The sequence below is a fragment of the Lactuca saligna genome, chromosome 7 (genome assembly GCF_052625555.1).
Source record: "Lactuca saligna cultivar CGN05327 chromosome 7, ASM5262555v1, whole genome shotgun sequence".
In the NCBI taxonomy this organism is placed as follows: Eukaryota; Viridiplantae; Streptophyta; class Magnoliopsida; order Asterales; family Asteraceae; genus Lactuca; species Lactuca saligna.
Window position 1 is genome coordinate 161,348,312 of NC_136423.1, and position 72,089 is coordinate 161,420,400.

At 39.3% G+C, this 72,089-nt stretch overlaps 2 protein-coding genes across 2 annotated transcripts; one reads left to right on the forward strand and one right to left on the reverse strand.

The window, feature by feature from the left end:
• The first annotated feature begins 21,829 nt into the window (after nt 1-21,829).
• On the forward strand, nt 21,830-25,993 carry ADG1 (ADP glucose pyrophosphorylase 1). The gene is made up of 8 exons (XM_078962912.1): nt 21,830-22,179; nt 22,750-23,046; nt 23,140-23,589; nt 23,665-23,768; nt 23,868-23,979; nt 24,098-24,196; nt 24,270-24,389; nt 25,643-25,993. Exons 1-8 carry the CDS (start codon nt 21,916-21,918, stop codon nt 25,757-25,759), a joined length of 1,563 nt encoding a protein of 520 aa, XP_078819038.1. The 5' UTR covers nt 21,830-21,915; the 3' UTR covers nt 25,760-25,993.
• Nucleotides 25,994-28,005: 2,012 nt separating this feature from the next.
• On the reverse strand, nt 28,006-29,135 carry LOC145007408 (uncharacterized). The gene is made up of 3 exons (XM_078966348.1): nt 28,584-29,135; nt 28,260-28,532; nt 28,006-28,176 (listed from the first exon to the last, which is right to left on the reverse strand). Exons 1-3 carry the CDS (start codon nt 29,133-29,135, stop codon nt 28,006-28,008), a joined length of 996 nt encoding a protein of 331 aa, XP_078822474.1.
• Nucleotides 29,136-72,089: the final 42,954 nt, after the last annotated feature.

Here is a 72,089-nt window from a genome sequence, read left to right on the forward strand (position 1 = left end):
CATCAGTCTGACTGGACCGCCTCCCTAGGCCCTCAGTCTATATAGACCGCTCTACGAGCCTTCCGCACATCTGGACCACCCTCTCAGGGCCTTCATCCTATCCGGACCGCTTGTTGGGCCTTCAGCCTGACTAGATTTCCCCGCCCGCGCCTGCAGTTTACCCGATCCGCCCAGGGTGTCTTGGCCTACTTCACACAGCAGGACCTGCCTCAACCCTTTCCCCTAAACCAACAAACATGTGCACATATATATAAACAATTAAGCATGCAGATCTAACAGATCATTAATTATGGCAACCATCCTATACCCAGGATACTGATCTAACCGATCACTAACATAGTAACCATCCTAACTACCAAGATATAAATCAATAAATATATCATGCAATAAACCCGAATGCAAATCCGTTAAGGGTCGGCATTGGTGCCTTAGACCTTGTTGATATAGTGAGGAGAAATTACCTGGCACTGCTGAAGTCCCGCAGATAAAACTCCAGTACATAACTACAAGTCTATGCTTGGGGTAAAAGGCTACTTTAACCCTAACCTAGCTTGTTTCAAGCCTAAGGCTCAATTCATACTCTAAAGGCCCAAAAGTCAAGCAATGGGTCGAAGCCCAACACATGGCCCAACTTTCCAAATTGGGCCCAGACCCCTACATGGTCTTACCTTAAGGCCCATTGATGTGCACATAAGTACCCACTAGTTTTAATATTTATAACCTAACAAACTTAGACTAACTATACACTTATAGGCAGTATACCTAGTTGGATTACAGTATAGCTTAGGTAAGTCGGGTGTCGATCACAGGGAACGATGGTGAATTAATTTAAAATATTTGATTATAGGTTACAGGACACACGAAAGGAATAAAGAAATGGTTATTGAATCTCAAACGAATTACTTAAATAGAAAATCTCGATAAACTAACAGGAAAGCAAATCTCTTCAGGTACTTTGGTTTAGATAAATTACACCTTAAAAACATAGAAAATTGCATACACAAATTCATTTATTCATATTCACCGATTCCTAAAATGATTAGATTCGCGTTCACTATAACTAATCCTTTAGCAAACAAGTCAATTCAAACAATGATCAGTTGATTAAACGAACATGTTTCCTACTGTTCAATTCGTATCAAGCAAGACTTGTAATAATAGTTAATCGAATTGGTCGTTCAATTAACCTCTTGTTGATGGTCATCAAACAAGGCTCACACGTTAACTTATTTATTCCTAAGTTAATCCTAGTTTCGCATTCGTTATTCCTAGACTTATAATCTTGATGGTCATCAAAGTCGTAAGATACAAGCAATCAAGTAGATGTTCATACAACTTAATTTACTTGACAATTAACAACAAATAATTATCATTAACACATAAGGATCTTTTAACAAGCTTGGCAAGATAAATTAAACATAAACAAAAAAATTCAATATAGCAATTAGTCCAATAATCAAGGTTTCATTCAATCATAGACAAAAGTAAAAGGTTTTTACACCTAAATCAGAAACCAAGTACATAATAGTATCACGATGGAATGCTAAACAGGGGCACATTAACAACCCATATGATTACCGACATGTATCCACTCTCCAATCCTTCCGATCTCCGCTCCCGTTAGCTTAACGGCCTTCCGGCCACCTTCTAGACCCTCAAAACGGCTTAACAGAAGTTAATTATCGACTAAATTAGGTTAGAAGTTGAATCCCCCCTCTGGTTAGCTGATAATTGCTTTTTATAGCCCTTGGGACCGACTTACGTACGTTGGGCATAAGTCGGATTATGCTGGGCGTACTCAGAAACTTATCGCAAAGAGGTTATCCGGATGCAACAGTTACGCGGGGTGTAATCATAAAGTACGCGGGGCGTAACCCTTGTTTTGCCATTACGCTAAGCGTTCTAGTCAATTACGCTCGGCGTACTCAGGTCCTACAACATTCTTTCTTTCTTTTAGCTTCTAAGCCCTAATTTCGCTCCAATCTTTTCTTTTATGCTCTATCGACAACTAATAGTTGCAAATCATAATTCAAAGCATTATAAGTACTTTTTAGTTCTAAAAGAGAATAATAAAGGCTAGAATATTAAGATATAATGTATAAAAATATATATAAAAATACACATATCACCCATCCATCTATTCTAGTCCAAACTCTTGGTATTCCAATAATTCCAATATCTCATAATCATCAAGGCCCAATTATGGCCTAATTTTCCAAATTAGTCTCGGACCTTTCTAATTGCCTTTTCCTCAAGACCAATAAATTTCCTTAGTCCAAAACCTTGTTTCCAAATGGTCCACAAAGGCCCACAACAACTTAGTCCAAGAAATGGCCCAATCCCGAAGCCCAAAATACGAAGTCCAACTTGACTGAGTATGCAAGGCGTACTCAGTATTACACTGCGCGTACTCGCTTAATGGCTTGTACGATGTGTGTACTGGCTTGTACACCCAACATACTTCCCTCTTAATCTCATTTTTCCATTAAGCACTTAATGCTTTAAGCCACAAGTCCAAGCCACAGATCTGAGTCCCAAACGACGTCCGAACCCATAAAGTTAATAACTTGGTGACTTTGTATGCCCCAAAAAGACCAAATCTCAAAGTATAACATTCTTCTTCCATAGAAATGACTCAAACTTCAACATGGATGGTATTAAACTCAAAAGGTACCAACTTGATGGACCTTGAACCTCAAAAACACTAAGAGGGGCAACTCAAAGCTCCTAGAATGAAATCAAGACCACTAGATCTCGTCTTTGGGACCAGATGAACTAAAACTCACAAGGAAGAGATCTAAGATATCAATGATCAAGTTCAAATATTTATACCTTCATCAAGATGAAAATGAGTCCCAAAAGCTAGATCCATAAGCTTATCCTTGATCCCCATCTTTGCATCAAAAGCTCTACCTTCTTGAAAATGGACCAAACACTCCAACAATGGACTTCATAATCTCAAATGCCACCATGAGTAATTGAGGACGACTTTTAGGGTTTAGAGGGATGGAGACTGAAGATATTAGGGTTAGGTTATGAGATAAGGAGCTTAAATAGGGTCCAAAACCCTAAAACAAGGTTTTGAACTGACTGCAGTACGCCCAACATACGTATGGTATGCCCAACATGCTCCTGGGAACCTTCGCGACCATCCTGGTTAGTACTCCCAACATACTTCCTTCTTTACTAGTACATCCCACGTACTCTTTGTGTACGCCTCGCGTACTCGCCTAAGCCTGAAAACCACGAAACTTCCGAAGGCCATAACTTCTTCGTTATAAACCCGATTCCGACGATCCGTATATTTACAGAAAGGTAACAAGAAGCCCTACACTTCTATCAACTCATACCTTTCTTAAAAACATCCGAACGAAAAATCTATTTTGCACAAAAGCTTAGCTAACACTTCACCGAAATACCCCTAGGCTCCAAAACACGAATCGAACACCCGAATCACTTCCAATACATCACCCGCACCCAAATGGGCCTAGATCCTACCTTTTCAAAATCCCTAATCCTTATGGTGACCGATATTCGGGCCACAACCCCAGACTAGGAGTCGATTCGGAACAGGATGCTACACAAGACTCCTCTTGCATTTGGTGTTTGTGACACATTAGAGGCATCACACTTGAGGTGCTCAAGCTTTCAAAGGTTAAGAAATACACCCTACATATAAGAGGTAATCATCCAAACTAGTTTTATGTTATATACCCTCTGTTGTATGCTAGTTAGGATGTATGTTTTGGAAAATTGAAAATGCGTGTATAATTAGAGAAAACATAGATCCAAAGCATCTAGGGTTGCATGTGCACCATAGGAGTGTTATAGTGCTCAAAACCCAACAAAATCAACTCAAAATCTAGTCACAAAATCATCCCATGTCATCGAATCAACCGTCGCATCACCCACGGAGCACCCAACCGCTGCCCACTAATCACAAGCTCTGTATTTTAGAATATAGGAAGCAAGTCTGACCTTTTCCCCATCGGGACAACTGCTAGTGCGGAAGGTGTTAGCGATATCCGCTAACCATTGTCTGCTCGCGATTGGGTCCTTCTCCCTGAAATACTCTAGATCCCCACATGCTCGGAACTCACGGAGGGTCAACATGCGAGCTCCCATCAATGTCACCATCTCAGACTAAAAAACACTCAAATTCTTATCCAAAATATCCAGAATACCCTCCTTGACCGTACTGAAGATCACAAGAGTCTTCTCAAGTATGGTATGGGTAATATCTAACAAAATGAACACCTGTGTTTGATCATCTAACTGTCTGGCTCCAGAACCCGAGCCTGAACCCTCACCAGCACCATAACCACTAACCGCACTTCCTCGAAGGGTCACCATACTAAAAATAGACCATTCAAACTATCAAAACACACATAAATATCAAGGAGTCTCATACTCTACAAGCTTCCTGGTTTCATCATAGCTCTCCTTTGCTCGAGTACAGATCCTCTGCTTCCAGTAGTATGGGCCCATACTCCCTTCCACATATATCCGTACTTTCTTCAAGGATTGTTGTGAATCCTCCAAGTCACTCCTTTTCTATACATACAATCCTCAACAAAAACAAGGCTCCCATCACAAAATCTCTTCCTAGGCATCTCCTAGGGTAATCACTACACAACTCTTTGCCATCAGATGCGGAAGGAACTCCCAATAACTCCCTCTAACTAGCTCACGAATACTATTACATATCACCGACACTATATAATTCTTCAAAAGAAAGGTCTCACACTATAACGGTTGGACTCAAAGAAGATTTGTGTAATAGAATATTTACTTACTAGTTAGCTGAAGTTAATGTGAACTCCTAAAAAGCACAAAGCAAGCAACATTCAAGAATTGAGTAATTGGAACAAGCATAAACTAATTAGGTCATACTATCACCAAATGATTAGTACTAGCATGAAAATCTACAAGCTCATACAGTAGGCATATAAAGTGTACGGCTGTAGATCCGGGCTAGTCAAATTAGAGATGATAACCATCAAAAATGACTTTTTTATGGAAGATTATTTAGAATGATTAATCTTAACCAAGTTTTATTATATATCACAAGGTTTCCGTGCATATAAAGAATGCCAAAATCCGAGTTATAACGAAGAAGTTATGACCTGTCGAAGTTTCACGACAAAACCAACATGACCCAGCGCGACGTAAATAGTGAATTTAAGGTAGATAGATATCTATCCTTAGTGATCTAAATGAGAGTTGAATATATCTTTGATAGTAGTCCAACGATAAAAAGACAGACGAAAATGGAGTTCAGATGAAGGAGTTATGAATTTCGAACGGAGTTTTCCTGTCCCGACCTACTAAAGATAATATATAAGTAATATGCTTATAATATATTAAAAATAAATTCAAAATTAGCCAATGGAGTCTAAACTATAGTTGTATAGCATAATCTCACATTCGCGTCTATATAAAGAACGTCAAAAACGAAGTTCGTATGCGAAAGTTATGAATTTCTGAAGTTCGGGGCGCGAACCCCAAAGATGTGTCAGAGACCACGACGTGGCAAGCAGTGCCACGACGTGGCAGGTCTTCTGACACCTCTGGGAGTCCCCCAGATGCAACTTGAGATGACGCATGCAGTGACGACCAAGCCCAAGACGTGGCAAAAGGTGCCACGACGTGGCAAGGGCTAGTTTTGCCCTATAAATAGATTTGAAGGGCCAACCGAGTTTGGTTGCTCATTCTCTCATCTCTCACCCATATTACCTCGATTTATGTGTAAAGAAGTACCCCTAAAGCCCCAGTATCAACCCCGAGACTCAAAGATCCCGAGAAGTGGAATTCTCGAGCCGAAGCTCTGCCCACGAGGAGCCCGGTTTTTGTGAAGATCTTCCAGATCTACCGAAGAATACTACTTCTGCAAGTCGTAGTGTTGTCCGATCATCTTCTGATCAAGTGAGTGTATACTCCCTTTCACAAACATGATTTTAATACAAGTATTGTTTGAATGTATTAAGTATATGTTTTGTGTGAGTGTGTAGTTACTTTCTTCTAACTCATAGATAGGAGTTATTCTCTATGAGATACGTGTTATGTGTATGTGTCTCATCTATTATTTGGAATGTGTATTGGATGAACATGTTATACAGGTTTTAAACTATGTATAAAAGTGTATATTTATATCTACGAAAATGTTGGGTAGAATATGGGTAGATGGGATAGTTAGTGACTATGGAGTTAGCGCCTATTGTATAAACCTTGGTGACTATGGAGTTAGCGCCTACTGTTAAGTAAACCTTGGTGACTATGGAGTTAGTGCCTATTGTATAAACCTTGGTGACTATGGAGTTAGCGCCTATAGTATAAACCTTGGTGAATATGGAGTTAGCGGCTATTGTATAAACCTTGGTGACTATGGAGTTAGCGCCTGTTGTATAAGCCTTGGTGACTATGGAGTTAGCGCTTATTGTATAAGCCTTGGTGATTATGGAGGTAGTGCCTATTGTATAAACCTTGGTGACTATGGGGTTAGCGCCTATTGAGTAAACCCTGGAAACGATGTGACTTCATGCCTATACCTCAGGTCAATCCTTAAGAATGAAGGATAGATGATTCTTAGGGTAGATCCTTAAGATAAATGGAGATAATGGGGATGGGTAATTGGGTTGATTGTTTGATGATTAAATATAATAAATATATTATTGTGGGTTGAAAACCCTATATGCTCACCAGACTCCCAAGCCAGACCCACTCAGTTTTCTTTGCATTACAGGTAATGGCACAAGAGTATAAGTTGGTGGACTTGACGAGAGATTTTGGATTTTAGATCAGTAGTTATAAATAACTGTTGTAAGGTCTATTTTATACTTTTTATGCTTTTGGTCTGTATCGAAACATGACATCCCGAGATTTTGTTATTTAATGAAAATACATTTCTTTAAAGAAATGCTTTGATAAATTCTTATCACATTTTGTTTTGGGAACAAATTCCGCAACCGTTTTCTTTAAACGATTACTCTGATTTATAAAACAAAGCATAAACAAATCGGTCTTTTCTGGCCGTGAAATTGGGGATGTCACAGTTGATATCAGAGAATTAGTTTAAGCAAACTAGGAATTTGTAGGATTTCTAGACTTGAACTTAGAATGCTAAGCGATGATTGTGAGATGAGTGTCTACCATATTTTAGGCACGAGCACTAGTATATTTTAGGAAAAATGTCTAAAATGCTTTTATGTGCTAAATGCTATATGTTTGCTATATAAGAAATTGTTTGTTTGGATCTATGGTTTGTTGCCAACTGGATCTGGAAACCTTATGTGTTTAGGATTCTAAGCGTATGATTACGATATTAGGACTAGCATGTAAGCATTTTGGAGTGATAAGGAAGATCGAAATATTTATCGTGAATGAGGATCTAATTTCACCTTATTCGGTGTACAGATCAAGATGGTAAGGACAAGAAGCGGAGTTGGAAATGAAAACGAGAAGAGGAATCAACCACCAGTGATTGAGCAAGCACATGTTGTAGCTATTGCACTTGAGCCAATGACGATGGCTGGAGTGTAAATGATGATTCAGACGATGTTGGATCGTCAGATGGTGGAGACGAGATGTCTGCTTCGGCAAAATCATGAAGAACTGTCACTTCACGTGGAAGAGCCCAAGGTCAATAGAGGACACTCGGAAGGAGGTAACTTCAGTGGGGTTGTTGGTCAAGCCAACCCACCGATTGTTAGGCAGATCAACCAGGATGGGGGAAATGATGGTCGCGGATGCAAGTATAAGGACTTCATGGCATCCAAACCACCATGTCTATCTGGAAGCCCGACACAAGTGGGAGTTATGGACTGGATCTCCGAGATGGAGACAATGTTTGAAAGTTGCGAGTGTAGCAATAGGCAGAAGACTGCTCTTGCAATTCCTGTGTTAAAATCTGGGTATTGAGTTGGTGGAAGTTGCTTGCTGGTTCGATGCCCAAGGGGGAAGCTAGCAAGATGTCTTGGGAAGAGTTCGTGGTGTAACTGAAAATGCAATACTGCTCTGCACAGGATCTTTTGGAAATCAACAATGAGTTCCAAAATCTGAAGAAGGGAAAATTGAGCGTCACTGAATATGCTACAAGCTTTACAGATAAGATGAAGCTTATTCCATACCTAATTCCGACTGAACTTTCCAAGGTCAACAAGTTTGCTAATGGATTACTAACGGACTTTGGTCCAATAGTCAAGCAACCAACCACTCTGAAAGTCGCGATCTGGGCAGCCAAAAATGTGGAGACCCAAATAAAAGAAAAGGGTCTGGAGAGAGTTGAAGTTGGAGAGAAAAGGAAACATGAAAGATATTCAATGATCAACAAAGAAACCAAATTCTCGAAATCTGGAGGAAGAGATGAAGCTAAGTGGTGTGAGAAGTGTAAAAAGAAACACTTCGGGAAATGTAGTGAGGAGATGACCTGATACAAATGTGGCAAGATAGGGCATTACGCCAACAAGTGTACGCCTATCAAGAAGGTGTGCTACAGATGTAACGAAGAAGGGCATATTTTTAAAGACTGCCCAAAGAAAGACACATCGCCACAGCCGAGGGCATTCCACATGCTCCTTGACGAAGCAGAAAACGATGGGAGGATTAAAAGATGAAGACTTCATATTAATATATAAAGTCTGTATAAGGAAGCATAGCCTGTTAGAGGCATAGTATAGGGCGAACTTGAACTTTTGTGTAATCATTTCAAGAAATAATATAAACCCTGGTTTTGTTATCCGATGTGTTGAATGATTGTATTATTTATGTTTGGTGACTTGGTCGACTGAGGGACAATACTTGGGACGAGTATGAGTAGGTGTGAATGGTAGTAGAGATCTATACTACTAGAAGCACAAGACTCACACTTGGATTAGGGAAAGTCACATGGTTACCAAGAAGCTTGTAATTGAGTTCGTTTTTATTCATGTATGTTATTACCATTGTTTCGGTAATGACTAGTAAGAGGGTTGTTATTCTGACCCTAGTGGTCATGAGAAATTGAGTCCGACTGCAATGAGTTTGTTAAATGGTTCCGAGAACCGCGTTTCATGTAGCATCTGACTTAAGTCAGAAGATTGAAATCAATGCGATCGATAGTATCGCGCTCGTTGTTAAAGAATTTATTAGCTAGAAATGCTACATGCTAAAATGTGATTATATCACATTAGACTATGAAGGAAGGTATAATCCATTCTGGAATTTGACTCTAAGAGACTCGAGTCTAAGCGTTGCATCATACGATGAGAGGTCATTAGAACATGACCCATCGGTCTGTTACAATAGATAAAGGAAAGTATTTATCCTAAGAAGAAGAAGGAGTCCAAAATAAGGACTTATTTGGTAACTTGAAGGTTACAATTGAAAGTACAACATAATACGATAAGCAGATGCAAGATTGGGATCTTCTGCGGTCAAGAAAGATATAGAGTTAAATACTCTTTCGAGGGAATATAGAAGTTACCGTTATTACCTAGGATGAAGAAATAACGTGTGGAATCATTATACAAGTCCTATTTTTTTGATGATTCCGGAACGTAATCATCCTAAGGGGGAGATAATTATAACGCTCGTAGATCCGGGCTAGTCAAATTAGAGACGATAAGCATCAAAAATGACTTTTTGATGGAAGATTATTTAGAAGGATTAATCTTAACCAAGTTTTAGTATATGTCACAAGGTTTCCGTGCATATAAAGAACGCCAAAATCCGAGTTATAACGAAGAAGTTATGACATGTCGAAGTTTCGCGACAGAACCGGCATGACCTAGCGTGACCCAGCGCGATGTAAATAGTGAATTTAAGGTATATAGATATATATATCCTTATCGATCTAAACGAGAGTCTAAGATTTCTTTGATAGTAGTCCAACGATAAAAAGATAGACGAAAACGGAGTTCAGATGAAGGAGTTATGAATTTCGAAAGGAGTTTTCCTGTCCCGGCCTACTAAAGATAATATATAAGTAATATACTTATAATATATTAAAAATAAAGTCAAAATTAGCCAATGGAGTCTAAACTAGAGTTGGAGAGCATAATCTCACCTTCGCGTCGATATAAAGAACGTTGAAAACGAAGTTCATATGCGAAAGTTATGAATTTCTGAAGTTCGGGGCGCGAACCCTAAAGCTGTGTCAGAGACCACGACGTGGTAAGCAGTGCCACAACGTAGCAGGTCTTCTGACATCTCAGGGAGTCCCCCAGATGCAACTAGAGATGATGCATGCAGTGACGACCAAGCCCACGACGTGGCAAAAGGTGCCACGACGTGGCAAGGGCCAGTTTTGCCCTATAAATAGATTTGAAGGGCTAGCCAAGTTTGGTTGCTCATTCTCTCATCTCTCACCCATATTACCTCCATTTAAGTGCAAAGAAGTACCCCTGAAGCCCCGATATCAACCCCGAGACCCGAAGATCCCGGGAAGTGCAATTCCCGAGCCGAAGCTCTGCCCGCCAGGAGCCCGGTTTTGTGAAGATCTTCCAGATCTACCGAAGAATACTACTTCTGCAAGTCGTAGTGTTGTCCGATCATCTTCTGATCAAGTAAGTGTATAGTCCCTTTCACAAACACGATTTTAATACAAGTATTGTTTGAATGTATTAAATATATGTTTTGTGTGAGTGTGTAGTGTGTAGTTACTTTCTTCTAACTCATAGATAGGAGTTATTCTCTATGAGATACGTGTTATGTGTATGTGTCTCATCTATTATTTTTAATATTTTTGAATGTTACACTAGGGTAGAAGGGAGGTGGGTCGTTGAACTAGAAGAGTCGATATCCGATGTACCAATCATGATATATTGATCGTCTTTCTTTTATGACAAGTATGAGAGAGATTACTAGATAGGTGTTATTTTTTGAACAATTAAAGAAATCAGGCATGCTATAAGCATCCTTTTCTTAGCTTAGTGAAATCAGACCTAGGGTTTGCCATATCTTTTCTTTATCTTTCGCCTCTCTCTCTCTCTCTCTCTCTCTCTAATCTTCTCTTTCTCTCTTCTGGAACTCCTCCTTTCGCTGCTTCGCTACTCCACTGATGCTAATGCCTCCGACTGCTTTTGTGCCGCCTCGAGGTAGAATCATCGTCGGTTTCATAAGAAGATATCAAAACCAAAGACAATGGAGATGAAGAGAAAAATGTTGGGTATAAATTAGTTCACATGGTGAGCTCAAAACCTGAAAAAATCGTGAGGCCTAGTGGAGATAGTGTCGAGGAATAAGAAGGCAGAGTACTTCAAAGAGGGGACACACTAATTAAATATTTATGAAACAACATCTCTACATGACATCCATTTAATTTAGCTGCTCCCCGTGTTTGTAATTATTTTTGTTGGACCCTAATTTTAGGGCACACACAAATGTATGTCATTTATCCCTTAAATTTTGAAAAGTTGACATTATTTTTAGGACACGCAAAAGATGTGTATTGTAAATTAGTGCGCATCATTGTTCGTGTGTCATTAAAGGACTGTTTTCTAGTAGTGCACACACTTGTGCTGTTTGATCTTTCAATAACAATGGCTCCTAAAATGATGAATTTGTTAGAAGAGGAAGAAGAGAACTAAGCATTAGCATGATGGTCTCGGAAGACACAGATAGTTGAGCATCTAATGATTTTTGGATAAAAGTTAAAAACATTTCCCATAACTTAATTGGTTGTCGAAATCATAATCTTTATGCAATATGTTCGAAATTTTGCGATATGAGGGTAAAATATTGCGACTTCGACGAAGTTTATAACTTTGTTATAAACAACGTACACGAAGGCGATATCGATCGGGTTGTTGTGGCCATACATCAATATGAATACATAAACCACAGACCGTTTACATATCTCAAAACTTGACTAAAATTTAAGGATTCTCCAATATTGAATAATTAAAAAAAATGGGGTTTAAAAACTAGTTTAAGTTTTTTGTGCTTTCAGTTTTATGTTTTTTTTTCTATTTTGTTTTAAGTTAGTTTTCTTTTAAATTATGTAATTTGTTTATTGAAGAAAAAACCAATTTAAAAAATATATGTTTTATTGTATTTTTAAATTAAATTTAATTAAAAAATGTGATCGAGTTGTGTGTTTAGTGGTATGCATCTTACGATTAGTAGTGATGATGATATTACACCCACCATTATATTGTTTAGTGGTGGATGTTAAGAGGTCTTATAATATTGAGAGTAAGCTAGTATATGATTTATAAATTTTGTTTTGACATCAATGTAACAATTAAGAAATTCTTATATATAGTTTAGCCATGTAATGCGACATCACATATAATCACTTGTATAAACCATGTAAACATATTAATTTTGTAGGTAATAGTTGTTTTTAACGGATTACCAACAACACATGCCATGAGAATAGCACATATTTTTAATAGTGCATCTAGCTTCATCTTGGTGGGAGTCTCACTAAAATGACATACATAAGTTAATTTAAACTACTTCATTTTTTATAATAAATTAACATCACTATAATCAACATTTCTTTTGTAAAGGAAAATTAAATAAAAAAGACGTTGATGTTTTTTTTTCATACCATATAAGGCATTTGAAATACGAATATTTTCGTATATTTTTAGGTGTGAAATTGGTTTTCATTTATATCTCATATATCCTGTTAATTACTTTATGACCACTTTATATATATATATATATATATATATATATATATATATATATATATATATGTGTGTGTGTGTGTGATCTTATTATGAATTATTGCAAGTCATTAGCTTGTAGAACAGGAAGCAAATTCCTATATGATGATTTTTAAGCCTTTTGTTGCTTTACTTTTATGGTTTTTGATTTGCAGAACTGACATTGTCAGTGGTAGAACGCTTGATGGAGAGTATAACACATCCCATGGACACGATGAGGGCATTAGAAATATTGGCAGTATGTCTCGTATTCTTATTAATAGTATCCAAGTTGGCTCCAACACTGGCAATAACTATAACAATGGCAACATCAACGGCAACATAAACTGTACCGGTGGTAGTAATTGCCAAAGCAATGACAATAACAATAACAACAGAATAGGGAATGATGATTTCATCGGCACCACCAACAACGGCGACAACAGTACTGGTAGTAACATCGGCAACGTCAACAATAGTAGTACTGGCGATGGCAGTGGCATCCAAACTGGCAACAACACGGGGAATAACTATAATGATAACAACATCAATGGCAATGTAAATTGTGCTGGCAATTGCAGTAGCAGTGACAACGGCAGTGACAATGTAATAGGGAATGATAATAACATCGGCAACGTCAACAGCGGTAACAACAGTACTGGAAATAACATCCGCAACGTCAACAATAGTAGTAGTGGTGATAGTAATGGCGTCAATCTTGGCGACAACACTGGCAATATTTATGGGAGTAACAACATTAATGGAAACGTAAACTGTGCGGGCAATTGCAGTAGCGATGGCAACGGTAGTAACAATTTCATGGGGAATGGTGACCGCATTGGAAACGTTAACCGTGGTGACAACAGTAGTGGCAGTAACATCGGCAACACCAATAATAGTAGTAGTCACTCAGGGTGGTGATGGACATGGCTATAAGGTATTGGCACCAAGATCCGCGTTAATGGTAGTGGTTATGCATGATGATGAGATGGTGTTTGGGAATTGGGATTGATTACCTCAAAATGATAGCAAACATGTTGCTACCCTATATAAGTTAAAATAAATAAGATGGGTTTGAGTTTATATGAAAGATGTATGATTTATCTCCTTATGTAATACGTTCTCATTAAATATACATATCTATATGTTTCTTTTTTATCAAACTCAAACTACAAAGTTGTGATCTTTTTTTCAACGGTAATAAACATAAACTTTCCACTGTAGTGTTCGATCCATAGATGCTGTGGATTTAATTTGAAAGCATATTGCCAAACAAAATTAAATTGTCCACATGAAATTTTATCATTCAACTATTTTTTCTAAATCATGAATCAATGTAATTTGAAGAACATAAAAATGTAAAAATGTAAAAAGATCGGAAATCCAACACAAATTTTACATGATGGGTTAATCAAAACAACGGAGGAGAAGAATAATAAGAATAAGATTAAAGAAATTTAAATGTATACTTTTTACTGTTTTTTTGCTCAAAATAAGTCCTTTGTTTTTTTATACATATTGAGTCCTTAATTATAATCAATCAGCAGTTGACTTGAGAGTAATATAATTATGAGTTTATCACATTTAGTTCTTAATGTTTTATTATTATGAAATAAGTCATTGTTGTTATATTTTTGTTCATTGGTATCTACAAAATCAAATAGTTCTTAAATTACAACCTTCAGAGTTTGTAAGGTGCCATTAAATATACGTGTATACTTGTCATCATATATATGCTCAATATAAACATCAACATCACTTATTCACTTAACTTATGTTTAGCAGTTATCACCACATTTTGACAACATCGACACATCTTGATCATTTCCTAAAGCAATTAAACTGAAATTAAGAACATTTAAGATTTTCTAGTGGTAAACCAAGTGTTCTCCATCGATGTAATCTAACATTATACAATACAATTGAGGTCATCAGACCACCCAAATATTGCCTATGTAGATACATTTACCATAAATGTTTTCATGATCGATAAGCTGGTTCTTTGGTTATGGTTATATTAGAACATGGTTATGGTTATAGTGAAAGCAAAGATAATGAAAGATGAGTAAATTACACGAATGGTCCTTATGGTTTGGGATAATTTGCATGCTTGGTCCCTAACTTATTTTTTTAACTCGGAAGGTCCCTACTGTTTGTTTTTGTTACATGTTTGGCCCTTAATGTTTGTTTTTGTTATGCGCTTGGTCCTGTCTTACCTAAAAAGACTATTATTTAAATTAAGAAAAATGGTGGGATAGGTAAGGTAAGGTAAGAGGGGTGAGGTTGAGGGTGTGTTTTTTTTAAATAATGTAAAAAATCAATGGCAAAATAGTCTTTTTAGGTAAGATAGCGACCAAACGTATAACAAAAACATACAGTAGGGACCTTCCAAGTTAAAAAAATAAGTTAGGGACCAAACGCGTAAATTAGCCTAAACCATAGGGACCATTCGTGTAATTTATAATGATTTCTTTGAAAAACATTGTAAAAAACCATATTAAGCATCAACCACGAAAATGTAGTGATAGCAAAAAGTGACGCTAAACTAAGGTGCTGTTTGTTTTTTCTGAGGCAAAATGTCTGCAGTCTGCGCACCACATCTGTAGACCTTTGCAGTAGAAGAGGTGGACCAAACGTCTGCAGTCTGAAAAAAGAAGATTGTTTGTTTTTTTAACATCTGCGGGCTATTAAAATAAACTGAAATCTAAATAAACTGATTTTTTAAAACTTTAAAGCGAATTTTTTATATATTTTTACGACTTTATTATAAATATATAACGAATCTAGATCAACTTTTATGTATTATTATATAAAAAATAAAAATAAAAATGGTATTAATTCATATACATATTTGATAAAAACCAACAACTTTGATTGCAAAGTTATAACTAAACATTATAATTAATGATCAAAGAATTTGATACATAAATAGATGGAAATAAACTTCGATTTTTTCAAATAAATCTATTAAAAATGTACGATAAATATTTTCTCGAGAAATTGATGATACTCTATTAAATAAAGTTTTACAAAATTTTGGCAAAAAAATATAAGAATATATTATGATTTTTTTTTTCATATTTATATAAACAACGTCAACGAATATTATTATAATAAATTTTTATTTATAAATTTGTTAAAAATATCATGTTTGTATCGTCAAATGTTTTTTTTTAAGTTTTGTAATTTTTTTTTTCATATTGTTTATCATTAATAAAGTTGGAAAAAATATAAATTAAAAAAAAACTTTAAAAAAATAAAGATAAATATGTTTTTTTAAGCTAGAAGATGTCTGAAGATGTTAGAAGACTCTGGTCCACATCTGTGCCAAGAAGAGGGCGTGCAGACATTTTTAGGTCTGCAGTCTTCAAAGAAACAAACAGTCTGCGAAGACTAATGTCTGCGCGTGGTCTGCGCGGTGCAGACAGAAGACGTTATTAAGTGATATATTATTATTATGTGTACATTATATGTATATTATATTTCTGTATTTACCCTAGTCAAAAGATCTAGCTGTACACTCCTAGATAATCTCTAAGTTAGTTTGTAATCTTGGCTATATATGCCAATCGTATCTTGTACTTGTAAAGCATCAACAATATACAACAAAGCATTTGCTTTATATGGTATCAGAGCACTCCTGCTCACACGAGCCAAATCGTTCCTGCCCTAAAATCAGTCAACAATGGCTTCTAAAACTCCCGCTCAAATCACTGCCTCCACTCATCTCACAATCAAACTTACGCCAAACAATTACCCGGTGTGGAGAAAACAGGTTGAATCAACCTTAATCAGCCTTGACCTAGATGGTCACCTCACCTCAGCACCACCAGCGACCACCCTCACAGACAGAGACGGAAAAATCATCTCAAATCCAGAGTATCGGCCATGGTACTGCAAGGATCAAATGATCTTCAGTGCAATTTTAGGGAGTTGCTCAGATTCAATCCAACCCCTGGTGTCATCTGCTACAACAGCCCGTGAGGCTTGGAATCGACTCAGTTCCAGTTACGCCTCTACTTCCAGGTCACGCATCATCTCCCTTAAATCTAAGCTTGTGAAAAACCCTAAAGGCTCTCGATCGATCACAGAATTTCTCCAGGATATGCGTGCTATCGCTGATTCCCTGGCCCTTGCCCAGCCCCGTCACCGAAGAGGACCTCATGGTCCATATTCTCTCACAGCTTGGCGACGAATATCACACCATTGCTGCTGCTCTCAAGGTACGAGACACTCCAATTGAATACTCAGAACTGTTTGACAAGCTTACTGACTTTGAACGTAGCCTCAAAGAAGCCCATCCTCCCTCCGATATCCTGCCTACCACGGTCAATTACACTACCCGCAATCAAGGATTCCACAATCGGTCATCCAATACCCACTCTTCCACTCGTCATACTCGATCTTCACCGCCCTTTCAGTCTCGTGGCACTCAACAGTCTCAATGGCATAACAACACCAATCCTGGTGGTAACCGAAACACCAAAAACAACCAGTTTTGTCAATTCTGTCACATTCCCGGTCACCTCACCAAGGATTGCCGGAAACTAGCACGCTTCCTCCGCGACAACAACATCACAACTGACAGCCACAGCCATCCACAACCCACTGCCAATGTCACCACATCTTCCCCAACCTCTCCAAAATGGATTTTTGATACAGGGGCATCCAATCATGTTGCTTCTGATCCTACATCCCTTCATCACGTATCGGAATACGGAGGACCCGATGAGATAGTACTTGGTGATGGTACCTGCTTACCTATTACACATACTGGTCAATCATATATTCACACATCTCACAAACCATTACTTTTATCTAATGTGCTTCATGTCCCTAAATTAAATAAGAATTTAGTTTCTGTTGGTGAATTATGTGACACTAATCTTGTTTCGGTGGAATTCTTTCCATCTCATTTTTATGTGAAGGATCTGGACACGGGGGCGCGACTCATGCGAGGAGAGAGAACTGATGGCGTTTACCTCACTCGGTTCCCCAAAACACGATCCATTCATGTCACCACCAAGACCTCACCACTTCTTCTTCATCACAAACTTGGTCATCCTTCGCGTCAAGTCTTCAAGCAATTAGTCTCTAGATTAGGTTTTAGATTTCAGTCTGAGTCTAATGTTCATTGTTCATCTTGTTCAATTAATAAAAGCCATAAATTGCCATTTGGTCAAAATTCCTTTGTTGCTACAAAACCACTTCAACTCATTTATTCGGATGTATGGGGACCGGTACAAAAGTCTGTTGATAAATTCTCTTATTATGTCATCTTTGTCGATTATTTCACCAAGTATATATGGCTATATCCTTTGACTCACAAAAGTGACGTTGCTCTCATCTTTCCACAATTCAAAGTGTTAGTTGAAAAATTCTTCCAGCTACCCATTGTATCCTTATTTAGTGACAATGGAGGTGAATACATAGGTCTTACCTCATACCTTCAACAGCATGGTATATCTCACTACACAACTCCACCCCACACTCCTGAACAAAATGGCATTGCGGAAAGACGTCACCGGCACATAGTTGAAACCGGTTTAGCACTCCTCCATCATGCTCACATGCCATTAACCTTCTGGTCCCATGCATTCCAAACAGCCGTGTACCTTATCAACCGCCTTCCAACACCCCTTCTCCAAAATAAATCCCCCTTTGAATGCCTCTTTCACCAATCACCGAACTATCATAAACTACAACCCTTTGGTTGCCTATGCTATCCGTGGCTCCGTCCCTATACCACCTCCAAATTACAACCACGATCAGCCCCCTGTCTATTTCTCGGGTATTCATCATCTAAGTCTGCCTACAAGTGCTATGATACTCAAAACAAAAAATTATACCATTCCAGACATGTGGAGTTCATCCCCACAACCTTCCCTTATACCACCGAAAACCTTCCTGAAACACTCCCTACCCCTGATACGCTACTCAACCCACTCACACCTGAACAAAATCTTCTACATACTACCAACCTGTCCACCTCTTCAAATCCAGCAACGCCAACTACATCTTCCCCTCCTCTATTCACTACAGCTGATACTCTCCACCCAGAACCCATCACCGACACAACTAATCCACCCGACGAGGAACCAGCCACACCCACCCAACAACCACCGTCTCCCAGCACCTTCAATCCACCATCCCCAACAGCACCGCCACCTCCTACAGCCTCAACGCTTCCTGCTCATCGGCCTCGAAAACCCAACACCAAATATTACAACCAATCATTTGTTAACTCCACTACTTTACACCCCATTCCAAGCTCAATCGAACCAACCACCCATACTCAAGCCCTAAAAGATCCCCAATGGCGCACTGCCATGGACCATGAGTTCAACGCTCTCTTACAAAATGGTACCTGGGAACTCGTACCCAAAGCCTCCCACACTCCAATCGGATGCAAATGGATTTTCCGCATTAAACGCAACCCGGATGGTTCCATCTCCAAATACAAGGCCCGCTTAGTCGCCAAAGGATTCCTCCAACAACAAGGCAAAGACTACTTCGAAACCTTCAGTCCGGTCACTAAACCTGTCACAATACGCACAGTGCTATCCATTGCCCTCTCCTCTAACTGGAACATCCGACAACTAGACGTTAATAATGCTTTCCTTCATGGCACCTTGCATGAAGAAGTATTCATGACTCAACCTCCTGGTTATATTCATCCTGATTATCCTACTCATGTTTGCAAACTCCGTAAATCTCTCTATGGGCTCAAACAAGCACCTAGAGCTTGGTATCTCGAACTCACTTCCTTCCTTGTGTCGTTTGGCTTTCACAAATCCAAGGCTGATCCATCTTTGTTCATTTATAAATCCGGTCCCATCATTAGTTATCTCCTTGTGTACGTCGATGATTTTGTACTTACCGGCAACAACAACTCCTTTCTTGACAAGTTCGTCTCCGCATTATCCAATCGGTTCTCCATAAAAGACCTCGGTGCCCTTCATCATTTTTTAGGCGTTGAAGTCATTCCTGTCTCTACTGGTCTCTTTCTTTCCCAACACCGTCACATCCATGATCTCTTACAACAATTTCACATGGATGGAGCTAAAGAAGTCACTACTCCGTTAAACTCATCAGCTCATCTCACCTTGCATGACGACTCCCCCAGTACAGATCCGACACCGTATCGCCAACTTGTGGGCTCACTACAGTACCTTGCGTTTACACGTCCGGATATCTCTTTTGCGGTCAACAAACTATCACAATTCATGCATGCTCCTACTGACACACATTGGCAAGCTTTAAAAAGAGTTCTTCGCTATCTCAAAGGTACAATTTATCATGGTTTATATCTTCACAAGCAATCCAATCTCTCACTTTCAGCCTTCTCGGACTCCGACTGGGGTAGTATTGGGTGTGGTGGTCGCTCCACAACCGCTTATCTTTTATTCCTTGGCTCCAATATTATCTCCTGGAGATCTGCAAGACAAAAATCCGTATCTCGTTCGTCTACAGAGGCAGAATACAAAGCCCTTGCCAATGCTGCCTCCGAAGTTATGTGGGTTAAAAACTTATTAAGTGAACTTGGTATCTTGTTGCCTCAGTCTCCTACACTTTTCTACGACAACACTGGTGCTACATATTCATGTGCGAATCCTGTTTACCACTCAAGAATGAAACATGTGGCCTTAGACTATCACTTCGTCCGTGAACAGGTACAAGATGGCTCACTTCATGTTCGTCATGTCAACTCTGTCGATCAGCTTGCAGATGCTCTAACGAAACCTCTCTCACGGGGTCCATTTCAACGACTACGGTCCAAGATTGGCGTATCCGATGGATCCTCCATCTTGCGGGGGCGTATTAAGTGATATATTATTATTATGTGTACATTATATGTATATTTTATTTCTGTATTTACCCTAGTCAAAAGATCTAGCTGTACACTCCTAGATAATCTCTAAGTTAGTTTGTAATCTTGGCTATATATGCCAATCGTATCTTGTACTTGTAAAGCATCAACAATATACAACAAAGCATTTGCTTTATAGACGTCTCGCAGATCTGCAGACAAAAAACAAACACTACCTAAGAAGGGATAAAAGATGTAACGGATATTACAAAGCTGCCCAAGAAAAAAGAAACTATCTGGTCCAAAATTGTAACATTAAAAGTTTACGTCCCTAAATTACAAAAAGCTACTAAATTCAGGGGCCATTCTGTTGGTGCAATTTGACGATTTTACCCATGTAAAGACGCGTAGAAGTAGAGTCATGTTTAGAAGAATAAAAATATATTAAAAAATTATTAAAATCGACATGGAGGAAAGCAGACGATTCTTATCCCTTAATTTCAGAGCTGCACTGTCCAGTTATAACGGAACAGGGCGGTTCCCCTTATTTATTTATTCCCAAATATACCCTTCCCATGTCCTCTTCTTCACTCAAAGTAACAACCTCACGTGACCAAATTTTAAATTAATCAACATAATACGACGCCGTTATTTTAAGCAAATAAAGTCCGTCGCTAAAAAGAGAAAGTTCACACAAGGGCCACGTGAATATTGACAAGCCTGCTCAATTGCCTCAAATTACCCGTATTGCCCTCCACTAGTAGCCATGTTATTTAAAATTAATAGCATTTAAAAATGTCGCAAAAATTGTAACAACAAAGCTGTTTTCTAAAGAAATATAAATTATCTAACTATTTATAACTTTAGCTAAACAATGTCTTGACATGCAACAAGCTTCTACAAGTGGAATTTTAAATTAACTGTTGGATTTTTTAATTTTAGAAATCGATATTATACGAGTGAAGTTAGTAAAGATTATATAATTAATAATTATTTGTAAAAAGAATGTTTTTTTACATCTTTCTATTTAGAAAAAAAAAACATATATTTTTACCAATATAAATCTTAATCAAAATTAATTTTATCAAACATTACATCTTTCTATCATACTTTTTAATCATGTAACAAATTATTATATTCTATCATTCTTTTGTAAAATTTAATCTTCCATAAAAGTACATAAATGGTCCCTTTACCACAGAATGACAGAAACCATTTATGTAATTTTGTCTTTAACCTTTGAAAATAAAACAAGAGTTTAAATCAGTCATTTTGAATTCATGTATTCCTCATTTGTAACGAAAAGTAATATCGAATTAAACTCAGGGGCAAAAGCGAGAATTTACAAGCTTCATGGATTGATACGAAGGAGTAGTTTTCCAGATCTATCATACTCCACTATACTCCACCCCACACTTCACGAGTTCAGTCTCTTTCAAGCTCACAAACGCACTTTCACCTCTGTAGCTATCAATGGCAGCGGTCGGAGCCTTGAAGCCACCTCATTGCTTCTCTTCTTCCTCCGGCATTGCTGCCGAACGGAGAGACCTCCGCTCTTCGTCGTCGTCCTTTCGGAGTTTATCGTTTGCGTCGTCTCATCTGTCCGGAGACAAGGTATCTTCGGTATCATCCGTGCGACCACGCCGTCATGGAGGTAGAGCTTCGGTGGTTGTTTCTCCCAAAGCTGTTTCCGATTCCAAAAATTCGCAGACATGTCTTGATCCTGACGCTAGTCAAGTATGGTCCCTCATTTTCTGTCATTTTCAGTATGATCACCAATTAATTGTATGTTGTACTCAGATATTTTCACTCAATTTTCGAAAATTTTGAACTAAAATTCTGTTCAGATCTAGTAGAGTAATATTGCGTGTTGAACTATAATTCTGTAAAGTTTGTAGACAGGAGTTTGGAGAAAACTTAATTGAAATTCACTAGAACTAGAAGTCGAGGAACTATTCGTGATTTCACGAAAGGTGATAGAGGAAATTCACCTAGGAGAGAGAAAGAGATTGACTCGTTTATACCGATAACGGATATGAGAAAAGGAAAGGAAATCAGACAATCAGTTAAATTATATTGTGAGAAGCAAAAACTAACAGCGAATCTGAGATTTCACGATGCTAAAAGATGAATCGAACTCAATATTTTTTGGGATCATGAGCTTTGTTATCGTCAATATCTCAGTTAGCTAAAGAATCCATGCTTTTGTGTAATTTTGTAATGCATTCCTGTCATCTCTTGTTTGATATAAATGGCTTATTACTCTTACAACAACCAGGTTTTGTAATGCATGTCTGATTTCTGCAGAGTGTTCTTGGGATAATACTTGGAGGTGGAGCTGGGACACGTCTTTACCCTTTAACAAAGAAGAGGGCAAAGCCTGCTGTTCCTTTAGGAGCAAACTACAGGCTTATCGACATTCCTGTAAGCAACTGCTTAAACAGCAACATATCAAAGATTTATGTTCTCACACAGTTCAATTCTGCATCACTCAATCGCCACCTGTCACGTGCTTATGCAAGCAACATGGGTGGCTACAAGAACGAAGGGTTTGTTGAAGTCCTTGCTGCTCAACAAAGCCCAGAAAATCCAAACTGGTTCCAGGTAATTAATTAACAAATAACAATCAAGATATGAATCTGTGATGTCAAAAAGGGTAAAAATGTCATGAAACTATTAATGTTCAATTTGTTACAGGGGACTGCTGATGCAGTAAGGCAGTATTTGTGGCTATTTGAAGAGCATAATGTTCTAGAGTACCTAATCCTTGCTGGAGATCATTTATACCGAATGGATTATGAGAGATTTGTTCAAGCTCATAGAGAAACTGATGCTGACATCACTGTAGCAGCTCTACCAATGGATGAAAAACGTGCAACTGCATTTGGACTAATGAAGATTGATGAAGAAGGGCGTATAATTGAATTTGCAGAAAAACCAAAAGGAGAGCAACTAAAAGCTATGAAAGTTGATACCACAATCTTAGGGCTTGATGAAGAGAGAGCTAAAGAGATGCCTTATATTGCTAGTATGGGAATATATGTTGTCAGCAAAGATGTAATGTTGGATTTGCTGAGGGATAAGTTTCCTGGAGCTAATGATTTTGGAAGTGAAGTTATCCCTGGTGCAACTTCTATTGGCCTAAGAGTATGTTTCTTTTAACTTTTTTTTATTATAAAGTAATCAATATGGTTATAATTTTTTTTTATATAATCTATATAGGTACAAGCTTACCTTTATGATGGCTATTGGGAAGATATTGGTACCATTGAGGCTTTTTACAATGCCAATTTGGGAATCACAAAAAAGCCAATCCCAGATTTCAGGTAATTTCATCTTTGAACCTGACATCAGTCACAGTCACAATCACAGACACAGATACAGAAACAAACACAGACATTTATGGTGTTGGATGTTTGATGTAGCTTTTATGATCGATCATCACCGATTTACACTCAACCTCGATACCTACCACCTTCCAAGATGCTTGATGCTGATGTCACCGATAGTGTTATTGGTGAAGGGTGTGTCATTAAGGTTCGAAAATCATGGTCAATGCTATTTTTTTTATCGAAAATGTCGTAACATGATTGATGTGACACTTTTTTTTTATGAATTTATATGATAATAAGTTTTAAAAAACTTTGTTGTACAGAACTGCAAGATTCATCATTCGGTTGTTGGGCTTCGATCTTGCATAGCTGAAGGTGCGGTAATTGAAGATTCATTGCTGATGGGTGCAGATTATTACGAGGTAATAATTTAAAAAATTATTTTTCTTGGTTATAAAATATTACAATTATCATTGAAATTTATGTATTTTGCAGACGGATGCTGATAGGGCGCTTCTTGCTGCCAATGGTAGTGTTCCAATTGGTATTGGGAAAAATACTCATATCAAAAGAGCGATTATTGACAAGAATGCACGCATAGGAGACAATGTTAAGGTAACTTCTTGTAATAACTTTCTTTCAGTTCAATATATTCTTACATGGACTACTCAACAGACTTTCTAGGGCTAGCTCACATGAAAGCTAATGAGGGCATTTATGTCTTTTGCACAAACTACAAATCGAGAGCGAGTCCCTTTCCCACTCTGTTCTACCTTTTTGGTTTGGACAAAAAGTTTTTACTTTTTTTCCAATTGACATCGATCCCCTGGTCCCACCTTTTTGGGTGAGACAAAAAGTTGTAGTTTGTTCTGTTGAACATCAGCCCTCGTCCCACCCTGTTCTACTTTTTTGGGAAGGACAAAAAGTTGTAGTTTTTGTCTTATTGAACATCAACCCTGGTCCCACCCTGTTTACTTTTTGTGAATGATAAAAAGTTACAGTTTTTGTCCTATTGAACATCAACCCTGGTTCCACCCTTTTTGTGTAAGACAAAAAGTTACAGTTTTTGTCCTATTGAACATCAACCCTGGTCCCACCCTTTTTGTGTATGACAAAAAGTTATAATTTTTTGTCCTATTGACATCGACATCCTCCACCCTGTTATACCTTTTTGGATAGACAAAAATTTTCAGTTTTTGTCTTATTAACATTAGTCTTATTCTTTCTTTTACCTTTTTTGGTGGAACAAAAAGCCGCAAGTTTTATCTTATTTATTAACATTAGTAATATTCTTTCTACCATTTTGGGTGGAACAAAAAGTTGCAAGTTTTGTCTTATTAACATTAATCTTCTTTCTTTTACCTTTTTGGGTGGAACAAAAAGTTGTACGTTTTGTCTTATTAACATCAGTTATCTTTCTTTTCCTTTTTTGGGTGGAACAAAAAGTTGCAAGTTTTGTCTTATTAACATGAGTCTTTTTTCTTTTACCTTTTTGTGTGGAACAAAAAGTTGCAAGTTTTGTCTTATTAACATGAGTCTTTTTTCTTTTACCTTTTTGTGTGGAACAAAAAGTTGCAAGTTTTGTGTTATTAACATCAAGTCACCTTTCCCATCACCTTGTTTGTGAGTCAAAAAATTGCAATTCATGGCCTAGTGACATCAAATTTTGTCCTATATTGACATCATAGTCTTTGAACCACCACCCTTTTCTACCTTTTTATGGGTTAGACAAAATATTCAAAACTTTTTCCTATCAACTATAGTTCTATTCCACCATGTTCTACTATTTTTTGGATAGAAAAAAAAAAAATTAACATATCACAAGATGAGAAAGATGTGATTTTTACAATTTTCTTTTGTGATGTCAGATTATAAACAGTGATAATGTTCAAGAAGCAGCAAGGGAAACAGATGGCTACTTTATAAAAAGCGGGATCGTTACAGTTATCAAAGACGCGTTAATTCCTTCTGGAAGCATAATCTAGACATGAGGTACATTATGATATGATGTTTTGATGAAGAGGAAGCTTACCACTACCACGATATGAAATGTAAAAATTCCATTTTAATTAAATAAAAAAAAAAGTAAAACCCAATAGACTCTCCTCTTCTTTACTTCCCTTGTAGCTGATGAGGTTAAGCGAGTTTGGATGTTGTTATGTAATACCGGTGAATACTGTATCTTTGCTTTAGCAGTTGTACATTTCATGTTCCTTTTACATGGGCCTTTAGTTTCCATCACATTCTAAAACTAACTCCTTGATATCTTTCAATAAATTTAACCTTTATTCTGAGTCTAAGTTACAATGATATATTAAAATCACCAACAAAACCTATTTCCTAGATCTATCAGAGCAAGATACAACCAAAAGATTCTCTAAATCATTTCATCAAACACCTGTCTTGCATCATCCAGCGAATCACAATTTTTTAAACCAAGCTTATTCTCAAATCCCAATTATTTAATACGAGTTCCGTAAGGATGAAAGTTTTATCAACAGATTTTTTTTATAATAAAATTATTAAATAAAATTTTGAAGCGCTATAAAATATCAACGCATTTTTAAAATATCCATTTATTCAAACACAAATAATTGAGTTCTTGACCTGGTCAAACTTCCTATACATATAAACTGAACCATAGGCAATCTAACAGAAAAACTCCAACCACATCAATAGCCACCCTCTTCATCATAGTGGCCACCAAAATGGCCCGGTTTATCGAGCTTGGTGGAAATGGAATTCTCAAGGATTCGCATATCGAGTTATTAGTATGTATGATTCTGGTTTCAATGTCTATTTTTTCTATAATCATCTTTGTGTGTGGTGGTGACTCCGATGATCATCATTCCCGGAAGAAACACCGTCGAGGGGGTCGCTCTGGTTTCGTAAATGGGGTATACGTTGATAACAGTGGTGGCGGTGATGGTGGTGGTCATGGAGGCGGAGATGGTGGTGGTGGTGGTGGTTTTTGATGAGCATAGCAAATTAGCAATGGAGAAGAATGGGGTTTACAAAACAACCATATATATAAATTTAGTTGATATGTATTTTTGTCGAAGTTCGATGTGACATGTTTGGGGTTTGGAATAAAGAAAAAAGCCTTCTTATGAGGTTTGGAAGTGATAGTATGAGTTTTTTATTTTTTATTTTCTCTCACACAGTGGGCTTTAGACATATATTTTTGTATTCGATGTGTAAGGAAGGAGGTTGCGGTTGTTGGTATTCAACCTTTTTGGGTTTGAAATAGTTAATTTTGTATTCTATTACATTGTGATATGTGCAATGAACATATATTTTTATTTATATTTGCTTATGTATCCTTTTAATCTATGTATCCTTTTCATGAATGTCTTCGGTTGTAAAGATATTCTTAAAATACTTTTTAATATATGTCCAAATAAAGAATGAAGCAAGTTTAATAGAAATATCGTTTTGTGGCTCATTCTTTTTGAATGTTGGCCTTTTTATCACCACAAGCAATAATAAAAGTCATAAATAATCATATTATCAAACGATGTGATTGCCAAGCTGGTGATGGAGAAAATATACGTCATTCAATGGAATTTTTATAGTCGGGTCATGATTTGGCCACCTATCACATCACATTCACTTGTCAGTTTATAACTTTATATGTATCTTTGTATTATCTTTGATATTACAGATTATTTAGGTCGACCAAAAAGTATTCATCCAATATCTGAATTACAAATAGCAAAAACATTTTGTTAAAATTTCTTTTAAAAATATATAAATACATATTTAGTTGATAGTTTTCAGATTAAACTAAAGCCATCAATTGAGGAGCAGAAAATCACCATTAAGGATATAGCGACTGTTTTGCTCTTAAAATGAACAGCAAATTTTATAATAAATATAAATACATAAACCCAAAATCACTTTCAAACCTGTTAATTTAGAGTCTCCTAAACCCCCCATGTTTCATCTTCAACAGGTAAAACCAATGCTAGCTTCAATAATCGATAGACTAATGGAAACACAATATGTTTCTTTGTTTCCACCATCACTCTAGCAAGGTCAGAAATACTTTCCAAGTTAACAAATCTTTTATCTTTTTTCATAATGTCTATGTAGAAGTCAAGTTGGATACATCTTAGCCAATTTAAGTAATTTTGATTGGTTAAACTCATGAAATGAATCACGTGGATTCAAAGCAATTGTACAAATAAGCGAATTGGAGCTTTCCTCACTAAAACGATCATGAAACTCTTCAAAACTCGTAATACTGTTGATACGTGATATTAGTCTTTTGTTTAGGGTTTTTTGGATTAACATAATAATCTTTTGCCATGTTCATCGTTTCAATATCGCGTTTTTCACAAAAAGAAAAGATATCTTTCAAAAGTGAATCAAACCCGTCATCTCTAAACTTTTGCAATACCTGTTTAGTTGATTTTGCCAATAACATAGCGTTCAGGACATCTTTACCTTCTCCTAGAAGAGCTCGTGGCAAACTGGCAATACATGTGTAATCCCTAAAATTTGCAACATCAAGTGCAAATAGAACACAAAATCAAATGATTTTAAATAGGTGTGGAGACCATTTGCTTGATGTCGACTCAAACTACTATCACCTTCCTCTTCAACATATTCAAGCACCTTAAAAATAGAAGGAAACACATGAAGCACATGCGAAAGTGTGTTGCGGTGAAAATCAATCACCTTATTTCCACCACTTGAAAAAAGATGATTTAGCATATTTTCATTTTCACTAATACCGATAGCTTCTTGTACTTTCTTTTTGTAATTTTATCGAATCATATCTTTTCGTTTGCAAGAAGTACAAACCACTTTGTTGAGAACGGATGTCATGTCAAAGAAATTCCCAACACCAAAATGTGTTTTTGCAATTGCCACAACAAGCGACTCAAGTTGATGACCAAAATAATGTACATAATACGCTAAGCTATTTTCTTTTTTGATTAAATCTTTTAAACCATTAAACTCATCACGCATATCGCTTGTTCCGTTATAACTTTGACCTCTAACTTTTTTCAAACCGAGTCCATTTTGAGCAAAAAAAGAATCAATGGAAGATTTAAGGGATAATGCAGATATCTCCAACACATTAACGAGACCAACATTTTTCTCATGAACAATTCCAAATGCATCAACATAACGAAAAACAACAATGATTTGTTTCTTTGTATAATCAATATCAGGCAGATCAAACAACAAGTTAAACACATCATCACCAATTTCTTCAAGAATGGTTTTGGCTGTTGATTTGGAAATATTGGTATGATCTTGAATACTTGGATCCCCAAATGAAAATATAGAGCTAGGTTGGGATATATTATCAGAGGTATCTTCACTTGAAGAATGAAGATTCCCCTCCATTATCATCAATATCAAATCCTGGTGGTATTTTCCTTTTCAGAGTTATCTTCATTTTTTTTTCTGGCCATATAATATAAGAATTAGCTAATTCTACTTTTTTCAACATTTTCTAGAATCAAATTAAGTCAAATAAACAATTATTAGCTACTAAAAATTACCAGTTAATAAATTATTTAAATAAGGGAAATAACTGAAGGACAACAAAAGCCAACCTAAGTTAACAATCTACCAAGTTATAAACCCTAACAATTAACGATTTTATTTTCAATAAAACCAAACATATTTTAATCACTACAAAGGTAACAATTAAACACAAACAAGGAAATAATTAATTATGAACAAATAACAAGTACCACGTAACAAAAGATTTAGAAAATTGTAATACTTAAATATCTGAAAACCATCCACATAAGTGCAATGCTAATTAGTCATTCAATGATGCCAGGTTAGCTTTGCAATTAACTTCTACATCAATTCAATGCTACTACTCCTTTCCAATATATATATATATATATATATATATATATATATATATATATATATATATATATATATATATATATATATATAATTTTGTAAAAAAGTATTCATAACTAAACACCCATTCAAATATAATATTTTTTAATATAAACATAACTTTTTTTAATATATAAATAGTAAATATACTATTTTAATATGATTATAATATAAACTTTATACCTATAATCATTAAGGTAAGTATTTGTAATTTACAAATTACATAACAAACTTAATAATATGTACTTTAATAAATAAGTAAAAAATTATTTTATATAAAAATACATTTATAGTAAGTGGGACCAATGAAATGAAATGACATTTGCAAGGCTTTCAATATATGAAAGAACTATGCATACTTGGAATTGCCACGTCATTTGAAAGACCAATTGAAAGAGCAACAAACAACCGATGTGGATGCTCTAAGAGAGAAGTGTGGACTTGTATTGTGGTGGAGATTGTCGATAGCTCTGGTGTTGTCGGAACTGGAAGCGAATGGTGTGGTGGACGGTAGGGTAGTGGCCACGCCGGACGGCCTGATGTGCTGTTGTTTGCTGACACGAACTCGTGGTGGCTGTGAGAGTGTGTGTTGCTATGGTTCGAATTTCTATTAATGAAAAAAAAAAAACATTCGAGTATTTTGGGCTGTGGAATGTAATTTGATGGACTGGGGCACTTGGCTACGGGTGATTAATATTTTTGGTTGGGCTTCCATTGTCTAAAATCACTTTAAGCATCCGAAGTGCATTTCAATAGTGAAAATAAAATAAAACATATAGTAATCTAGTTGTTTAGTTTAGTTGTGATCTTTTTATAGACGAAATTTCAAATTTCTATCTATCAAAGTTTAACAAATTATTAGATTAGAGGAACAGTCTCATCTTTATTATTTATTATTTTATTTTTTTTGGCTGGTATATCAACGCCACGTCATATTTATCATATCCGTACAAGATCTTGTTATTTTTATGAGATGTGAGTTGCCATATTTTTTTAAGGTAAATTGCATAGATAATCACTGTGGTTTGAGGTAGTTTGGGTATTTAGTCCCTAATTTTTTTTAACTTGGACTCTCCCTATGGTTTAAGTTTATTGCATTGATGGTCCCTGGTGGATTTGAAATGATCAATATACGCTTATTTCTTATTTTAATTATTTTGTTTTATTTTAAATGATCAAATGAAATTGTTTAGAATGTATGGGTCCCACCCAAATCCCTTCGTTCTCCCATGGAATCTATTGATCTTCTCTTCCTTGTTCTTAATTGAAACCTCTTTCTCTTTCTTCCAAATTAAATCCAAGAAACCATCATTCTTCTTCTCTCAAGTCTCACCTGATAATACACCAGATTCTATCACTTACGAAGTCTCATCTTTCTCCCTCTTTCAACTCTAGCAAAGTCAGACCACTATTATTTACCAAGTGCTTCAATTTGGGGTAACTTTTATTGCCTTGTAGAGTACATCGATTTGGCAGCCAAGGTGAAAATGGAAGGTGATGGAGCACCGAATTGTTATCCAAAATTGGAGCAACTCTCAATCTCATATGTGTATAACTCATCGCCGCCTCTCTCTTCCGATGTAGCAACCTTAGCCATGGCGGAAAGAGTAGGAAAACTCATCATAAATCGGTCCTCCATGGCTCCTCTAACCAGGATATCACCTTCCATTGTGTTGTTTACTTTATTCTGAGATGGTGAGGGCTTGATTTTGGTTATGAGATGATTAGATTGATTTTGGTTCCTTGTTTACGATTCTGTTTTCGTTAAGTTCTTCTCAATGTGGTTCTAAGTAGCTAAGATTGGTTGTATCAAAGGTACATTATGCATAAAAATTTCACCCAACCTGGTGGGAACCCGGTTTACCAGCCCCAATCAGGGATGAGTATTCCCCGTAAAAAGGGTACTAAGTATGGGACTGGATGAACCAATACCCAACTCGCACCACCCTCATTTTAATGACATTATATATATATATATATATATATATATATATATGTGTGTGTGTGTGTGTGTGTGTGTGTGTATATATATATATATATATATATATATATATATATATATATATATATATATATATAATATTAGTATATTGGTAATTTATTGAATATGAATTAAGTCAACTAAGAATGAATTAATTTGTATTAGACCATCAGTAATAGAGTCTGTATATCAGATTATTGTAACGTCCCAAAATTAAGACTAAAAATTTTGATTTTTAGATTAATAAAACAATTATCCAAAACAACATCATAGAAAACATGGTGAATCAGAGTGTATCAATAAACATCAAAGTACATCAGAGTAATATAAAATGTGGAACAATGTCGTGTATGCACTGCAATCATCCCGAGCTCTTTCCTTTCGAACCAGAAGTACCTGAAACATAAACTGAAATCGTAAGCACAAAGCATAGTGAATTCCCCAAAATACCACATAACATACATATCATACATATAATGGGCCCCGCCGGTATCGAACTCTGCTCCGAACAGATCTGTCAGTCATCAAACCCCACTTGGTATCGGGCCCCGCCCGATATACATACAAACATATAAACACATGCAAAAATCACAAACATAAATAGCGTACAATATAGTCATCAGGCCCTGCCTGGTAAACATATCAAAAATTATACTTGTAGAGTCACACAGACAACTAACATCCTAATCATAATAAACTAAGGGCCGACATTGGTGCCTACGACCCTGCTAAACATAGTGAGGAAACTCACCTCAAACTGATGAATCTCTCTAATAAAATATCAGTTTGCTGATCCAGAAAATCTGCACTTTATCATCATCAATAATATCCAATTAATAATTGGATCTTAATCCAAAATCAAGAATCTAGATCACTTGTCAAACATCCAAAGTAAAAGACCTTTTTACACTTTTTCCTACTCGGCCCAAAACAAGGCCTAACCCATTTGCTCCCTAAAGGCCCAATTTCCTAAATAGCACCCATAGCCCAATACGGCCCAATCAAAGAAATCCCAAAGTCCAAAAATTATCCATAGGAGTTAAGGGAACAAGCCTAAATGAATATAGCCCAAAACCTCAAGCCCAGAACTCGTTCGGCCCACAGTTAAATGTACACTCAATGTACCAGGATCATACGCTTGCGTACGCGATCGATTCAGAAACGTGTTCACGGCCAGTATGCTCAGTTTTCTCAGGTGTACACCCCACATACTAGCCTGATCCCAAACCTTTGGCCAAACAACTTAATCACTTCAGAACTTATCATCCAATCCACAAAATGTCATCATATAAAAGTCCTAATCAATAAATTTGAAGGCTTTAAGCCTTTGCATGGCAAAAAACACCCCAAGGTGACATTGTTATGCATTAGGGACCTCTAAAGCATCCAGATCTAGAGACTAAGTTCCTGGAGTGACTTTTACTCACAATGACAAACCAAGGAAATAAAATAAGCCATGAATCACCCCAAACTAGATCTACACACAGAGATGTCAGGCTAAGATCTTTTTACCTTCAATAGCTTGCAAAAGAGGTGACAACTCTGGATCTTTAAGCTTCACTCCAAGCAATGAACCTTCAATGATCTTCTATCTCTTCAAAATGGACATGAAAACACTAATATTCTTCACAAGAGCTCAAAAATACTAAAATGGTGGCTAAGGGTCGAGATTAGGGTTTAGGATGGATGCTGATAAGAGGCAAGGTTCAAGGGACATAATGAGCTTATTTAGGAGTAAAACCCTAAATATTAGGGGTTCTAGCTAGCCGGAGTATGCCCTATGCTCTCCCACGTATGCCCAACATATATGGGTGCATCCACGATTTATTGAGGAAGCAATACACTCAGCGTGCCCATAGGGTACACCCTGTGTACTAAGCTAGGGACCAAAATGAAATGTTTTTGCATAAAGGATTAAAAAAGAAACATACCAATAGTTCGAATGTTGCAGTCCTCCGCCACTTAAACCAGGCTTCATCCTTGAAGTTTGCTACCACATAACTCAGGGTAATGCTCCCTCATCTCATCCTGCGGCTCCCACGATTATTTCCGAACCTTTGTGATGTTATCACTCAACTTTCACTAACTCAACAACTTTGTTCCTCAAGGTTTTCGTCTTTCTGTCAAGAATCGCCACTGATCTCTCAATATAAATCAGGCAATCATCCTCCTGATATCCTCCAATGGAACCACCAAAACATTGTCAACTAAACATTTCCGCAATTGAGAGACGTGGAACATGCTATAGATTTAACTAAGCTCTTAGGGAAGATCCAAGTGATAAGCAACCCGGCCCACCCGGGCCAAAACCCTGAAAGTACCGATGTGCTTGGGGCCCAAATTGGCCCTCTTTCTGAATCATATCACACCTTTCGAAGGTGACACCTTTTGGAGAACCATATCCCCAACTTTGACCTCTAGATCTTATTGCCACTTGTGGGCATAAACACATGCAAAAATCACAAACATAAATAGCATACAATATATTCATCAGGCCCCGCCTGGTAAACAAATTAAAAATCATACTTGTAAAGTCACACAGACAACTAACATCCTAATCATAATAAACTAAGGGTTGGCATTAGTGCCTTTGACCCGCTAAACATAGTGAGGAAACTCACCTCAAACTACTGAATGTCTCTAATAAAATATCAGTATGCTGATCCAGAAAATCTCCACTCTATCATCATTATTAATATCTAATTAATAATTGGATCTTAATCCAAAATCAAGAATCTAGATCACTTGTCAAACATCCAAAGTAAAAGACCATTTTACCCTTTTTCCTACTTGGCCCAAAACAAGGCCTAACCCATTTGCTCCCTAAAGGCCCAATTTCTTAAATGGCACCCATAGCCCAATATGGACCAATCAAAGAAATCCCAAAGTCCAAAAATTATCCATAGGAGTTAAGGGAACAAGCCTAAATGAATATAGCCCAAAAACTCAAGCCCAGAACTCCTTCGACCCACGGTTAAGTGTACGCTCGATGTAACAGGCTCGTACGCTTGCGTACGCGATCAATTCAGAAACGTGTTCACAGCCAGTATGCTCCGTGTACTCGGGTGTACATCCCACATACTAGCCTGATCCCAAACCTTTGGCCAAACAACTTAATAACTTTAGAACTTATCATCCAATCAACAAAATGTCATCATATATGTAACATGCACGTTCAATTATCGTGTTATGTAATTTTAATAGTGAATACTATTATGAAATATTATATGAATTTGAATATTGAGTTCTAACAGATAGTTTTTACTATAATTGAAGTAAAACTATGTTTAGAATCATTTTAAATGTATTAGAAGTCTTATGAGATTCCAAATAAATGTTAGTTATTGAAATTAATGAAAACATGAAGTTGGAAATAAGTGAAAATAATGTTAATGAAATTTGTAAATAATCTCATTAGAAATGTTTAGGCGAAAACCTCATCGAAATATGAGTTATAACGAAGAAGTTATGACTTATTGAAGTTTTACGACAGAACCGGCCTGACGCCGTATGACGTAAAAAGTGAGTTTTCAAAAAACTACTTTTTAGCCTTTATGATCTAAATGAAAGTTTTAGTATTCGTTAAACCAAGAACTTTCATAAAAAGAACGTCAAAATCTGACTTCGTATAAGGAAGTTATGATTTTTCTAAGATTTGGTATAACAGTAGACAACTAAAACCTCAAAATAAAGATCAAGTGATTTTTAGCCGAGACAACCTAAACGAGAATCAAATGTCACATCCATAGTAGTACAACAGTGAAAAGACAGACAAAAACGGATGTCAGATGAAGAAGTTATGAATTTTTAACGGACTTTTCCTGTCCCGGCCTGTTAAAAATATAACTTTAAAAATAAAGTCAAAATTAGCCGACGGAGTCTAAACGAAAGTTGTAGAGCATAATGTCACCTACGCGTGGATATAAAGAATGTCAAAAACAGAGTTCGTATACGAAAGTTATGAATTATATAACTTTGGCTAAATTTTGTGTACGCCCCCACGTACTTCGTTCGTACGCCCAACGTACTAGTGTGTGAACAAAAATTGGCCACATCGCCCAAACCCTTGCATGAGACACATGTCACGCAGGTTCGACACGTCTAGAGCTACGTATCAGAGTACGCCCAGTGTACTGAGCCGCAATGTATTACGCCCCGAGTAATGAACTGTACGCCCAGTGAAGAGATTATCGGGGTAAAACACCTCGCATACATAAGGATTTACACCCAATGTAAATCTTGTTTCAGACCCTACAAATAGAAATCGATGGCAACCAAATTTTGTTTACAAATTTTACTCTATTTCACCCTCTACTCTCTCTCAATTAACCCTAGCACCCCCCCCCCCCCCCCGAGGCACCTGGTTCATTCCCGACACTCCGAATTCCGAGAAAATCATATTTTCTAGCCGAAACTCTGCCCAAATAAGGCCGGTTTTCAACTAAAATCCTCGGTTTCGTCATAGAAAGTCATATTTAGAGTCGAAGTGCTGCCCAAATTAATCCTCGGTTATTTCACGGTGAGTTTCAATATATAGGAACAATTGTATGTTATGTGTTATATGTGCTATGTGCTTTTCCATTGTTATTATTTCTGCTAATTATGATAGCAAAGTTGTACCTTTCGCCATGTCATCAATGAAAGGACTTAGATTCACATTGGTACTGGTGTGTAGCCTCTAACCATGTAGAGCATGTTTCGTAAGAGAATGAGTTCTATTCTATGGCATTGGCAGAAGGTTAGATAGGGTTGAAAGCCTGAAATCTACCAAAATGTTTAACCAGTAAGTGTATGTCTTCTATGCCATTTAGGCTGAAGCTTTATTGATATATATCCAATATAGAAACTGTTATGTCTCATTGATTGTATATCCTTGAATCAAATCATTGATTAATATGGAAAGCTTGTCACATGATTCACATATGCTTATGTTGTTCCATGTTCCACTTTGCTTCTGCCATATTAAAGTATATATATATGGCATAGCGTTATATTTTATCTATTCTTGAACTCACTAAGCGTCACTGCTTACCACTCTCAGTGTTTAACAATTGCAGGTGATAAGCATCCAATATAGTTTTATACCGTTGGATGATTTAGAATAGTTTATACTATTACTTTTGTACTTGGGTTTATGTGTGTATATGAATAACAGATTCCTGGGTAGTTATGTAATATACTAAAATTTAGTCGGTTTGTATCCAGTCTTTTCTAACCAAATTATCAATGTAAAATATTATTTATGAATATGCATGTTGCTTGTTTTGGAGTAATATAATGTAGTTTTAAGTTTCATATGAAAGTGTGGGTCTTTCAATTAATGGTATCAGAGCAGTGGTTTAAGTGAACTAAATACAACAGATTGGTATTTACACTTAAACCGTTGGAAGTTCAATATATGAACGGATTCATTGTAAGTATATGGATACAAACCATAGGATTGATTTAAGTGGGGTATTTGGTAGTGATAAACCCTAGTATTCTAAAATATTAAGTTACTTTAAATTTTTTAGAGAATTAGTTTAAGTGAACTAGGAATTTTGAGAATTTCTAGATTTAAACATGTATTGCTAAGGGATGATGATACGACGTGTATCTAGTATATTTTAGGTTGAATACCTAAATGGACACATGCACTAGAATATTATAGGAGTTATGCCTTATATTCTAATATGTGTTAAATGATAAATGAATATAGCATGCCTTAGGTTGCTTACCTATATTGCTATTATTTGAGAAAGTTTAAGGTATGTTGCCGACGACGGTCTGGAAGAAGAAATTTTAAGTATACCAGATTCTAAAATTTCCTTGTTATAACTGATAAGAAACTTTTCGAAGTGATAAAGAGACTTATGATAGTTGACATCGATAATTTTATACATAAGCGATCGAGGGATATCGTAAAATAATATTTATGAAGTGTTATCGTAAATAGTGTATTAATCCCTATAGAGTGGTATTGTACATTTAAAGTATGTTTGATGAAATAATAACATCTTTGGAAGAATGATGTGCGTTTGAAACACATTTGGGCGAGATAAATGTGTTGGTGTAATCTACGAAGTTGTTCCACCGCTGTCCAGATTAAAGCAGTGCTTGGTTATAGAGTCAGAAGAACTGAAGATGGTGATAAATACTTCGATAGTATCGCAATTGATGTTGTGCAAAAATTTAGAAGAATTAAATGATGATCAAAGGAAAGGCTAATGAAGTTTTCAGACTCAATAGGCCAAAACTTTGCCTAAACATGTTGATGTAGTGTGTAGTTCGAGTAGTAACCTTATACAGGATGTTCAGATTTAGTATTTAATAATACTGAGTGACGATTGACTTCTATCACATCCTTATGGAAGTTCCATTGTATGTTAAGCCGACTTTAAGATACATGATTAGGATGGTGAATTAATTCATTTAGTGGTAAAAGGCTAAGGAACTTACTTGTCTAAGTAAGGTAGAATGCTTAGTTGAAAAAGGAATACACCCATAATATTGTATGAGAAGAGATAAAGTAGTTAGGAATTATAGAGAACCAAGTTGAAGCTGGTAGAGCTTGCTGAGATGCAGCTATAATACGGACTTCCTAGGATAGACTCCTATGAAGCAGACTTAAAAGATACACCCATGAGAAAAAGACTTACTCATAAACAGGAATGACGATGTCATGGAAGAGTAATGAAATGAAAAAAGATGATTTGCATGAGTTAGAAAATGATACAAGTAGTTGGAAACTGTTTGTCTCTACACTGCTAGAATATTTTTTGGTGTAGTGTGTCTTGCAGAGTAGACACTACCCGAGAAAGAATTTATATGAAGAATTGGAAGTAAAATTTCTATCGACCTATAAAAAGGTATTAGGATCGAGCATATGTGTAAAAAGGATTCTAGAAGGTGAGTATAAGAAATCCAAGATATGTTTGATAGAAATGTGAAATCCCTAGTTGAGTCTAGGAGAAATTGTTGTATGTACTTGTTTGAAAACATTCATGTGTGATAAGTCTCTTTGTGAAAACTTTTGAATGGTGACTTGGAAAACTACGATATAATACTTGGGACGAGTATGAGTAGGTGTGAATAGTAGTAGTGGCCTATACTACTGGAAGAAAAGTACTCACACTCGGATTAGGGAAAGTCAGAAGGTTACCAAGAAGCCAGAAATTGATTCCGTTTTTGTTCGAGTATGTCATTACCTTCATTTCGGTGATGACTAAGAAGATGATTTTCGTTCAGACCTTAATGGTCATAAAGAATCAAGTCCGATTAATATAAATATGCGAAGTAAGTTGATTGGTTCAGAGAACCATGTTTTGGTAGAAATGAAACTTCAGTAGGAAGATCGAAGAAGGAGATGGTCGAGGTAGTCGATAAAAGTATAACAACCTTCATGAAAGGATTAAGCAACCATTAGCTAGAAATGCTACTAGTTATGAAGATATTATATCACATTAGAACATGAAGGAAGGTTTCTTCTATGATAGTGTTTGACTAAAAGAGACAAGAGTATGGTTCATTGTCTGTCTTCTACGTTATGAAATCAAAGGTCATTAGAATGTGACCATTCGAATTGTTGTTGTAGAAAAAGTGAAGACTTTAACGTGAGTTAAGTCTATACATCGAATTTAAGAAGGACCAAGAGTCTGCAATGCAAACTGAGTTTTTAACTCAGAGATTAGGACCGAAGGCCTAATGGAGAATGAAGAGCGAGTGCAGGTAAGAACACCGCCATCAATTAAGAAGTTTGAAGAGTTTGAGAATGGTTTGGCAAACCAAAAGCTAAAGGCTATATAAATTAGATTACCATATAGCAGGCACGCGAGGACACGAGTGTTGTTACTAGTTTATTTCTTGTCAACTTTAGATTCTGATGTCTCAGATTCTTTTGTGTCTCATGAATTTATGAATTCTTTTCAAATTGCTTGTTATACATTCGACCAATCATTTCATGTAGATACCACAAGAAGTGTATCATTACTTGCTGATAAAGTCTATAGAGATTTTGTTATAGAAACTGAAGGTTATAGTCTTCTTGCTAACCTAATTCGTATCTTATTGGCCAACTTTGATATTATTCTCGGCATGGATTGGTTATTAAAGAACCACATATAACTCTGGTGTTACGAAAAGATGGTACGCATCCCTATCGAAGGGAAGTATCCTATTTATGTCTACAGTTAACAAAGACCTAAAAATCTTATAGAATTTTTTTTCCTAAAATTCGTAAATTTAAATCGAAGTGGTATTCTACTTATCTAGTGTATACATTTGATATCTCAATAGAGGAGAAGAAAACTGTAAATGATGTTCCTGTTGATAATAAATATCTTGATATTTTCCCCAATGATTTGCATGGATTACCCCTGATAGGCAAATAGAATTATGGAATGATTTTATGTCTAGTGCTGCTCCAATTACTAATGACTGCTATACAGAATGATATCATTTGGGTAATTGTCGACCGACTAACTAAGAGTGCACATTTTCTTGCCATATGTGAAACAGATCCAATAGAGAAATACGCACAAGGTATACTTAGATGAAACTGTTGCGAGACATGGTGTTCCGCTAAAGATTACTTATGATCGTGATAGTAGCTTCACTTCTCACTCATGGGAAAGTATGCAAGGTGAATTGAGATCTCGTGTCATTCTCAACACAGTTTATTATCCCCTTACACATGGTCAGAAGAAGAGAACGATCCAAATAGTAGAAAATATATTGAAGGTATATGAAGCACTGTATGGGCATAAATATCATACTCCATTATGTTAGCGTGATGTAGGACAGAAAGTCCATGGTGGTCCTAAAATGATTCAAGACACCATTGACAAGATTCAAATTGTACGAGAAAGAATGAAAGTGGCCCAGGATCGATAAAAGTCCTATGCTATAAAGAGAAGCGTTTCTATATATAAATTCTGAAAACAGTTCCAACTCTACGAGTTTGTGAGCCAACTCATCGAGTTGGACATTAAAATCCCATGTACGGCAAGTCAGCATCAAGAATCGTGAACTTTCTGATCAACTCTTCGAGTTGATTCCCAACTTGTCGAGTTCTCTTATCATCAACATTTTCTCAAAACATGAAAGTCATCCAAACTTGTGTCTAATTTTTAGAACATTTTGATTCTTGTCAATTGGAGTTACGGTTCATGAGATATGGCTAAAACACTGACGAGTGGCCAAGCTGTCCAGCAACAACCTTCTTACTTCAAAATCTAATCTCCAAGCTCCCAATCGCTAGTTCCGCTTCCTTTTCCACCTAGCATGTCATTATTGTTGAAAAATGAAATTCTAAATGAATTAATCATGTTTTGTTCATTAAATAAGATAAAATCAACATAAAGTATTAAAGATAATGCATGAATTTTATAATTAAATATGCCCATATCCAAATACCCCACACTTGACTTTTGCTTGCCCCCAAACAAAACTGAATTTTAACACACTAATATAACATAAGATCCGATGCGTGGAATATCCCCTCTTTACCGTGAAGGCATCCTTCGTGATCATGAAATCATTCCTTTCATATATTATGATGTTCCAACACATGATTTTGAACAACTCGATCTTCCTTTTTCTCTCTACAACAAGTTCTACATCAAGTTGGCTCCTCTTCACCCTAATGATAATCCGAAGATGATCATCCGGACTGAGTGAGAAAGGCATAAAACATTCTACTCCAAGAATACACAACCTCTAAAGGAAGTGTGGACAAGGAAGAGAATAACAAAGATTCAAGGGTTCGGAAGAAAGATCTTGGTGAAATTCGAGCTTGACTATCCATTGTTCCGGTATCACATCATCTGGAACAAACAAACATACCAAACCATCTCTGATGCTAACTTCCCATCGATGAATCCGAATGTAATTCTTACATTAGCTGCTCACTTTCGAGGAATCCAAAACGATGATATCAGTATTGGAGCTTACCATACTGGCCTGAGTTTGCTCAAAGACTATGTCGCGAAATTTTGAAGATGCGATTACGAGTTGGCTCACTTATACGGAATTGAAGACTTTGTTGCAAAAATCGACTTTGCTTCCTGAAGCCGAATTGCTTACGGATGGTCCAATTAATGAACCGGTTCTAGGGTTTGTTTACACATCAAGGAAGACAAACAAGAAGAACTTTTTCAGAGTCCTTAACAAAAACTTGGTTCCCAGCAAATCTCTTCTAAAGTTCATCAACTATGCATCCAAGTATGAACCTCCGAAACAGGTCAAAGCAAAGTTTATAAGTTAGCTGATCTGGTACATCAAAGTTCCAGAATGGTTTTTCAGAGCCTACACATTCATTAAGGAAGAAGCTATCTAAGCTGACTTGATTGCTAGGTTCACTTAGGGGTGATTGTTGAAATCTGAAAGTGAATCTCTTGCAATCCTAAGTTCAAATGTCAATTCCGAAGTCAGATGGTGTTCCAAAGTGAAGATTGGTACGGAATCTGTTTACGTCCGGACTTCAAGATATGTTGGTGATATGAATATTGGAAGTGAAGGCATTCCGGAATGGACTTTATGTCTGGAATGTTTGTTATCAGGAATCAATGTTTTGTCTCTTAACATTAATTGTATTTGTCTTTTGTTTGATTTAACTTGCCATAGGACTTAGCTTTATTTGACAAGCACAGATATTCTGAGTGTCAGATGTAACTCTTTTATCTAGTCCTTTGATTGTAATCGGTTAGTACGATGTTTCATGTACTCCTATTTATAGGAGATTTCAAAGTTAAATCAATGACATATCATTTTTCACTCTTTTTAAGCAATATCCAAGTTACTTCATCTTTCTGAATATTCTCTCAAGCATTCTTCTTGTTCTTTATTTATTAACTTTACTTTGATCATTATCTTCTCTCTTCATTAAATATATTGAATACTTTGTTGATTACATTAGCTCAGACTTGACTGCTCTTGCCAGGATTGACTAGAATATTTATTAGTAAGCAGACATTGATCTTAAGCATTCATTCAAGGTTTGAGTTTTCAAACCTTGTCCCTGCACATTAGATCGTTCTTGTTCCAACAATTGCTATCAGAGCTTGAGTGGTTGTCCTTTGAATCCATAAGATCAGATTATCATTGATTTGAAATTACCTTGGTATTTCAATCATTTCTGTGTTCAGGATAAAATTTCTTCTATATACCACTGTTTCTCAAGATATCTTAACTTCAATGGCTGCTTTAATCCTCAACAAATGTATTCAATGCAAATTAAAAATAGCGTAGGTTTCCCTACTCGTGCCCCATTGCTAGTTGTTAAATAATATGATCATTGTAAATTTAGAATGGAGAGATTTTTACTTACTAAAGAGAAAGGTAAAGCTATTTGGAGATCCGTTAAAGAAGGCACACGTGTTCCAGTTCGAATAATTGTTAGAGATGTTGCTGCAACTCTCATGGGTCAAGATGACAACGACAAGCACGACTTACTGCCGATGATCTTCAAAAATTGCATGCTGATCAAGTAGCTTTTTCATAAATGGTGTTTGGTTATCCTCCTTCTCTCCTTGATCACATCGAACTGTGCAAGTCTGCTAAAGAGATATGGGACACACTTCAAGACTTGATTGAAGGTTCGGAAAATATGAAAGACAAGTGTCTCACCTCGGTTGTCAATGATTTTGATACCTTCACTGACACTCCTGGTGAATTTGTTGCCTCAGCCTCAAATAGATACCGAATCGTAGTCAACAACATGACTGCTCATGAGATTGTTCGAACTCATGTGGAGTGCAATCTCAAGTTCATTAACAACCTCGGTAAAGGATAGGGAAATGTGAGGTGTTGTCTTCAGAGTAATGGATCTCTAAAAAAAGCTTAAGCTCTATCAACTCTTTGATGAGCTTCAAGGTCATGAATTAAACATCGCTCAGACTTTAAGAGAGCTCTCCAGAAGTCCTCCTACCTTAGTTAGTTCCTATGACTCTCATCAAACTTCCAACCCAGGCATTTCGGACCATCTCACTACTGTTATTCCTTTCATTCAAATCTCACTTCCTGTTGTTTCGGTTCTTATCAACCCCAACTATAAGCCTATGGAAACCTTGAATCTTGATGAGACAGACTTTGAAATTCGATTCTAACAAGATTTTGCTCTAATCTACATGAAATACAAGCATCCTTACAATCCCTCTTACAAACCATATCAAAATCGATTCCACACCCCTCACCAAAACAATCCTCAACCATATTCCGCACCAGAACTACAACCAACCTCGGAAGAATCCTCCAGTGTACAAACCAAACATCTCAAAGCCAAACTCTATTTCTGGAACCACAGCAGATTCCAAAATTCGACAAGCCAAAAATTATGTGTCACAAGTGTGGACATGTAAACCACTTTGCAAAAGATTTCTTGGCTGAAGCTCCGCAAAAACCAAAGATCAAGGACTCTACATACTACGCCCGGAGAGCTCAAGAGATGGCAGAAAGTGAAAAAGCATTCGTAACAACTGTGTCAAGGGATGTAGAAGGATATTGGTTGTCTGGAGACGCTGATGATGTAACAACTGGCAGACACATGTGTCTCATGGCTCTACAAGAAATTGATTGTGAAGAAGGATACTGGTAGTCTGGATATGAAAGAGATGATGAAGATGTTGAGCCTAACTACTGTTACATGGCTACAAACGATCCACCTGGGAGAAGCATCATTCAGCAGGTAAAAATGATGATTACTGAAAATAATTTTGATTTATCTATTTGTGAACCATATCTAACCTAGATCCAATCGGATATGAACATCCTTTACAAAGCCTATGAGTCAGCCATAGAATCCAGTGAGAAGAAGGAAATTGAGTTGAATCGTCTTAGGTTACGTTTTGAAGATAAGAAGTTAAAAAATAGAGTCTTTAGAACGAGAGATTGTAGTGTCAAAAGATGAATATATCATTTTGAAAGCCATCTGTGAAATCACTTATTCTGAAAGAAATGTCTTAAACTCTTATAACAAAATTCTCAATGCAAAGATAGATGATTTGCATAATTCTATTGACATGCTTGAAGCAAATGAATGGATGACTCATAATTTTTGTCATCCATGGTCCAAAGCTCCTGGTCTAGGAAGTGAGTATCCAAAACCAATTGTTCTTCCCTTAAAGGAATTGCAAAATTTGACATTCATGGGAGAGGTTTCGACCATCAAACATTCAGACACTCCTGTTTCTCCCTTGTCACCCCTTCTTGAGACCACATACCACTTTGCTTATTTAATCCCTGAGTTTCAACCAATTGTTTTCAAGTGTCCCGATTCCACGCCTCTTCCGTATTTGACAAACCTGAACCTGAGTCGGACCACAGAATTTCATCACGGTGTTTCAAATCATGTAGATTATATTTCGAAACATAATCCTCCTAACAACCGTGTTGTTGAAGAATTCATTCCGAAGACAACTGAATATGTTACCTCTGAGTTTGTATAGGCATCCTTAGATGATCACGTTGAAACCTTAAGCTGTGTCTCCTCTGATTCTTGTGAATCAGACTCTTTATTAATCTCAAAACAAATTTGGTTCCCATTGACCCCAAGTTTAGTAATCCATCTACAAGACAAACTTCAAAAACTTCATCTCATCCCAAGAGAAAACTAGTGTCAAATAAGAAGGATATTGTTGATCCTAAAATAGAAGCTCAAAATGCACACAAAAAGGAAGTTAAGACTAGACAATATTCCAGATTCCTTGAGAACTCCAAAAAGAGTGTATCTCGGAATTCTCATTCATAAACCCATAGTCAAAAATCCTTTTCACTCACCAAAATCCTCAAGAGACCTTCTGGATCTCTCAGTTCTATAGAGCCAAAGAAACTGGTCAGTACCACTCAGCCTAAATTTTGTGTGAACCATAGGTCTATCCAACACTCTTCTCTTCAAACTGTTTCGTTTGTTATCATTTCTAAATCTAGTGGCACTGTTTTTAAACCCAAATTTTCAAAAACAAATGTGTCATCAAGCAAATAATTTTTTTTATGAAAACAAAATTTTCCAAATCTTCAAAGCAAAATCTTATGTGGAAAGTCAAATCTCAAATTGATGAAACATCAGTTTCGGAGGTCTCAGTAGTTCCTCCCACTCCTAAAGTTAATGGTCCGAATGAAGTTATTCCTAACTCTTCTATCATTGAGTATGTCTACTGGATAGATGAAAGAACCATGTCATTCTATTTATTTCCTAAGGAATCTCGAAACAAATCTTCTAAACCCTCAGTTTTTCATAATTCACCTCAGAAGCCTAAGACTCGTACCCTTGTCCCAAAACCTAACATGGAGCCTAAAAACTTGACCATTCACTAATTTTGCAGGCATTCTGTGCTTCGGAGAAAGAGACAATATGATATATTGATAGTGCTTGCTCCATGCACATAACGGGGCAGAAGGATTTTCTACGAGATCTGAAGCTTACACCAAAATGTTGGATATGTTACATATGGAAACAACTTCAACTCTCAAATCCGGGGTTATGCCATTCTTAACAATGACAATTTCTCCATTTCAAACGTGTCATATGTAGTTGACTTGAAGTACGATTTGATAAGTGTGGCTTAACTCACTACTGCAAATTGACGAGTTGAATTCTACAAGAAACATAGCTACATCATGACTTAAGATGAAAAAGAATGCTTGATCAAATCCACTCACAACAAGAACATGTAACATCATGATATCAACATGATCATTGGCTAGCCCCAACTATGCTTACTCTCCAAAGCTGTTCCTAACGTCGGTTGGTTATGGCACCGAAGGCTTACTCACTTGAACTTTAGATATATGAATGATCTTGTTTCAGGTGAAATGGTTAGAGGCCTACCACTCCTCAAGTTCGAAAATGATCATTTATGTGCGACATGTGAATGTGGTAAGCAGTCAAAGAAAGGTCATCCCGTCATCATTGAAAAATCCATCTTGGAACCTTTAGAATTTCTACACATTGATCTGTGTGGACCATCAACAGTTGAAAGTTTGCATCACAAAAAGTACATTCTTGTGATTGTGGATGATTTCACTTGGTTTAATTGGGTTTTCTTCCTTAGAATAAAATCAGAAACAACCTTCGAGCTCATAAATTTTATAAAAGGAATAGAAGTTCTCATCAAAGTCCATGTAAGAAGAATTTGAAGCGACAATTCAAAGTTCACTAACTCCACCATTGAAAACTTCCTTACCAAGTAGGGAATTGACAACAACCTCTTTGCTCCATACACTCCTTAACAAAATGTTGTAGTCAAAGGAATAAATAGAACGCTTGTTGAAGCTGCTCGTACCATGCTCAATTTTGTAAATCTTCCACTCTATTTTTGGGCTGAAGCCATTTCCACTACATGCTTTACTCAGAATAGAAGTATCGTCAATCTTCACCTAAAAAAAATGTCGTATGAAGCCATGAATGGTAGAAAGCTAATGATCTCTTTTCTTCTTGTTTTCGGAAGCAAATGCTTCATCAAGAACAACCATGATCAACTAACCGGGTTCCAACCTAAAGCTGATGAAGCAATATTTCTTGGGTACTCTTCAAAGTCAAAGGTGTATCGAGTTCTCAACCATCGAACTCGAGTTATTGAAGAAAGATTTGATGTTACATTCGATGACAATTCGTTCAAAATTCCGGCCAAACACATGTCACAACCCACATTATGGAGTCCGATGCTCCAGTGCCAGTATGTACGAACCCACAAACAATCCTTGAAGTTGACTTTGAAACTCTTTTTGGACCCTCCGAAAAAGCCATTGATTCAGAATATCGAATAAAACAACAGTCCACTTCGGAAGTTCCTATTTCTCAAGATGTCTCTGGTCTGATTCCAAGTCTTCCTCCATTTGATTCCGAACGATTTTAACCTTCTCAGATTGAGGGGGAGAATGTTCAACCTTTCCTTTAATCAAATGTAGGCGGATTCCAAAATGCAGTTGCTGATTTTGATGATTCCAATCCTATCAACATTGATGATAACGAAAATTTCCTTGAGTTTCCTTCGGATGATGATGTCAACCTCTACGGTTCAGAAGTTCTGGGTGGAGCATCATCCACAAGTTCAAACCATTCAGGGGGAGCAACCCAAACCCATTGTTTATATTGGATCGTCTGCTGCTCAAGAACTTCCACGGTTACACGTTTGGACCAAGGATCATCCTCCGAACCAAGTAATAGGAAACTTAAACGCTGGTGTACAAACTCGCTCTGCCACAAGTGTTCAAAATGAATGCCATTTTTCGACATTTATCTCCACGGTTGAACCTAAATCCATTAAGAAGCACTTGAACATGCTGATTGGATTACAACCATGCATTAAGAATTAGCAAAATTTGATAGAAATTAAGTTTGGTCTCTCGTACCTCCACCTCAGAATCATTCCATTGTCAGTACTAGATGGGTGTTTCACAGCAAGTTAGATGATGCATGAGTTATTATTCGAAATAAAGCAAGACTGTTTGCCAAAGGATTCACTCAGATTGAAGGCCTTGACTACAATGAGACTTTTGCTCCCGTTGCATGTCTTGAAGCCATCAGAATCTTTCTTGATTATGCTACTTACAAAGGCTTCAAAGTTTATCAGATGGATGTCAAAAGTGGTTTTCTAAATGGTGAACTTTACACTGAAGTATATCTTCAACAGCCTCCCAGATTCATTAATCTCTCATTTCGGAACTACTGCTACAAACTCCGGAAGGCAATCTATGGTCTCAAGCAAACTCCTCACGCATGGTACGAGACTCTCACCGACTTCCTCAAGCATCCTGGTTTCCAAAAAGGTATTTTAGATCCTACTCTGTTCCGAAGGTTGAATAGAAATCATCTCATGCTGGTTCAAATTTATGCGGATGATATCATTTTTGGATCTACGGATTCATCAATGGTTACTGACTTTGCTAAGCTAATGATCAATCGATTTCAAATGAGCATGAATTGGGAGTAAAGCTTTTTTATTGGTTTTGAAGTTAAACAGACTAACAGAGGAATCTTTATTCACCAAGAGAAGTGTATTTCGGAACTCCTCAAAAAGTACTCAATGGATACGTGTGACTCTACCAAGGTACCCATGGGCTTCAGTCACAAAGTCATTGTCACACCCTAAACCAGAATGGCAGAAACATTCGGGGTGGGTGACTTCATGTAGTACCACAACAGTTGAATATTGTAAAGAAAGTAGCACAACCATCATAAATATAATAAAATTTTACATTGTTGCGTGTAATACATGTTTCAAAAGAATATTACAAATATGATGATTTAAAATGTTTTGATAATAGACGCCTTAGCGTTCCTTCTCCAAAAGCTGGTGGTTACCTGTATTACTGATTCCCTGAGAAATACAAGTAGTTTCGAAAAGGTGTCAACAATTAAGTTGGTTAGTTCATAAGTGTTTTTGTACTGAAATTTGTATGTATTTTAGTGAAAAATAGGTGAATGTGGTTTCCAGAAAATCCAATATTGTATACATATTGTTTGAAAAAGTCCCAAAAGTTGGAGGGCGTTAGTATCTTTCGTGCTCAAATGATGAAAGTAAATTTATACTCAAAATAATGTATATACTGAATGCATTCAAGAATCTCGTAAATCAAACTTATTTTAATACTTCTGTGTGAGTTTTATAACCATGCTATTGACACAGACTGCCTGTATGTAACACTCAAAGTTTGGAAAGTCAAGAAAAGAAAGAAAACCCCAATTTTAAGGGGAGACTCGGCGAGTCCAAGGAGGGACTCGGCGAGTCCGAGCGGGATCCGGGTCGAGGTGTAAGCGACCGACTCGGCGAGTCGGCCAAGGTGACTCGGCGAGTCTGGTCTGAGCAAAGAGAACCCTAAATCCCCGGGTTTGCTCACTATTTAAGCAATGATAAGTGCTCCAACTCGCCTCCTTCACCCTCAGAGAGCTTGTGCGAAGCCCTAAACCATTCCTTGTATGATTAAAGTGTTTTGGTGTGGATTTTTGAAGTATTGAAGAAGAAGAAGAAGAAAGGACCTAAAAGAGGAAGTGTAGAGCAAAGATCCAAGGCCAAAGTCAGAGTTCTTTGAGGTATGTCCCGGAATTATCCTGTTTGTGCCTAAAACCTCCATTAGAACACCTCTAAGGCTAGTTTAATGTATTTTCTAAGCTTTATAGTTGATTGGATGCCTTATTGGGTCGAGATATCGCTAGATCTGTTCATTTAAGAGTTGTAGAGCCCTGATCTATCTCCTTTTCGAGGTTGCCTTGCATGAGAACCTTAGATCTAGCCTTTATTATGTCTTTTGAGCCTTTTAACCTCCATGGATGTTTATGGACACGTAAAGATGGAATCTTTACGTGTTAATCGAGCATAAGAAGCCCCGATCTACAAGTTATATGCACTGGATTCAAGCAGAATCGAGTTTTTAGTATCTGCATGCTTGCGACTCGGCGAGTCGTTCTTCGGACTCGGTGAGTCGAGCCGCGAGTCCCCGATTTTTCCCCTTTGAGTGATTCCGAGTGGAGACTAGTGAGTAGTAGAATGGACTCAGTGAACCGGAGGTTAGACTTAGTAATGGAAGGACTCGACGAGTTGTTCATACAACTCGGCGAGTCTAAGGCAATCTTCATAGATTCAAGAAAAACTCGTCGAGTTGTTCATATAACTTGGCGAGTCAGATGCAGATAGCCTGAGTTTTGGAATCGAAAGGGAACTTGTCGAGTTGATGCCATACCGACGAGTAGCAGCGAGCAGGGTTGAGAAGTGAGAGTAGGGACTCGGCGAGTTGGCGACCCAACTCGGCGAGTCAGGTTAACGGTAAGTTGACTTTGAACGGGAGAGTTGACTTTAGCCAGGGGTAAAAGAGTCATTTACCCCAATGTAGTTATTAGTATTTGATTGAGTGTATTTGTGGAATTGTAGCCGGGGAGATACCGGAGTAGCAACAGATAGCTTCCAGATCCATACACTCAGCAGCCAGTTCACGAGGTGAGTTTCCTTCCAGTAGGAACAGGTCTAAGGCCACAATGCCGACCCGTTCAGTTAGCAGTAGTTTCCGGACTTCGATCCGATGCAGTAGTTAGTATGTTTGATGCCTTCGTAGCTCAGACAGGATTTATGTGTTATGTGTTATGTGTTATGTGCATCGGGCTACGGCCCGATGCAGTATGCAGTATATGTGTTCATGCTAGTTGATATGTTATGCCATGCTATGTTCAGCCAGTTTCCGGACTTCAGTCCGATGCAGGGTGCAAGGCCCCAATTAGTCCGGACTTCGGTCCGATGCAGGGAGCAAGGCCCCAGTTAGTCCGGACTTCGGTCCGATGCAGGGGACAAGGTCCCAATCAGTTTCCGGACTTCGGTCCGATGCAGGGGGCTAGCCCCAGTTAGTCCGGACTTCGGTCTGATGCAGGGGGCAAGGCCCCAGTTAGTCCGGACTTCGGTCCGATGCAGGGGACAAGGTCCCAGTCAGTTTCCGGACTTCGGTCTGATGCAGGGGGCAAGTCCCAGTTAGTCCGGACTTCAGTCCGATGCAGGGGGCAAGGCCCCAGTTAGTCCGGACCTCGGTCCGATGCAGTGGGCAAGGCCCAGTATGTGCTTTATATGTTATTGTATGGTATGTGGTAGTTTGGGGGAGCTCACTAAGCTTCGTGCTTACAGTTTCAGTTTTTGGTTTTAGGAACTCAGTTTTCAAAGGAGGAGCTTGGAATGATTGCAGTGCACACACCATAGTCAGCTAGCCTAGGATGTTTTACTCTGATAATAAGTTTGTATTTCGAATTAATGCTACGAAATTATGTTATGATTTATGATACGGTTTTTATGAATATGGTTTTAGTAATGTTTTTAAAAGAAAATTTTAGTCGTGATTTTTGGGATGTTACAAGTTGGTATCAGAGCCTTGGTTTGAGGGATTCGGATACACTTCGAATGTGTCTGAACTCAAACTAAGGAAATGGTAAAAGGTTTTCAAAAGAAAGACATTTTCGAAAGAAATATTTTAGGAAAGAAAGAGTTTTTGGAAAAAGCGAAAAGAAATTTTGGAAAGAAAAGAACTTTAAAAAGAGATAAAGGTGTGGTGCATGCAATCAGCCGAGCTCAAGTAAGTACTCCCAAATTACCCATGCAAGTTTATGTGATTATCAGTTTCAGTTTCAGTTCCAGTTTCAGTTTTAGTTTCAGTAGAACAGCATGCTAGTATAGGACTAAGGATCTAGGAGGATGCCTTATGTGCCTGCTATATGTGCTTTAGATTTACAAGATTTGCATGCTAGTATTGTGTAGACAATAGTAGGATGGCCTGTTAGGGTTATGCCTGATAATATGAGCTTAGCATTGTATGCTAGTAAAGTATCTCGTTATAAGAATAGATTTGCTTGAGTAGTTTCCTGTATCTGAATGCTGCTTGCTTTGTGCATTGTGGGATTTCGAGTGATGAGAGTTAGCCATTAAGTGGATACGCTACGTCACATGCGATCAGGGTTGAATAATCTCAGAGTGCTGGATTTGGCCCTATTGCACAGCTCTCGTTTGGGTCTAACCGTTGTAGGGACGAGTCTATTACTCGAAGGATTATCTGAGCCTCGTCACATGTGATGGTATCCAGGTGATGGCTAATTGGCATCGCGAGGAGGCCTTCAGCAGCTGAGGACTGGTTTGAGTTGAGTCAGAGGTTTCCCTAGGGTCAGCTTAGGATGAGGTAGTGCTAGAGCAGAAGTAGTAGAAAGGGACCTGGTGGAGTCAAGGCGGTTCTTGAGGAAAGTACGGATAGATGTGGAAGGTAGTATGGGCCCGTACTACTAAAAGCAGAGGATCCGTACTCGATTCGGGAAAGGCTGAGACAAGACTGGGAACCTAGTAGTGCGTGTGTTTGGTCTCGCAGCAGTGATAAGTATTCTGATAGTGTTTGTGCTAAATTTTCAGCATGGTGACGTTGTGAGAGATACCAGTGGGCAGTTCAAGTGCCGGAAAGGGATCTGGCTCTGACTCTGGAGTCGGAAAGATTGATGATTGGACGAGAAAGTTTATTTCAGCAGAAATTATGCGCAACATCATTGATCAGACTCCTGTGATTTTTGACTCGGTTAAGGAGGCTATTGTGGAGCTTTTGGATAGCCGCCTCAAGGCCCTCCGGGCCGAGATTGTAGCAGAGCAGGTGGGGGCTCATCAAGAGCCCGAAGCTTGTGGGTCTCTGGGATCCTTTTGGAAGGAGGATCCTACCACTAGCTTTTGTAGATTTGGATCAAAAGTGAATGGTGCATCATGTTTTCAGGAGGGTCATTTACAAGATTGGATTGCTGCAGAGGTTTCGCAGGCTCTCCAGGAAGAGTTACCAAACACCATTGGGTGTACCACCGATAGAGTGGTCATCGGGATTGAAAGGCAGACCTCAACTGTCCAGGCAGTGGGTGAAATGGTCACTATGACCCGTGAACGGGAGATTGACTCGGATAGTCAGCTAAGGAAGAGGATGTGGTCTTTCGTTCTAGTTCGGTAGGATGGGCAGTTGGACACTATCGTAGTTGGTGCCAGGGGCCCGCAGGGTCGAGATGGTTGCACGAGGAAGAAGGGAGCATGGACTGGTGTGCGCAACAAGTCTAAGTGCGGCAGATGCGGATGGAAGGGTCATAGACGCCAAGAATGCACAATAGGAGTAGAGTTATGCCATCGTTGTCATCAGCCTGGTCATGTCAGGGCAAATTGCCCCGCTCAGTGGGAGGAGCAGCTTTAGTATCATCGGAGGCCTCGGAAAGAAGGAGGATTTGGGGGTTCTTTAGAGCAGGATGTGGGTATGAATCTTCCTCTTTCTATCAGCTTATGTTATGATTATATTGTTATGGTTCTGCATCATTATCGGTATGAGCATTTTATTGTGAATGGTTTGATTGTGATCGAGTTATATGCCATCTGCATACCTTGGATATTTGGATAGTAGTTAGGGGATAGGTTATACTGTAGAAGGTTACTTAGGGTGCAATAAGTGTAGCATGCCTTGGAGGGACTCGGTGTGTCTCGCTAGTTTGGAGCCGTATAAGTTTTAGAAATGGAATGGTTAGATCCCTAGCTATGGTAAGCGTGGGATTCCTCAGCAGATTAATTATGGAATGGTAGCAAGGATTTGGATTTCTATTCATTGAGCAGTGAGGTGTGGGCAGGATCGAAGTGGGGGAGAACCCTCCGAGTATGCGAGGGCAAGAGCACGCTGACCCGGAATGAATACGCGATCCTTGAAAAGAAAGGATAGTAGCATAGCAATGGGTGGATCAAGGAGTTCAGAATTTGGAGTTTGGGGAACTTCCCAGCAGTTAGTTCATGTAATTGATATGGTTAGTAGCTAATTAGGAATCCAGGTTGGAGGACCGCCGATAGGACTCTATCGAGTCAGAAGAAGGATCTGGAGAAAGGTTTGCAAGAGATGTTCCCGTGTTAGTAGTCAGTGGTAGAGACATCATATAGGGTTGTGTGGATTCTGGAGTTGAAATTTTGGAAACTTCCCAATGTTAGTTTCATGTTCTGGATTAGTAGACGGTTGGTTTGGGGACCAAGTCGAAGAATTCCTCGACGGAACGCTAATTTCACCAAGGATATAAGATGTCGAGGTAAATGTAGAATCCGATGATTGAGGAATGATGTTGAGAAGTCAGGATATGGAATTGCTAGCAGAGCTAGGGATAGTCAGGAAGTCCTCGGAATAGTGACTAGTAAGCAGTAAGATAGTAGTAGTAGAGTGATGTAAGACTGCGGAGGTAGCCGTAGCATTCACTAGCAGCCAGATAGTAGTAGTAGTGTTGTAAGCCTGCGGGGGTAGCCGTAGCATTCACTAGTAGTCAGATAGTAGTAGAGTGATGTAAGCCTGCGGAGGTAGTCGTAGGATTCACTAGCAGCCATACAGTATTAGGGAGTTGTAGGTCTACGGGTGTAGCCGTAGCATTCTCCAGGTTAGTAGACAACATGAGCGCGTTATCTGGACACAAGGGGGGGGGGGGAGCAGTAGTACCCACTAGTTCGTGTGCAGCAGCGAGCATATAGAAGTCCACGGGTTGGATTTCGAATTTTCTAGAGTTTAGTCATGGTTGAGCTAACCATGGGACAGATTGATTGTCAACACAGTCATGAGATCAGGGAAGCAGTGAACCATTGGGATTCATGTATGTTAAGGGGTACCATTAGGATGGGAGCCATTATTATAGTATTGGATTTGTTGACGATTGGAACCAGTCGGTTGGATCGGGAGGCCGTTAGGACCGCAGTAACAGGATGTTTAGTGGAAGCTAGTTCTAAAGAAAGGTTTCATTCAAACAGTTCAGTGTTTCAGGCAGTTCAGTGTTTCAGGCAGTTCAGTGTTGCGGGCAGTTCAGTGTTTCAGGCAGTTCAGTGTTTCAGGCAGTTCAGTGTTTCAGGTAGTTTAGTGTTGCAGGCAGTCCAGTGTTGCAGGCAGTCCAGTGTTTCAGGCAGTTCAGTGTTTCAGGCAGTTCAATGCTTCAGGTAGTTCAGTGTTCCAGGCAGTTCAGTGTTTCAGATGTTTGCAGTATTTTTTTGGGCAGTATTAATTTTTTGTCGGACTTCAAGTTCATTCTTATTAATTGGACCTGGGTGGTCTCAGTTCATCCGGAAGCCAGATTTGGAATAGTAGAATTTTCAGTCAGTAGCAGTGCGAGTATGCAGCGTATGGTAGGATTCAGTTAGTTGTTCGTGGGGTGCGCAACACCAAATGGTAGTAGAAAGAATGCCCAGTGGATACTGGCGTCGATGACCCGTACTGGGAGTAGCGGGAGTAATAGATTTGGTGGAGACAAGGTCTTCATAGTGACGGAAGAGGTAGGTAATTATGGAGCATCGCCTTGGGAAGGCAAGGGAAATCATGTAAGGAAAGAAGGGGTGAACCCCTACGGGGTCAGTGCAGTATTTGGAGAGTATCAGAAAGATTGTCGGTTGAGTTGGTTGCGTTTCCAGAATGTTCGGGGTCAGGATGGACCCGAGATTATTATCGGTAAGGATTTCCATTAGTCTGAATGACTGAGCGGAAGGCCAGCGAAGGTAGGTAGCTGGTGTTAGAATAAGCGGTGGGGTATTGGAGGCAGATCGCAGTCGGTGGATCGTAGCAAACTTCGAGGGCGAAGTTTAGTTTAAGTGGGGGAGAGTTGTAACACTCAAAGTTTGGAAAGTCAAGAAAAGAAAGAAAACCCCAATTTTAAGGGGAGACTCGGCGAGTCCATGGAGGGACTCGGCGAGTCCGAACGGGATCCGGGTCGAGGTGTAAGCGACCGACTCGGCGAGTCGGCCAAGGTGACTCGGCGAGTCTGGTCTGAGCAAAGAGAACCCTAAATACCCGGGTTTGCTCACTATTTAAGCAATTATAAGTGCCCCAACTCGCCTCCTTCACCCTCAGAGAGCTTGTGAGAAGCCCTAAACCATTCCTTGTATGATTAAAGTGTTTTGGTGTGGATTTTTGAAGGATTGAAGAAGAAGAAAGGACCTAAAAGAGGAAGTGTAGAGCAAAGATCCAAGGCCAAAGTAAAATTTCTTTGAGGTATGTCCCGGAATTATCCTGTTTTTGCCTAAAACCTCCATTAGAACACCTCTAAGGCTAGTTTAGTGTATTTTCTAAGCTTTATAGTTGATTGGATGCATTATTGGGTCGAGATATCCCTATATCTGTTCATTTAAGAGTTGTAGAGCCCTGATCTATCTCCTTTTTGAAGTTTCCTTGCATGAGAACCTTAGATCTAGCCTTTATTATGTCTTTTGAGCCTTTTAACCTCCATGGATGTTTATGGACACGTAAAGATAGAATCTTTACGTGTTAATCGAGCATAAGAAGCCCCGATCTACAAGTTATATGCACTGGATTCAAGCAGAATCGAGTTTTTAGTATCTGCATGCTTGCGACTCGGCGAGTCGTTCTTCGGACTCGGCGAGTCGAGCCGCGAGTCCCCGATTTTTCCCCTTTGAGTGATTCCGAGTGGAGACCAGTGAGTAGTAGAATGGACTCAGTGAACCGGAGGTTAGACTCAGTAATGGAGGGACTCGACGAGTTGTTCATACAACTCGGCAAGTCTAAGGCAATCTTCATAGATTCAAGAACAACTTGTCGAGTTGTTCATATAACTCGGCGAGTCAGATGTAGATAGCCTAAGTTTTGGAATCGAAAGGGAATTCGTCGAGTTGATGCCATACTCGACAAGTAGCAGCGAGCAGGGTTGAGAAGTGAGAGTAGGGACTCGGCGAGTTGGCGGCCCAACTCGGCGAGTCAGGTCAACTGTAAGTTGACTTTGACCGAGAGAGTTGACTTTAGCCAGGGGTAAAAGAGTCATTTTACCCCAATGCAGTTATTAGTATTTGATTGAGTGTATTTGTGGAATTGTAGCCGGGGAGATACCGGAGCAGCAACAGATAGCTTCCAGATCCATACACTCAGCAGCCAGTTCACGAGGTGAGTTTCCTTCCAGTAGGAACGGGTCTAAGGCCACAATGCCGACCCGTTCAGTTAGCAGTAGTTTCCGGACTTCGGTCCGATGCAGTAGTTAGTATGTTTGATGCCTTCGTGGCTCAGATAGGATTTATGTGTTATGTGTTATGTGTTATGTGCATCGGGTTACGGCCCGATGCAGTATGCAGTATATGTGTTGATGCTAGTTGATATGTTATGCCATGCTATGTTCAGCCAGTTTCCGGACTTTGGTCCGATGCAGGGTGCAAGGCCCCAGTTAGTTCGGACTTCGGTCCGATGCAGGGGGCAAGGCCCCAGTTAGTCCGGACTTCGGTCCGATGCAGGGGACAAGGTCCCAGTCAGTTTCCGGACTTCAGTCCGATGCAGGGGGCAAGCCCCAGTTAGTCCGGACTTCGGTCCGATGCAGGGGGAAAGGCCCCAGTTAGTCCGGACTTCGGTCCGATGTTGGGGACAAGGTCCCAGTCAGTTTCTGGACTTCGGTCCGATGCAGGGGGCAAGCCCAAGTTAGTCCGGACTTCGGTCTGATGCAGGGTGCAAGGCCCCAGTTAGTCCGGACCTCGGTCCGATGCAGTGGGCAAGGCCCAGTATGTGCTTTATATGTTATTGTATGGTATGTGGTAGTTTGGGGGAGCTCACTAAGCTTCATGCTTACAATTTCAGTTTTTGGTTTTAGGAACTCAGTTTTCAAAGAAGGAGCTCGGAAAGATTGCAGTGCACACACCATAGTCAGCTAGCCTGGGATGTTTTACTCTGATAATAAGTTTGTATTTTGAATTAATGCTACGAAATTATGTTATGATTTATGATACGGTTTTTATGAATATGGTTTTAGTTATGTTTTTAAAAGAAAATTTTAGTCGTGATTTTTGGGATGTTACACTGTAACAACGTTCTTCAGGCATTGTAGTGTTATGACGTTTGTCACCCCAAACCTGCCGGTCTAACTGTAGCTAACAGTTTAGGTGCGGGATTGTCAATCCCGTATAGATCTATACACAAGTATCATGCTCTCCCTCTGAGAGATTATGATTTATAATACAGGACTTGAAATGCATACTTGAGAGTACGTTGAAGTTGAAATCTCACAACACTTAAGGTGTGCTTGGGTTAGCTTCTTAAAGCCAAAAGTCCTTTTTTGAAAAGTTACGAAAAGTCAGGATTTCCTGACTTTTCCAAAAAGTTGATTTCCTTGTATAAAAACTCTAAAAGTAGCTTTCTAAAACTAGTTTACCAAACATCTTTTGCTTTTTTTTTTCTTTTCCAAAAAGGACTTTTGGCTTTGAAAAGCTAAGCCTTAGTATAAATAGATTTACGAAAAAGAAAGTCTACATTTCATGCAGATGAAAGTATTTCATTTTCACAATGTTTACGTAAGAATGTAATGAATAACTCGCAAACTATACCCATTATAGTTTTTTCGAAAGTGTGTTCCATTTGGTGATAATAACTCAATGAAATACTAACTTTCCATGCAAAGTATAATGTTGATATCGAAGTATTTAAAAATATAGATGTTGTATTTAAATCTATATAAAGCGATATGTTTTCTCATATTGCACTTGTATTCCCCCCCCCCCCCCTAAAACATGAAAAGACCTGAAAAGTAGGGGTATGAACTCACTTGGAAAGTGTGATGATTCGAAGAAAACGAGCTTTTTCTCGAGCGGCACCTCGACCGGAATGTGGCGAGATTCTCGGGAATCTCAGGGCTTCGGACCTTCGTCGGGGCTGGGGTATGAAACCGGGAAGTCTGGATCATCTCGGGATGCTAAATGTGGAGTAAGAATGAGAGAGAAGGAAGAAATGGGCAAGGAAAATCGGAGGTCTCGCATCCTATTTATAGGTGAGGAACATTGCCCTCGTACGCTGGGCGTACACCGAAGTACGCGGGGCGTACTCGGACATCACTGCTTACCGCATCATCGACTACTAGACTTCGGATGGGATGGGGTGTAGAGGCGTAGGGGCGATGTGGCAGATCCGAGGCCCTCCATTCAGTATGCTGGGCGTACTCCTTCAGATAAGCTTTGAAATGCGTGCCAAAAACTTCTAAAATTCGTAACTTTCGCGTACAAGCTCCGTTTTCGAAGTTCTTTATATCCACGCGAAGGTGAGAAAATAATCTAAAACTTTCATTTAGACTTCGTCGACTAATTTTGAATTTATTTTAATTATATTTTATTTAATAGGCCGGGACACGATAAATCCGTTAAAAATCAGTAACTTCTTTATTCGACGTCCGTTTTCGTCTGTCTTTTTTACCATTGTACTCCTATTGTAGAGACCTTGAACTCTCGTTTAGGTTGCGTCGGCTAAAAGCGCTTGATCTCTATTTCGTGTTTTTAGATGTCTACCGCTATTACGAAACTTAGAAAATTCGTAACTTCTTCATACGAAGTCCGATTTGGGTGTTCTTTTTATGCACGTTCACGATTTAACATAATATATGACTTTCGTTTAGATACCTAAGGCTAAAATGTATTTTATTGAAGTTTCACTTTTTACGTTTAGCAATGTTTTACCGGGTGTGTCGTGGATTTTCGATTGGTCATAACTTCTTTGTTATGACTCGGATTTGAGTGTTCTTTATGTTTTTGGAAACCTTGGCACGATATCTAACATCTTATGCATCCCAATTTAGATTTTAGAACACTTTTTTTTGAAGCTAATTTTGTTGATTACAAATAGTTCGTTGTATTTGACTTTTTGAATGTTACATTGATTTGAAAAATATCGGGTTGTCGCAATCATTGCCAACCCTTCAGGTGTAGCAGTCGATGAAAAGAAGTACAAAGGAATGATTGGATCCCTGCTTTATCTCGTAACTAGTCGTCCGAATAGCATATTTTCTACATGTATGTGTACCAGATTTCAAGTCAACCCTAAGATGTCTCATCTTTTAGCTGTTAATCAAATTTTCCGATACCTTAAAGGTACCAAAAATCTTGGGAATCTGGTACCCAACAAATGAGAGGTTCCTACTGCAAGGTTATTCTGATTCAAACTATGGTGATCTACAATTAGATAGAAAAAGTACATCAAAAGGCTATCAATTCTTAGGTGATCGTTTGGTTAGTTGGTCATCCAAGAAACAAAACTGCATTGCACTCTCTACAGCCGAAGCTAAATACATTGTTGCTGCCAGCTGTACCTATCAAGTTTTATGGATGAAGTATTAACTCTTGGATTATGGTTACCGCTTTCAATGCATTCCTATCTATTATGATTCTCAAAGTGTCATTGCAATTTCACACAATCCAATTCAGCATTCCATGACGAAGCACATTGACATAAGGTACCATTTCATAAAAGATCATGTTTTAAATGGTAATACTAAACTCATTTTTGTTCCATCTGATGATGAGATTGATGATGTCTTTACTAAGGCATTAGACGAAACCAAATTCAATGGTTTTCTGAACAAGATGGATATGATGATGTAACACTCAAAATTTATGCCAAATTTAAAATTTTAAATATATGTCGAATTCATCAAAACATTAGAACTTTGTTTTCAAAATACATTTATATAAGAGTTTTCCCAGAAACATAACACAATAGGAGGAGTTGTACGATCATGCCTTCACCTTGCTACGATCCCCTGAGGTACCTGAAACAATAAACTGAAACTGTAAGCCCGAGAGCTTAGTGAGTTACCCCCAAAATACGATACACATACAATCTACATAGCAATATCAACATTAGCATATTATATCAATCAAAACAGAACAGCATGCACTGGGTCCACAGCTTTACAAGCTGGACTACCCCTGGGCCCTCAGTACGAGTCTGAAATGCCTACCGGGACCTCATCTCGTATCTGGAATGCCATCGAGCCCTCAGTAGAAGTCTGGAATGCCTACCAGGACTTTAGCTCATATCTGGAATGCTCTCGGGTTTGTTGGCTACCGCACAGAGTAGTACAACCTCAACCCACCCCACATAACATGTCGACATGTAACAGATAAATGCACATACAGATAATCAATCAGTATCACATGCAGTTCTACAGATCTACTCGACTAGCACATCAACTGGCATGCATTACTAACTCAAACTCAACATAATAATAACTACTAGGATATTAAATCCAATGGGCTGGCCTTGGTGTCTTAGACCCCTTAGTATAGTGAGGATAACTCACCTCGCAAATGTCGTCGGAAATACGAAAGCTCAACTCCCGGGTCCAACATGAACTCCACCACCTAAAAGTACCACACGACCTTTTTCATAAATCTCCCAGTCCTAGAGACCCACAGAATTCAATTGGTCAACCCCTTGGTCCAAGTCAAAGTCCACAGTCAAAGTCAAGAGTCTATGTTGACTCGACTCACTGAGTGCAGGTCGCAGACTCACCGAGTTCTTCCTGAGTTCGAGAAGTCGTGGAATCCTCGACCTGCTCGCCGAGGTCTCCTTTTAACTCATCGAGTTCATATGCGGCCAAGATTTTGGGAGAAACCCTAGCCAACTCGCTGAGTTCAAGGCAATCTTCAACAAACTCGCCGAGTTGTTCATCCAACTCGCCGAGTTCATGGCCATCTTCAACGGACTCGCCGAGTCCCTTAATCAACTCGCCGAGTCCTTGCAGATCTTAATCCATGTAGATGCTCTTTAAGCCATGGCAAGGCCCCAAATTACAGATCCAAGCTCCTAAGGCACGTTTACTACGTAAAGTTGCAATCTTTACGTACATGCAAGGCTCTAAAGGCCCGAAATGATCAATCTAAGCTCTTTAATGGAGTTTTACACCTTGGGAGGGTTTCAACCTTGCACAATCTGGAACTTTATGGATCTAGAGGTTAAGGAAAGTCCAGATCTGAAGTTATAACTTAAGATCTTAGCTTAAACATGGAGAGTCCTTCATAACACCCATCCAAGGGAGGTTCAAAGTGAAAAGAGCTTAATGAATAGCCTATTACCTTCCAGAGAGTGATGTATGATGCAATCCCTTAGCTTTGCCGAGTTCCTGGACTTGCATTTCCTTTCTTCTTTAAATGCTTCCTTCCAAAGTTACTCCTTCAAGCTTGGACACCAAAGAACACACACATACACACATGTTTTAGGGTTTGAGAGGGACAAGAGGCATAAGGGGAGGCTGGTGGAGGCTAATGATCCTTTAAATAGGGTGTAAAACCCCAGAATTTAGGGTTTCATCTTCCAGCTCCGACTCGCCGAGTCCCTTGGTGGACTCGCCGAGTAGGTCACTAAACACGCGTTTCATTCCCACTGCTACTCGGTGAGTAGGGCAGCCAACTCGCCGAGTAGGTCATAAGACCAATTATTCTTTAATTAAATTTATACCTGGAATCGGGACGTTACAAATCTCACCCACTTGGACTAGACTTCGTCCTCGAAGTCTGCTGCGGTGAATAGTCCCGAATAATGTTCTCGCATTTCTGCCTCTGCCTCCCACGTCCATTTGGATCCTTTCAGATGCTCCCATTGTACCTTCACCAAAGGTATTTCCTTGTTCCTTAGTATCTTCACCTTTTTCTCTGGTATGGCCACGGGCCTCTCCACATAGTTCAGGCGCTCATCGACCTGAATATCATCCAACGACACCAACGCCTACTGATCCATAACGCACTTTCGCAGCTGCAAAACATGGAAAGTGTTGTGTATCCGACTAAGCTCCTCCGATAGCTCTAACCTGTAAGCCACCTTGCCAAGCCTGGCAGTGATCCTGAATGGTCCGATATATCGGGGACCCAATTTTCCCTTCTTGCTGAAGCGGATCACGCCCTTCCAGGGCGAGACCTTCAGGGGTACCATGTCTCCCACCTGAAATTCCAATTCGGATTGGCGTTTGTTGGCATAACTCTTCTATCGACTCTGAGCGGTATACAAGCGCTGTCTAACTTGTTGGATATTTTCGGTAGTATGCAAAACCACCTCCGTACTACCCATCACCATGTGTCCAACTTCGCCCAAATAGATCGGGGAACGACATCTACGCCCGTACAGCAGCTCAAATGGCGGGGCGCCCAGACTGGAGTGATGGCTTTTGTTGTAGGCGAACTCCACAAGCGGTAGGTGGGAGTCCCAGCTCCCGCCGAAATCAATGACACATGCCCTCAACATGTCCTCGAGGGCCTGAATAGACCGCTCGCTCTGGCCATCGGTCTACGGGTTAAATGTTGTGCTGAAGTGCAACCGCATGCCCAGCTCCTCGTGAAACTTTTGCCAGAAGCGAGAGGTAAACCTGACATCCCGATCAGAGACAATGGAGACAGGAACCCCATGGCACGACACAATCTCCTGAATGTACAATTCGGCCAGTTTCTCGGCCGATGAGCCCTCTCGAATAGCCAAGAAATGGGCGCTCTTGGTTAATCGATCCACGATGACCCATATAGCATCAAACCTCCTTGCCGTCTTTGGCAATTTGGTAATAAAATCACATCATGATCTATTCCCATTTCCACATGGCAATCTCTAGGGGCTGCAATTTCCCATGCGGCCTCTGATGCTCGGCCTTGACCATCCTACAGGTCAAGCACCTCTCAATGTACCAAACTATTTCCCGCTTCATGCACGGCCACGGATAACTCAACCTCAAATCTTGATACATCTTGGTGGCCCCCAGGTGAATAGAGAAATGAGACTTATGAGCCTCTTCCATAACCGTCTGCCTAACCCCACCCGCCATCGGGACCTAAACCCGACCACATCGGGTTAATAGTCCCTGACTATCCTTTACGAACTGGGTGTCCTCGCTTTTGATCCTTTCCAGCTTCCAATTTTCCGGGCGGATGCCCTCGACTTGGGCATATCTGATCAAACCCACCAGCGGAGAATCCACTGATATCCTCATACATACCGCTGGGGTGGAAGACCCTGCTGACTTGCGGATCAAAGCGTCCGCCAGTACATTCGCTTTACCGGGATGGTAAAGAATCTCACAATCGTAGTCCTTGACTACGTCCAGCCACCTGCGCTGCATCATGTTCAGGTTTGGCTGATCCATGATATGTCTCAAGCTCTTGTGATCCGTGTAAATGGTATAATGGACCCCGTATAAGTAATGTCTCCATATCTTGAGAGCAAACACCACCGCCCCCAACTCCAAGTCATGTGTAGGGTATCTCGTCTCATGCGGGTTTAGCTGTTGCGATGCGTAAGCTATCACTCGTTCTCTTTGCATGAGGACTGCCCTTAAACTTGTGATGGATGCATCATAGAACACCACAAAATCCTCAACTCCCTCCGGGAGTGTCAAAACTAGGGCCTTGCACAATTTCTGACGGAGGGTCTCAAACGCCCTTTGATGCTCGGGACCCCACCGAAAATATACTCCCTTCCTAGTCAGACGAGTGAGTAGCACTGCGATCTTGGAGAAGTCCCGTATAAACCACTGGTAGTACCCTGCCAAACCCAGAAAGCTCCTAATTTCCGAGGGAGATTTCGAAACCTCTCACTGCATAACCGCCTCGATCTTGGTTGGGTCGACCAAAATCCCCTCGTGGTTAACAAGATGTCCGAGGAACTAGACCTCCCGTAGCTAAAACTCACACTTCGAGAACTTGGTGTACAACCGTTCTCATCTCAGAGCTCCCAACAGCTCCCGCAGATGCCCCGCATGCTGCTCTCGGGTCTTGGAATACACCAAAATATCATCTATAAATACTATGACCGAGCGATCAAACATCGATCTACAGACTCGATTCATCAAGTCCATGAACACCGCTGGCGCGTTGGTGAGACCGAACGGCATCACCACGAACTCGTAATGTCCATAACGAGTTCGGAACGCGGTCTTCTCCACGTCCTCCTCTCTGACCCTGACCAGATGATACCTAGACCTCAAGTCTATCTTAGAAAACCAAGATGCACCCTGTAATTGGTCGAAGAGATTATCTATCCTCGGGAGCGGGTAACGGTTCTTCACCGTCAACTTATTCATCTCCCGGTAGTCGATACACATCCGGTGTGAACCATCCTTTTTCTGGACGAAAAGTATTGGTGCTCCCCATAGAGAACTACTAGGCGATATGAACTGCTAGCCCAACAGTTTCTGCAGCTGCAATGACAGCTCCTGCATCTCTAGCGATGCCAATCGGTACGGCGCCTTAGCAATAGGGGTGGCACCCGGCACCAGGTCAATCCTGAACTCGACTTGTCTTTCCGGAGGCATCCCTGGTAATTCCTCCGGGAATACATCTGCAAATTCCCTGACCACCGGCACGTCGGAATCTAAAATTTGGTCCCTGGCTCCCGTATCTATCACGTACGCTAGATAACCTGTACACCCATGCTGAAGGTACTGCTGTGCCCTGGCAGCTGAACAAAACCCTGATCCCATTCTGGTGCCCTCTCCATAAACAATCGATTCTCCCCCACTTGGGGTTCGAACTACCACATGCTGCCTCTCACAGTCTATCATGGCACCGAATCGACTAAGCCAATCCATGCCTACAATCACGCATACCTCCCCCATGGGAATCGGACTCAAATCTATCGGAAATGACACCCCAAAAATTTCCAAGTCACACCCTCGATAAACTGAAGAAGCAGAAACCACGTGTTTGTTGGCGATAGACACTCGCAACGGACACTCTAACTCGCCCACTGGTGCACTGAACCCCCTACTAAATGTCTGAGATACGAAAGACCGACTCGCCCCCGAGTCAAATAAGACCAAAGCAGGCAAGGAGTTCACTAAAAACGTACCTAACCATAGGTGCCACAGATAAGAATGCAACAGATGTAAAAATAACGAGATAAGGATACAAACATACCAGCAACCACATCCGGTGCTGCTCTGGCCTCCTCCGCTGTAAGCTGGAAGGCACGACCCTGAACCTTTGGAGGCTCAGTCCTGACTCGTCTCCTATCCATGATCCTCAAACTAGCCGGCGCTGGAGCCTACACCGTCTTGGCGGCGAGTAACGGGCAGTTGGCCTTCAAATGGCCAACCTGGTCACAATGGTAACATAACCTCAGAATCTAAACCGGATCAGCCTGGCGACAGTCCCTTGTGTAATGCCCCTTCCTTCCACACTTGTGGCATCCACTACCAGTTCGACACACACCAGAATGACCCTTTCCACCCTTCCCACATGTGAGGCTCTGCTGACCCCCAGTCGTAGTATCAGCGGTCTTACACCGCTTCGGCGCCGGCTGAGAATGTGTCGGGGCCTGCTGTTGTTCTCTCAACTATTGCTGAATCTCCAACTCACGCCGTCTGGCGGCCTCTTGCAACTCTAGAAGAGTATCACATCGCTGGGTAGACACAAACTGACGGATACCCGTCTTGAGCATAATCAGATAATGAGTCATCTGAGCCTGCTCTGAAGCAAACTCCAGGCAAAACATCTCCCTCTCAGTGAACATCCGAGTGATCTCCGTCACCGACTCCCCATGCTATCTCAAACTCAAAAACTCCTGTGACAATCGCTCCCGTTCAACCCGTGGAATGTAACGGGCACGGAACATATCCCTAAACTGCTCCCAAGTAACAATAGCTCTCTTATCATCAGAGTATGACCCAGTCGCAAGTCTCCACCAGTCCTTGGCCCCCGACCTAAGCAGGTTCAGAGCACACCTGACCTTCTGGTCAGCAGGACACGAGCAGGTGAAGAAACACCCCTCCACATCTGAAATCCACCTCATAGCCTTGATGGGATTCTGCGTCCCATCATAAGTAGGGGGCTTCGTGTTATCAAAGTCCCTATACTGAAAACCCCTACCAACTCCTCCCCCCGTTGCTGATACAGTTGATGCAGCTGCAGCGGAGGTTGTCTCTGCAAGGGCTGCATAGCGCTCATCGAAATACTACACCATGGCGGTCTTAATTGACCCGAACATCTCCAGTAACTGATCCCCCGAATGCAGCAGCAACCTCATCATGCAGGATTTCTTGAATCCTAGCATCCAACTCCTCTGTACCCATCTGCACCACTGGCTCAGGTGCTGTCGGCCCCTCCTGACCTCCATCCCCTGATCCTGATCCTGAACCGGATCCAACCATGAAGCGTCTCGTCATCACCATTCTGAAACATAGCACAAGATATTAGATAATTCATATAAATATTTGGGAGTCAACTCCCTACTAACCCTAGGGATTGCTACTTACTTGGCACACATATAGGTTCTATGCTTTCAGTAGCATGGGCCCCTACTACCTTCCACACTTACCCATATTTGTCCCAAGTATCCCCACAACACCCTAACAATATGTACAACAAGGCTAGCGCTCAACCCTCACTCCTAGAGGAAAGCTATATATTTCACAACTGACCTCTCGATCTCACTCAATCCCTCTTATCCGTGAAACTTCCACCAACCCTGCAGCACTATTATATGCTAGCCATACATAACGCTGGACCCTATAGTCTTTCGAATATCCAATCCCACCCCAAGCTCCCAATCAAACAAGAACATAACATAAGGACAAATCAAACATTCTTAGGCTATAAGATCTTAATTAGGTACAACTGTGATGCATACATTAGACAACTACAGTAATGATGTCAATCTCACATAAGGGATCCCTAGGCTATTAGGCATCATATAATCAGGCAATTCTATCATGCAATTCCTGAAGATCCCTAGCTTAGTACTAGTATGCTGTTCTAACATATCACAATGTCAAATAATTGTATGGTATTTTGGGGTCTACTTACTGGCTCCGGCTGATCGCACACCCTGCATCCTCCTTTATTTATTTTGAAAACCATTTAAAACCATTTTGAAAATCTTTCCTCGATTTGAGATTGGATTCACACAAATTTTCCTCCAATTCGCTCAAACCAAGGCTCTGATACCAACTTGTAACACTCAAAATTTTAGCCAAATTTAAATTTTTAAAAACATGTCGAATTCATCAAAACATTACAACTTTGTTTTCAAAATACATTTATATCAAAGTTTTCCCAGAAACATAACACAATAGGAGGAGTTGTACGATCATGCCTTCGCCTTGCCGCGATCCCCTGAGGTACCTGAAACAATAAACTGAAACTGTAAGCCTGAGAGCTTAGTGAGTTACCCCCAAAATACCGATACACATACAGTCTACATAGCAATATCAACATTAGCATATCATATCAATCAAAATAGTACAGCATGCACTGGGTCCACAACTTTACAAGCTGGACTACCATTGGGCCCTCTGTACGAGTCTGGAATGCCTACCGGGCCCTCAACTCGTATCTGGAATGCCGTAGAGCCCTCAGTACGAGTCTGGAATGCCTATCGGGCCCTCAGCTCGTATCTGGAATGCTCTCGGGTTTGTTAGCTACCGCATGAAGCAGTACAACCTCAACCCACCCCATATAATATGTCGGCATGTAACAGATAAATAAACATACAGATAATCAATCAGTATCACAGCCAGTCCTACAGATCTACCCGACTAGCACATCAACTGGCATGCATTACTAACTAAAACTCAACATAACAATAACTACTAGGATATCAAATCAAATGGGCCGGCCTTGGTGCCTTTGAACCCTTAGTATAGTGAGGAGTCGTGGAATCCTCGACCTGCTCGCCGAGGTCTCCTTTTAACTCATCGAGTTCATATGCGGCCAAGATTTTAGGAGAAACCCTAGCCAACTCGCCGAGTTCAAGGCAATCTTCAACGAACTCGCCGAGTTCATGGCCATCTTAAACGGACTCGCTGAGTCCCTTAATCAACTCGCCGAGTCCATGTAGATCTTAATCCATGCAAATGCTCTTTAAGTCATGGCAAGGCCCCAAATTACAGATCCAAGCTCCTAAGGCACGTTTACTACGTAAAGTTGCAATCTTTACGTACATGCAAGGCTCTAAAGGCCCGAAATGATCAATCTAAGATCTTTAATGGAGTTTTACACCTTGGGAGGGTTTCAACCTTGCACAATCTTGAGCTTTATGGATCTAGAGGTCAAGGGAAGTCCAGATCTGAAGTTATAATTTCAGATCTTAGCTTAAACATGGAGAGTCCTTCATAACACCCATCCAAGGGAGGTTCAAAGTGAAAAGAGCTTAAGGAATATCCTATTACCTTCCAGAGAGTGATGTCAGATGCAATCCCTTAGCTTTCCCGAGTTCCTGGCCTTGGTTTTCCTTTCTTCTTCAAATGCTTCCTACCAAAGTTACTCCTTCAAGCTTGGACACCAAAGAACACATACACACACGTTTTAGGGTTTGAGAGGGACAAGAGGCATAAAGGGAGGCTGGTGGAGGCTAATGATCCTTTAAATAGGGTGTAAAACCCCAGAATTTAGGGTTTCATCTGCCAGCTCCTACTCGCCGAGTCCCTTGGTGGACTCGCTGAGTAGGTCACTAAACACCTGTTCCATTCCCACTGCTACTAGGCGAGTAGGGCAGCCAACTCTCCGAGTAGGTCATAAGACCAATTATTCTTTAATTAAATTTATACCTGGAATTGGGACGGTACAGATAATGCCAGATCCTCAGTTCTTTCAAGAGGCTTGCTCTCTTTGATGGAAGTATTTGAAAGAAAATTGGTTCTGATCTTAAAAATATTTTTCATCTCGAAACTACTTTATCTCGGAATACATATTATCATTTTACTTGTCTTTATTTCTAACCATCACTTGAGATTTAAGCTGTACAGTTCATCCTGATTATTTGTTGCTCAAAGTCCACATTGTCATTCTAATCACATTTGTATCACATAATCTACTTCATAAAGTCATCCTGGAATTCCAATCCGGAAAGGTGTTGTACTTCATACTCAAGACCTTTTCAAACCATGTACCGAAATTTCTTTAAAAAATGGCTATAGAACATCAAAATACCATTTCGGATTTCTCAACCTTTACTCCGGAACGTTTGCAAAATTTCTGTCATGAATGGTTTTTCAAACATGGTTCAGAACTTCTTTTCTAAATCAAATCTCCAAACTCGTTCTCATATATGACTTGTGAATTTATAAAATGTCTAATGGTTTTTCACTCCGGATTTTTCAAATCTTTGCTCCGGAATCACAAATGATATTTTTCTCCGAAACCTCAAAAGTCACTCCGTATTGGGTACACCCAAGACTACAGGGCAAAGGATTTCAAGAATTCGGATGTCTCAAGTTTTTGGACAATGTTGATGCATTTCATAAATCGTGGGTTATCTGGCAAGCACGGTGGAACAGATAATGTCATTAAATATTGGCTGTATGTTGTCTATAGTATCTTCTCTGGTCGGACAAATGCTATAGATCTTCCAGAAGTGTTATGGAAGGACTTTCAGAAGTTTTCCATCAAGAGGAAATCTAATGAGATTTCAAGCCCTAGGTTCCGGGCTTTGACAATTCAGGAACTCTACAGGGAATATTCCAAACCTATTCCTATTGCAACGATTCTTCCGGAGGTATACATTACTTTTAAAGCTGTTAAATCTTATAAAGTTCCGGATCAATCTTCTTTTGGTTCTGTGCGAAGGTTGCCTCAACATATGTTGGACCTTATCCCTTCCAGATCAATCCATTTGCAAAAACAGTTGGAGACTTCGACTGTGTACATCCGAACACAGTCTACCCAAGTCCTCCTTGAGCCCACTCCGGAAGTGACCAAGCCAACATCATTCGGACCAAACAAACCAAAAAGGATGCTAAACGAAAGCCTTCTCCCACCAACCCAAAGCCTAAAAGGAGATCCAAATTCAACTCTTCCTCTCGACAAGAAGGAGCTCAAGACATTCTAGCTGACTCTAGCCGTCCTAACACCCCACCTGTCCACTTATCTAAGGTACCCTTCAATGTTTGAGTACCACAAGCACACACACATGGGGAGTCTGCTAATAAACCACCCTCTCCTTCCCAACAAGGTGATATAGGTGTTGAAAAAAGTTCCTTGCCCCCTGGAACACACCCATGAGTCAAATTTTTCTATCCCATTTTATTCTTCACGCACAACTCCGGAACCCCTGTTACGGACCCCAAGCATTCCAAAGCTGGAGTTGTCCCTCCGACTTCGAATGCCACAACTAGTCTGATACCCAGAATGAGTATAGGATGACCAGTTTCTAATGATCCATTGTGGGAATATTATGTTGACAGGGTTGTGTTAAGACGTCCGGATCTTACACGATCTCAAGTGGAAGCTACTCTCATTTCAATGAAGTATCGAGCAATTCAAAGAAATCAACCGTTCATTGCTCCTACTGATGATGATGCTGTTCGAGAGCTTGCCTCACAAGAAACTCTCGTGAATCCTCTTGTCACTCACTTCCAAACTGTTGTGGAAGAAGAACATTTTGAAGAAGTCATGCTAATTGATGAAGGTACCACAGTTCCGGATACTCACTTTGTGTCATCTTTCTGATTCCAGTCGAAGCCATTTATAACTAAGTCTGCATTTGACTTCGGATCTTCCTCATCCACTCTGGATGATGAATCGAATTCCAACATCAAGCTTAAAAAAGGTGATGCTACAACTCAGCCCGGTCCTTGCACCAATCCAACATCTCACAAAGCAAAACCTCCACTCTGAAAATCTAAAACTGGATCCTCAGTTGGAGATTACATCGATCTGTTTTCTCTTCTTGAGATACAAACAAATATATCAAATACCATGAACAAAGTCTCCTCCATAGAAACTTCCTTCATAGAGCTCAACACCAAGATTCATCAACTGGTTTCCGGACTGGACTCCAAACTTGATGCAATTATCCAGTCCTTATCCAATCAATCCGGACCTTCCATAGCCAAAAGGGAAGCAAACTTAGATCAACTGATCTCACTCCGGCTCAAACACTCGATGGAAGAAGTTGAAGCATAGTATGATGCCTCTGTTGAACACTGCCTTGATACAATCACTACAATGCTCAAAGTTCATGATGACTTGGTTGCTGCTACCAATGATCTCATCAAGCAGACCCATGTTCGTCATGAGAAACAGATTCAGAGGCTGCAGACGGAAATCAAAAAGAAGGATGAGATGAACCTAATTATTTAACAAGTTCTCATCAAATTGCTTCGATCTACTTGGAACATTGTTGATGTTCCAAACTGAAAGTTTGATGAGATGCTATCCATCCTTGGACATCTGTTCGATCATCTTTCATCTCAAGTGCCAACTTCCGAAGCTTATGATTCTCTCACCCGTCAACTCAAAATCGGTCTTCAAGAGGTGTTTTAAAAT

Excerpts from the sequence above, each read along its gene's own strand:
- ADG1 (XM_078962912.1), top strand. The coding sequence starts at position 21,916 with ATGGCAGCGGTCGGAGCCTTGAAGCCACCTCATTGCTTCTCTTCTTCC. Across the intron at positions 22,180-22,749 it reads TTGATCCTGACGCTAGTCAA|AGTGTTCTTGGGATAATACT; the intron begins GTATGGTCCCTC and ends TGATTTCTGCAG. Across the intron at positions 24,197-24,269 it reads TGGGTGCAGATTATTACGAG|ACGGATGCTGATAGGGCGCT; the intron begins GTAATAATTTAA and ends TGTATTTTGCAG.
- LOC145007408 (XM_078966348.1), bottom strand. The coding sequence starts at position 29,135 with ATGGAGGGGAATCTTCATTCTTCAAGTGAAGATACCTCTGATAATATA. Across the intron at positions 28,533-28,583 it reads CATCCGTTCTCAACAAAGTG|AAAGTACAAGAAGCTATCGG; the intron begins GTTTGTACTTCT and ends AATTACAAAAAG. Across the intron at positions 28,177-28,259 it reads AAATTTTAGGGATTACACAT|GTATTGCAAAAGTTTAGAGA; the intron begins GTATTGCCAGTT and ends TCAACTAAACAG.